General features: G+C 46.1%; 1 protein-coding gene across 1 annotated transcript; it reads right to left on the bottom strand.

Annotated features, from left to right (window-relative positions):
• Window positions 1-47,312: 47,312 nt before the first annotated feature.
• Window positions 47,313-71,867, bottom strand: LOC144180008 (uncharacterized). Its single transcript, XM_077708418.1, has 4 exons — window positions 71,775-71,867; window positions 71,506-71,574; window positions 50,348-50,617; window positions 47,313-47,444 (listed from the first exon to the last, which is right to left on the bottom strand). Exons 1-4 carry the CDS (start codon window positions 71,865-71,867, stop codon window positions 47,313-47,315), a joined length of 564 nt encoding a protein of 187 aa, XP_077564544.1.
• Window positions 71,868-72,089: the final 222 nt, after the last annotated feature.

The raw sequence follows: 72,089 nt of genomic DNA, 5'->3' as shown, positions 1-72,089 counted from the left end.
GATCCCGACTGTACTCAGCGAGGCGGCGGCAACGGCGGCGCCTACATGTTCGGCGGCATCAGCGGCTTTCATTCGTTTTTACTCCCATTCCCGATTCTGTTGTTTCTTCGTAATCATCTGATAACGCCGTAATCACCCCCTTGCGCAACTTGTGAAAAGGGCATTGGTGGTGGCGAGGGGAATAGTAGTTGTGAAAAAGAGGGGCCAGCGGTACGGAGCTGGAGCCATGCAGCTGCGCAAAGTAAAGGGGCTTTACCGGAACGAGAACAAGGGGCATTAGGCGCAGGCTAATTCACAGGAAAAATGTGAAGTGAACTTAGAATATCAGTGATATGAACGCCAGAAATATCGCCCACAAATAAAGAAAAATAAATACCGGAAAGAAGGGTGCAAACACCAATAAAAAGTCAGCACCATTCAACTCTGTGAAGTTGGCTAACCGTCGGAGCTGTAGGCGTTTGTGAGTTATAATATCTGCATGTCAGTGCACGCCCAAGAGAGTGCACCAAGACGACGCACAGTTGCCGAGTGTAAAGGGTGCAGAGGAGCCATGAGGTGGGCACGCGACGATGGCTGTGCAGCGGGTGCACTGTAGCAGTGAGGCCAGCACCGACAACACGCACGTTGGGAGTGAAGAAGGTGCGGCGTAGTAACTACCGTTAGCTGTATCGCCGCTACAAGCTTTTCTGGTCTACGAGCTTGGTGCACGCACAGCTCAAACACCTGGAAACCATCGTATAACTGATGGAACTGGTAACACTGGTATAACTGGTATAACTGGTAACACTGGTGGAAATGGACAAACCCTGCATGATGCTTTGCATGTGCGGAAAACATCATTATAAAAAAAACTTAAAGCCTAATAGTGTAAACGTATATAACTGGCGAAAATAAAGTTACACATAAAGCAATAAAATAATCTATCGTATTTGGCAACTCATTGCAAATATGGCTTTAGAATACTACAATGAAGAAAACGGACATAACAATATTACGAATAAGTGTACCGTTCTGCGAATTTCGCCCGATTTTCCTAATATTGCGCTATTTAAAAGGCATTCACGTAATACGGAAGGTCTGCGCAACTGCCGTGTGTGCAGGGGGTTTAGAAGGAAATAAAGTGGCAACAGAACGTATTCAATTTTTCAGCATACCGACGTGAAGGAGCTTCAGGGAGGCTAGACTGTGGAGGGAAGAGGGGAGCTATGCCAGTATTAATTTTCAGATTACCATTGCAAAGTTTCTCACAACGCAACGCCATTATAGCAAAACCGCAGTGTTCTTATACTATACACATGGTATATAAAGAACAAGTGTTTTGTAGAGAAAAATATTTGCATGGCTAGTAGCAGTAATTGTAAGCGACGCTGTTTGATATCGCTCTTTACACAGGGCGTTCGAAAAATTCCTGTGTTATTTTTTTGTTGTTGTTTCCAGTCGAAGAGGACGACTCTTCAACACTCGATACCATACCACTACCAAATACTGCTGTGACCAGCGCTACAACAAGGACTGCCTCTTCTGCCACGAAAACCAGTAAGGTTTCAGTTGCTTTGGCATCCTTCATTGCAGAAAGAATGGTTAAATGCACGTGCTTTTTGTTCGGGCCGTATTCAGGTAGAAATGCTCACGTGCATTTTTGCAGGGAGTTTCACTCACACTTCCCGGATCTGTTCTCAGGATATGGTTAGTTGCAGTGAAATGAATAATCCGTCACCTTCCCTCGGCAGACCGTCTTGGCGGTTTCTAAAAATTAGAGAAGCCATGTACCTTTTGGACGGATTTATCTCTTTTAATTGAACAGAGTTGTGTACCCCTGACTTAAAAATACAGCATTTTGCCCCTTCAAGTTGGATGCAAGACTGACTAAAATAAGACAAGGTGTTTGGTCACTAACTGTTGGATACAACACTGACTAAAATAATACAGCGTCTTTTGTCACTTCAAGTAGGAGGCAAGACTGACTAAAATAATACAGCGTCTTTTGTCACTCTCAGTTAGATGCGAGACTCACTAAAATAATACAGCGTCTTTTGTTACTTCCACTTGGATGCAAGACTGACTAAAATAACACAGCGTGTTTTTTCACTTCTAGTTCTTTGATTCCAGAGCTGCAAATGCTAGGATAATATACAGGTTGTCTGAAAGCGTACTTAAAGGTCAATCTACAAAACGCTCTGTACGCACGCCCTTGTCGATAGAGTGATATGTTAAAGCGGTGCAGAGTGATATTTGATGGCGGTGAGCTATGTTTAGAGCTCTTCTTCGCTGTCTTCGGTGTTGCAAGAAATCCGAAAGATTGCCAAGTGCCCAAAGAGGACAGGCCTAAGTTTCTAAAAAGAGCCTAAAGCGAACGAGAACAATGACGTCGAACAGTCATCACGATATGCAAACCGGAAAGATAGCTGCACATTCATAATTAGAATGACCGTGAATAGTGCTAGGGAAAGTACAATGCAAGGGGCAATGTACTGCTGCACTACATAAACTGTAAGAAGTTTGCGGTCCGCTGTGAAGAGAACGACAGCTTATGCGGAAAAACGATATTTTTGAAAGGAGCGACAAAGAACCACGCTTTCACCGAGGATTCTGCTGTTTGGTTAGGCGTTTTCCCAAAACTGACCTAAAAGTTGCAAAATCGGGGCCAATATAAAAAATCACGCCCAAAAAATCTCTATTTTACAATTTCACGATAACACATCTAGTCCACGCCAAAGAACTTAAAAACTCGCAGGCTATCTCCCCAAGGTGATGCATACCGACCTCCTGTGATGGATAAGCGGTTGTGGTTAGTCGCGAATGATAATGTTCTATGCCGTGTATGCTCACGTCGTCCTTTGCAAACTGGTGAAACAATCAGACACACACTTAGGGTTCCTTACAATTGCAAATGCGTACGCCCCACATTTGATTTCAGTGACGGGATCCTCTTAGCTAATGGTAAGCGCATAGAGATTATATAATCTCCGCCTGCAACTATACTTTCACGATCAGATGGATGTATATATTTGGTATGTTATCTTCCCGTGGTAATGGTGCGGGTTTCGTCCTCAATCTTTTTTTTTTCTTTTAATGTTTATTTTGTGTATTGTCACAGAGCAATTAATTCTCGTGGTGGCATACATTGGTGGGGGTTTTAGCTGCAGCGGACGACTGCCTGTTGACTCTCCGTGTGGGATTTTTGTTTTCCTTAGCATTTCTTCATGAGGCGTACGACCAAGTCTAAGCTGCCGTTGACTTAGACGATTCAGAGTCCATCGTATTAGTCACAGAACAGGCACGAGAAACATGTCCACTGGCGGAATTGTGCCCTCTGAATACCATCGTCACGATGCTTTTCTTACTGTGTCTCTTTGTTATCTCTGTCACTACGACTGCAGGGTTGGCCAATCCCCCTCTTTAGCCGAATATATACTCTACTAGCCTAAAGGTGCCTTTGTGCATTCGCAATCGCAGTTCTGAAATTACTCCGGTATGCTTCCGGTAGTGCGATTGTGTACTCTCATTACCTGAACGTTTTCGCTTTGCGTCGTTTTTACAGCAACGGTTTCATCGCCATGGCCAGACGACCTTAGTGGGCAATAACGCCAACGCGCCAAGGCCTAAGATGCCGAGTGCGTGCGTCATGGTTAACAAGCCTATAGCATAGAGCTGAGCATTTGTTTAACAAAAGCACAAAACAAGCATCGAAACCGCATTATGGAAGATAAGGCGCTTGTGAACAATGGGGCCCCACGCCGCCAATGTGTTCCTGGTAAAGATTATGTCAACAGCTTAGTTTTAAATGGCTAGACAGGACCAGTGTCAATAAATAGAGCATTTAGCGCCCAAGACGCCGAGCTGATCGGTCAGGCTAGGCAGGACACAGCAGTTTCCGCCAGAGAAGCCGAGCGCAGTGTTACAATATAAGGTATTAGAGTACCGCCGCCGAGGCACGCAAGTCAGCAACGGCAGTCATTTTGTCCTGCGTCAGTGTTGCGAGTTGGGGCATCTAAGGCATCGCCGTAAACTTCGACCGGGTCGCGTGATTCCAAACGCTTCGCTGCACAGAGCACCCACGTGGCATGTGTGATGTCACTGCGCGCGCTATTCTTTTGAGCGCCTGCTAAAACGGGCCCTCCGTTCAGGCTCTGTGGCCTTGATGAAAAGTACGGCGTACTGGCACTGAAGGCTTGGGTTCGAGCCGCAGCAGTGTATGTCTACCGGGTCGTCTGTTAACCACACTATACCGAAGATGCAGCGAAACAAAATTTTCGCACAAACTTCTGCTGCTGAAATTCTGTTACACGCGTTCTCTTTTATTCGCATAAGAAACGACACCAGTCGCTCTCAGCCGCAGGGCAGAGATGACACGATAGGACTAGCAGAGTTGACCGACTAAAACGCATAAACCACAAAATTGCGGTGCCCATAAAACTTCGTAGTGTAAACAAATGTCCCCGTAATGCAAACTCACCAATGATCATGGCGGCGACACGGAACAATAGGGGAAAAGAGCGCCGAAACTCTGATCTGTTATCTAGTGACACTAGCCGAGCGCGTACGCAAGCCCGATGAGACGACGAGAAACATTTTATACCCGCCTCCATCACCATTTGTAGTGGTTTACAGCAGCTTTGGTGGATATTTATTTTCGCAGGGCGGGATAGTGACCTACGTTTTCTGTCTTGTGTCCGTGTTTTCCCCCGTGTGAACCTTGTAATGACCCTTTTCTACTTGTGTAATACACACGCTCAAAGCGTTCCTGTAGGCATCAACACATGCTTCGAACCCACGTGTTAAATTCGAAGGTTGCAACCTTTTCACTAGGTCTACATTTGGTGAGCTAGAACCAAAGCTTCCCAGTAGTATGGGGGTTGCCTGCTGGAATCGCAATCCGTGGGCCCTGGGCACCAATCGCACAAGTGAATTCACCCAGTGTAATGCTTCCTTCTCTTGGCGTCTTTGGCCACATTTAGCACCATCGTTCTGTCACCCTGGACGTCAGAGTTTCGTTGAATGAAGAATGTATACTCTCGCGTTCAAATCGTGGTCAAAGGAACATGCAATGAGATCGCAGGTGGATATTGACCTGGGGCGCATTTTCTAGCCAATATAGTTGCATGGTTTTGGCCTTGCATATCTGAACAATACTGAGGGGAGGGGGGATACGGGTCACCCATGTTAGCTCTGTTTTTACGGGTTAGCATACGGGTTAGCTTTGCAGAGCTAACGCGCGTGTTTCCGGTAGTGCTACTTAAAGTTGTTGATGTAACATCAACAAACCACCTTCTGAGATTCAACGTAAACGCAAATACGTGGACAGAAAATCTACTATTATACCTTTTTTTATGAGTGAGAAGACACACCTAATTTGTTGTCACGATGTGTTTACTCTCATTTTTTTTAAAGAATAAGAAAACAAAAGTCGTCGCCGAGTAGTTAAGACTCTCATGTCTTAAGGCAGAATGGCCCGATCTCGATCACCACAACTTGTGAAATGGCACAAAAGGTTTGTTTTTCAGATGTATGCATAATGGCGAATGTGGCGTGACGTGAAGTTTTGGGCTATGGAGCAAGGAAGAGCCACCTAGCGATTCTCCAGAAAGTACAAAACTCAAATAAATAATATAGCACATGCCCTCAGCTTGACGCAGAGGAATATATATGAATGTAAAACTTCTGCGAAATTCAGTAAGCCCGTGCTACTTTTTCCAATGTCGACCACCGAAAATTTGCGTTCAAATAGCTGTTGCAGTTACAAGCACCACACCCGGCCCGAAGGTGGTCTTCTGCACGGTCAGCGAGACTCTCCTTGCTGAGGATCCAATCACGAATAATATGTGTGACTACGCCGTCTTCGCTGAGCTTGAAGTCTCTGACAATGGCTTCGTGCCGAGCAATGGGCAAAGTGCATGGGACATCTACAGGAGTGTAAGTTTTGCTACCGGTTCTACATGAGTTTGAAGTGCCGCCACAGACGAGCTTTTCGACGGGCCGGCGTTACGTTACAGGCTGGTGATTTTTGCTGGAAAAATGTCTTCGAAATGGTCTGTGCTTTATTAATACGCCACCACAATTATTATTTAACTTTTATCTAATGCGTGCAACCACAATGATTATTTAAATTTCATCTCACACGTGCACAATTACTATTGTTTATTCCAAACAGGGTGTCGAACCGGAACCCACCGAAACCGGTATTTCTCCCGGAACTGAACCCGAACCACAGCCGTTATTTTTTGAGCACGCTGAACCCGAACAGGAACTGAACCGAAAAAATAAATAACGGTTACCGGTTCACGACGAAACGGATCGACCACCCACTGCTGATAATGCGCGGTCAACGCCATTCGGGGCTTTTCTCTTTCACGCCCCATAGACTACGTAACTTCTCACGTATTTTCTTTTCCGTATTAGTCACAACACTATCAACGCTTTTTTAGTCATTAAAAGATGAGGAAAGGTATGTGAACCACTGCTGCAATTGTACGCTAGTACTGCTAGCGCGAGAAGAGTGCAAGGCTGAGCGATCGAAATATAACACTCTCGGCAGCCTGCAGGTGGTATGAAACATCTACTTTGGCCTTCCCTCGCTGCGACTGCTTAGAGACAAGCGGGCCACAGTATTACTAGAGTGTACTAGAAGTTTTATAGTACATTCTAGTATTACTGCACTGCGCAACGGCTAAGTCCAACACCCGAAATGTGCAATCCCGTTGAATTTCTGAATTTGTCGCAAAAAGGTCGCACCACTGAAAAGTGTAAATACTTGACAAGTGCACTCCTCGAGAGCTGCCCGGTGGCTGCGCCTTTGGCTGCTGACTACAAGGATGCGTGTTCAATCAACGCACCCGGCAGCAGTTTTCCCGACGATGACAGAAAACGAAGACTTCCATGTGTCGAGATTTCGGCGCACGTTAAAGATCCGCAGAGGGTCTAAATTTCTCTTCCGGCCTGCAATCTACGGTGTGCGTTTTAACTCACGAGAAGCTTCGGGGCATCAAACGCGTCAGTACTTTTTTAAAAGTGTGACTCATGGGAAAACGACACAGAAAAGGCCCAGAACGTGGTTTTAATTTATTCCAGGCCGAGTTTTCGCACGAAATATTTCTCCTCTATGCTGCGTTCGTCCATCGAATGTGCAAAACGCCAAAAAGAAGACTTTGCTCTAGACATCTCTTCCTTTGTCCAACCTTCAGCATATTCAAACGTGTCATGAAGGCAGCGAGCGCAGTGGTGCCTGGTGTAATAGTCAATTTTATAGACGATAGCTTTTTTTCGGCTACTTAAACGCCAAAAAATTGTCTATACATTAGTCTGTGCGTTTCTTGATTGAGCCATCAGGCTAAAAGTTAAAACTCTTGAAAGAGACGAATATATACGCAAAACAATTTTCAAACTAATAAAGCTGGACCAGTGCTTCATACTTGTCAAACTTGTTCAGCAAAAAGCAAGCGTTAAGGATATTTGAGTCAAAACAATAAAACATAACTGATACTTTCAGTGTTGTTCTAGGTAAAAAATACTTGGGCGTATTTTTGCGATATTAAACAAGAAACAGCGTGTTCAAACAATATCCTAAATCAAAATACAACGAGGGCTTGTTCTACAGTCTTGGCCTCGCGGCTCGCAGCAGTAACAAAAGGTCCAACAAATGGCCGGGCAGCAGCGCGAACGTGGGTAATTTGAATTGAATTCAGCAAGCCGTCATTGTGATTATTACGGAAGGATCGAGACAGGAGGGGAGCGACGTTGAAGGAGGCGAGATAGAGAGGGGATGCAGTTACGTAACAGAAGAGGCAGGAGACCGTGGTATTTGGGTGACATTTGCCGCAAAGTAGCAGATACTCGGCCAATTTTTAGGACGCGTAGAGTTAGCAACTTAAAATTTTTGACATATTCGAATAATGGTAATAGATATAGCACAGAAAACTTTGAGCGTATGGCACGCAATTTCTCCTTTTACAACAAATTGTATCCCCCAACCTTGCAAGCACTACGCATTTCGTATTCGATAAAAAAATGGCACTAAAGAAGTCCATGACACGTGCATAAAGGCAGGCCGGTCCCGCACTATCACATTTACCCACCGTTGATACTTTGCGCTTGTTCTGCTGTTTTGTCTCCTTCAGGGCTGCTTTGTTTTCGGAGATTCAGTTCACTGATTGGTATAACTCGGTACTCTGCTGCAGCTGCTTCTGCTTCCCGAGGTGAGGTAGTGTCGTCAACAAATTAAAGAGCACCTTCACATAAGAGTTCAATATCGTCCTTCACTCGTCCAACCACCCTTTCAGTTTATAATCGCATCTGTTACAAGATACCGCAACGTAGCGGACGGAACGGGGGTGATGGTCATCCGGAACTGAGGCGTATTCATGTCGACGCAATCATCGACAACAGTAACTTGAAAATCCATTCCATTGATTAGAGCAATAGTGAGTTACTGAGCGTCAATGAAGCTCACTTTTTAAAATATTTTGGCTCACATTCTTCAGACGTTGACTGCTAACAAATGATCCTCTGCGGACAAACAACCGAATTTATAGATAGAATTTACGCGGCTGCTATAGGATTTCTCTTTTTTGGCTGCAACTTAGGGAAAAAAAGTTCATCGCTGGTACGAAAGGGCGCCCTGTGCTAATGTACGAAGGTCACGCGCCAGTACGCAGGCTTTTATGCTCAGGGTGATAGGCAGAGAGAGGAGTGCTATATCAATAAAAAACAAAGCGGGAGAAAGTATATCCCGCCGACAGCCCTGACAGTTGGTGGTTGCTTAAATTGTCTGAAGGACCACATAAGGGCAGGTCGGGAAACTAGCTCATAAATCGTCTCTACAACTGTTTTCCTTGTTATCTGGCATTACTCTTACTGTTGTGTTTAAAATTGCACAACTTTTCTTAGGAAAAGCAGTGTTTTAAATGAACCAGACTTCTATTTAGGTTTTATGGTTGCTTTAAACGACGACACATTTTTTTCGCACTTCGCCAATAATTTAACTCTCCGAACCGGTTCGCGAACCGGTTCAAGCATGTGAACCGGTTCTCAAACCGGTTTGGGTTGGGATTTGGTCGAAGCGGAACTCAGCCTGAATGAAATGAATTCCGCCAAACCCAAACAGTAAACGAACTGGTATTTTTTTTTTTTGTTCGACACACTGCTTCCAACTTATAAGTTCTCCATTAGTTCATTTCGAAGTAATTCAGAAAGGCCTCATTAATTTCGCTTTCATACACCACTCTATAAAAATATAAACAGCCATGCAGACGCGGATCAAGTGGAGTACAAGTAGACAACACGCCGGATATCGGAACATAACGTCTCTGTAGAAATATCGCTGTTTGAATATTTCTACCTTTATTACTTGAAACATACTTTAGGAGAAGGCGAATAAATAGAAAAAAAAACTACAAATTGTGCATTATTGGACATAAGAGCGCCGTACAATGCCAACAATGAATGCGACACCTCTAATCCCAAATTTGGAGCATTATAGCTTTGGAATACGCTCGACGAGCTGATTTCTGCCACTGGATCAGAAGCGAATTATTCAAAAAATTGCGCAGGTTTGCCTAATGGCGATTTTCCCTCCAGAACTACTTATTTTTCCTGCAAGAAAAAACATTCATCGGAGAGCAGCGTTGTTTTGCTTGGAAAGATTTTTTATGTGGCTTAAAGCCTTCTTTTCCCATTTAACAATTGGTTAGTTGACAATACCATGGAGTAGCACTAAAGAAAGGAGTAACGCCGGCGCGTGTGACTATCTAGCTTTCTGGTCAAATTCCTAGGCAAGTTGCCGACGACTACTAGCCTAGCTCTCACTGAAAAAATCAGGAATTGTCCTTGTTCTTTTTCCTGCCTTACAGGTCGTCGAAATAACGGGCACGGAAGGCACGCCCTGTTGTGGTAGCGTATTTTTCGAGTGGATTTCGAATAACTCGTGAATATTAAGTGCCTGATGCATGGGGATCAGTTCAGTCTCTAATGGCATATCATCAGCATGACGGTACACGCGGGCCATATTGTTACTACCCTTCAGCACAACGCTTCCGAAGAAGAGAAAACATACGTCCACCGTAAAAACCTGCAGTTTATTATGTCATCGTCAAGCACACGTACAAAGGTCCACTTTTCGTCGAGTTCCACCTATGCGTGAGATATGGCAATTTCCTTTATAAATAGCTGTTACCCATATTGAACAGAAAACGCAGAAGCGGTGCAGAACCTTCTCGTTGGAACAAACTGCTCACACTTTGGACGCCTGATTCCGCCCGCGCAGGCGTCATTGCAAGATTATGGTCGGTTGAATCTAGGCTGCAGCAAGGGGTCTGAGTCCTTGTCCTCACTGATCACAAATGCAAACACACCGGAAATACAAGGACGATACGCGGGCGCAGTGTACGGGGTGGGCAAGAAAACCGGGAGTCGTCGGCAACAAAAACGAGGGTACCGTACCGCGATGGCACTTCTGTTAAGTTAATTTCTAGGTTCTGTTTTTGGTTACGTTTATGCGGTGGGCGGAGATATTTCAGTACTGAATAACGCCATTTTCTTACGCTCCTTGGTACAATGTTACCAAATGCGAGGCGTTTGATTCGTTTAAGCGGTAACTCCATGTCACCAATTTCCATTGATCGAGATCGACTGCGCATGCATAAGTGAGCCATAAAAGATAGTTTAAATACCTCAAGATACTCTCAGCTTTCGCGTAAAAGTTCTGTAAAAGTACCTTCAGTACAGGGGACTGTTAAGCGTCTATACTTTCAGCTCTTAATTTGGGATTGAAAAAATATCGCCATATTTCTAATTCGCGCACTCGACTGCCGCAAAGGTCTCGAACTTCCCGCTTTTACACAGCTGTTTGCAGAAAATGTCGATGTCGTAAGTTCACATTTTCAAATTCAGCCAGAAAGATGCGCAGCTCTAAGTTCCCAGTATTGATTTGTGATACGCAGGCTGTCAGCCAGGCTACCAAGACTGTAGGTGGGGTCAGCTTTTCGGCTCAGAACCACGCCCAGGCAGGAAGCACGCTGCGCCAGCTGGAGGCGCGGCTTGACGACGTCAAAGCACTCGCCAAAGAAAAGATATTGGCGATGGGCACGCTCAACTTTCTCGGTCAACACTGGCTCACGGCGGATTTCTTTGAGCACGTTTTTCAGGTCAGTTTCGCCACAGAACGGTCGATCTACGGTTGAGTTACACCCCATATGGCATTGACTCAAAGGTTGAAAATTTTGACCATGCCCACAACATCCCTTTCATGCTTCCTTGGGAGAACATTTCAGTGCGCTCTGTTGTAGGTTTGCTTCACCGATTGAGGAAAGAATAAACGAGTTTGTGTTAGCTCGGTCATTTGCGCACAGCTTGTAAGGGTTACTCAGAAGATGATGGAAATTTTTATAACAGAACACGATTTTATAGATCCGTCTCGACATGTCCCACCCACTCGACTCTGACAGCCTCTATAAAGACGGGTGCGTAGAAGCTACGTCAAGGTAACCTTTATATTACTTCGACGCTACTTCGGCGTGAAAGGCGCCCGTTTTGATTGAGGAGGTTGATGCTGACCATCACCTAATGTTATACGGAAAGAATTATTAATATCAACGTAATAGCCCAATGGGATGTCCATTTCAGTGGCGCCATTGCCAGTACAGTCATCACCATGGAGTGCACCGACGGCCAACAGGTCTGACACCATCACAGACTCCCCGCCCTCATTGACTCCACGCCCCACGTATTCTAGGAAAGGGGGGCTAGGTACTGGGCGTACGGGTAGAAAGAAACAAGAAGTTAATCGGAGAGGCAAAGCTGGGCACTTTCTGTAAGACACCAACAAAAGGTAGTCGCCTGAACTACTGAGACAGTCATGAAACATCCGAGCTTAGCAAAGCACGTCAACGAAAGGTAGCTATACGGAACTTAAACTGCACCTATCAGAGGCTTGAAAAACTACTTTTTAGGGTTTTCATCTTCGTTTAAAGTTGGAATCAATTGTGCGCCAATAAAACTTTCGCATATTCTAAACATGCAACAAAAATTTCATTTTTTAAACGTTTCTTAAATGCTTGTACAGGAGATAGCCACAGGTACAGGAGATAGCCACAGGCCCTGATATCGAACAGAATAACGTATGGAATACTAGCCTATTGTGTCAGCAACTAAGTCTTAGATATTTATTAACTAGAGCTGTCTTCGGACGTTTCAGTCTGCGCCCTAATATAGAAAACGAGAGTAATAGGTGATTGCTGAACTGCATTGGCCTTGTTAGTCTCAACATATGATGTCCGGACGTTTTACAACTACCGCTATGATAATTCAGTTAGGGAAGGTTGGGGCACTTGTGAATTTATTCCTTTTAGGGAGAGAGATCTACGCCCTTTTTGTTGGCAGTCCTGAATAGTTGTCATAAGAATACGTGAGTATCTGGGGGTAGTTTAGCAGCGAATGCTTCTGTTGTAATTTTGGTAACGTTAATTTTTGCCCGTGGACAATCCAAATGCCATCCTGCGATACGCCGATTGCCACCCCCTGAAAGAGCTGGTACGGGCAGCAAGTGTACATGGAACACCGGACTGATTTTTTAAAATAACCTTGCATTCAGGTCACCGAGGATGGCCACGTCAAATGTGACATCTAATCGGGCTCCTATCTGTACTATACCACGAAGAAAGCAGATTAGGGACACAAATAGAAAAAATGAAAAAAAGCAATTAAATCATGCCAGTGCTTATTTTACTGCTAGTAATATTGCATTAACACTTAATCCAAGCATTCTACTCACCCTCCGTGAAGCTGAATACCTTTCGCACTGAAGCTTATCATGCGCAAAGTGCATAAACGTACGCTTGTTGGCGTCTTTGCAACACAGCACTAGTGCCGACGCCAACTAAAAAATATGAGACTTTGCTGTGGCCTACTGCACCAGAAGGGCACTTCAATCAGCCGTCCAGTCAGCTTCCCGACATAACCAGAAGCCATATTTACAGAGCCTACACTTGTACTTGAAAAACGTCTTGCTTTCTTCTCTACTATGTTGACAGAGTTCTAAACAAGTGATTGAAGTCGCCCAGAGTATAAAAAATTGCGGTGAATCTACAATCACCAAAATCTCTAACAAAGGCACATTCGTGTTTCTCGCAGCAATTGCATATTGCCCAGGAAGGCACGGCAGGGGCGATTACATTTCTCGGTGTGTGGATACACACATACGCCAGCGCTAAGTCCTTCGTCGAAGCAATCGCCAAAACGAGGTGAGTGATAATAAAAACACACAAGTTAAAATATTTCTTCGACTGCCAGTCGCTGCTATTGTAAAATAATTGAGAACCCCAGATAATAAACAAGAATTCCCGTGCTGATCACAGCTTCATTACCACATACCACAAGCGAAACGGCCTCTCTGCTCAGCTATTCTTTCAACTAGTGTGTGGTAATCATATCTGGTTTATTAGTTTTTCGAAATAGGCGTCATATAGTAGCCCACACTCTATTTATATGTCAGAATTATAACAGTCTCACGACATATTAAACGTTAACCCTCCATTTCTCGGCCCCTTGTGTGACAAACAAAACTTAAACATTGAAAGCCCTTTCCTCTGACGTATCCTGAATGTCTACACAGAACGAGAAATTGCAAACTCCGTTCAAAGAAGCTTCATATGCTGCTGATAAAACCTGTTGTTCTTCGGGCCTGGAAGCACTGGAAAGCTTTTAGTTATTTAGGCGTTTCCTGCTCATCAGACCCCTCTAAAAATTTCGGGCGCGCTTATCGAAGCGTTAACGGTGGCACAACAAAACAAAAAAGGAAGCGCGATGCGGTGACCCTTGCCTACACAGTAAAAATAAAAACTTTCACTTGAAATACAATACATATTTGGCCTTAGACCACTGAGGCTAAACGACCCCTGCTATGAAATGCATATGCAAAGGGGTCATTCAATTAACGCTTTATTGAAATGCTTAAAGAAAGGCGGTGATCTTGGTACTGCCACTGATTTCAAGGCAACAAAGGCACACCACAAGCAAAAGTTATCTCCAGCGAGAAACAGAAAAGACTTCAGCATGCCCCAACAGGCCTATAAATGTTTAGCGATATAGAGTTAGTATAGTCGAACTATTACCCGACGAAACGCAGTACACCACGACACAAATTGGGAGGGTGTACGCTGCAACAAAAACCAACTGTGTCAAAAAGCTGCCACAATGATGGGAAAGACATCAACTTTGCAAATAATTGAGCAGCAAGCAGATTGTCTGCTTGATAACTTTAATAAACGCAGTACACCACGACACAAATTGGGAGGGTGTACGCTGCAACAAAAACCAACTGTGTCTAAAAGCTGCCACAATGACGGGAAAGACATCAACTTTGCAAATAATTGAGCAGCAAGCAGATTGTCTGCTTGATAACTTTAATATGCCTTTGATTTTATTTATTATTTTATTTATACGTAGCGGTAGTACCCGGGATACCCGGGTGGGCAACTATGCTAGTTACAAGAATGGGCACAACACTTGTTACCTCTTGTCATAATTCGGTATAGTTCGTAATGGAGTTGTACAAAATTAGGAACTACTGCCAGCTTCCTATACATGGGCTCTTCGTGGAGGGGTGTGCTAATGAAAAACGGCTGCAACTCGTGCTTTATACGTACTATCACGCTACCAATTCTACCTATATGATCTGCTGAAAGCTCTTCTTACTCATGGAGGGTATTATGTGGTAGGTGTAAAACATACCCAGCAGTGACTGTTTTATAAGACACGGGTGCCTACAGGGGGCGTGTGGTTGTAGAAATTTTATCCTCGGTATTCAATTGCGTGGTATGCATGCAGGCCACCAAGTGTGCGCCGCCGTATCTTTGGCCAAGCGTCTGTTGCTAGGCGACGTTGTGCGCACGGCCCGCAGATCAGGCACCACCATAGAGTTAATACTACTGACTCTAGAGGAAAAGCTGCCCGGCCAGCCCGTGCATTGAAACCGTGCTACACCCGGGCGCTGACATGATGCCACCCTCACAGCGTTGCCCGCTGCCGTTTTGCCTACTAGAGTTGACGGCAGTAGTCGGTATTCACCTAGTAACCAACGCATTCCATCATGGCAGCCACCGTTGCTGTGAGTGCGCCGTGAAAACTTTGCTGTGCAGAAACGTTGTGTGAAGTTTTTCCTGTGGTAGGTAGCGAACTTTTGTGCCATGCTGCCGCGTTAGATGCAGTTTTTCATTCTCCGCAACTGAGAAGGGTAGCGCGTAGATTAGCGGGTACTTCGTACGCTCCGAGAGATAGCTTTTGCGGGTGCGTCAGGGGAGTTCAGTCGTCGCTTCGGAGTTGAGCGGACGTGTTTTTTCGTGCTCCTGTGCTTCGGAGGGGCTTCATTTCGGCGGCCCGTTGCAAGCGCGGGCCGTTGGACGTCGCCCGGCTTTCGCTCTGCTGGTGTGGGCGGTTGAGTGCCAGCTCCCGACCCCCACCCCCCAGTACCCGTCTCCAAAGTGGTCGGGACCGCCGCAGACTTCGCTCTTCGTCGCACCATGCTCGCCTCCGCGCTTCACTGTTCCCTTCGAGGTTTCTGGTCTCCCGGACGCAGCATTACGCCGGCCAACAGTGTTCGTGGTGTGTTGTGTGCGACGGAATCGACCACAGTTGAACTACTCTTCTCTACTCTTTCCTCACCTTTCTAATCTTTACTTTTTTTCTCCTATCCTATTTCCAGAGCTATTCCCGCTTCCGGACTGTGTTAAATGCAGGTGAGCCCCCATGAGAGTTTAATAATATCCCCACTCCATTTATTTTCCTGCTTCCTTTAAAAAGAAATCACTTCCTCCTGATTGCTTTTTTCCCCTGATTTTTTTCCTGGTGGCTTCCCCTGTATTCGTGCATGCGCTGTTTCGGTATATATCATTTTGTGTGTGCTAAAAGAGTTCAGTTGATATGCAGCGCTAGTCCTGTGTAGTCTATTCTTTGTTGTCCCGTCTGTAAAGCGCTATTTTAACTTGTTTCACACGCCTCCCCTCCCCCCCCCCCCCCCCCCCTGTATGCGTCAGCTGATAGTTTTCGCAATCTATTGAGGTGCTCTTTACAACTATTTGCTGTTCTAGCGAATGGAAGTTCAAACTGGAAAACTCTTCCAAGAAATGCATGTAAATGGAAATCGTATTTGTGACTGCACTTTATGCTAAACAAACATGCTTTCTGTGACTGTTCCTGTGCCTGTCTACGAGGCCCCTGCAGCACGTGTGTCAACTTTTTTCTCCAGTTGAAATGCTTTTAGGTAGTGGCCCTTGCATTAGCTTAGAATCAATAACCGTGAAATACCCAAGCCTAATATTACTAAGTTATGTGCATCAAGAAACTCTCTCAAGAGATTTTCCGTTTTTCTAGGTACGCTTAGAAGATTTGTCATTGATTGTATGCTTGGGGACGTCACACAAGGTACAGTGTGCGTCAGGCTTGTCTAGGGCAAGCGAGCGCGCGGCTTCTGAGCATGCTGGCGACATCTGCTGATAACTGCTGGGTTAGAGATAGCTTGCCATTGCGCGTGCGTGGATCTCGGACAAGCTCTGGCCGGTCGTCGTTCATCTCGGGCCTCTCAAATTTGCAGACGCCACCACCCGCCACGGGCGCTTATTTTGAGCGTTCCTGCCGTAAGCGGTGACACCGGAGATAAGTGCGTAATTTGAAGCGGTGAATTATCACTACAACGTAATCGCACAACAGGTTGAACCGAAAGCTGCAGTGAATTCTTGTTGTGTGCTTTCCGTCTGGTACGCGTGAATTTCAGAAGATTGGCGCTCGTGTCGTTTTACACAATTACGTAACTGCCTGCGGTGACATTACTCCGCGTCAAACGACGCGTTTATTGTGCCTGTCACCGCTCACGGCTGGCACCATGGGGAAGACCAGCGCCCCTCGTGGGTTGTGGCATCTGCAAAATCGAGTGGCCCATGCGAAATGACGACCGGCCCGACCCTGTTCGAGATCCGCGCACGCGCAATGGCAGGTTATCTCTGACCCAGGAGCCATCAGCAGATGTCGCGAGCATGCTCCGGAGCCGTGCGCTCGCTTGCCCTAGACAAGCCTGACGCGCACTGTACATGATTAATGTTGTCAGGTTACATTAGGTCGCAATAATTCTATTTAATAGCAGCTTAAACAAAATCTCGACAAAAGCAAACCAGAGACTAGAAGATATCATGTAGAACGCGCATTTCCATTCTTGGTTTGTGGAACTATAGCTTTCAGTGCTTCCAACTACAAAGAAAGTAGTGCAAGTGTTCATTAGTCGCTGCAGGGCTCTTTACCTTTTAAAATTTCATGCCCCCTCTCCCAGAATAAAGAAAGAGGAAAATTGTGTGAGGAACTATTTCTAGCAAAGCTATGGCAGGTTTAAAGCCAATAAACAGACAGGGTTAAAAGTCAAAAAACCTTTTTGAAGAAAAAAATAATTTCATGATAAAAAACCTAAGCACTGGAGAAGAGGAGAAGAATGAAATAAACAAATACAAGCAGAGGCAGCATAAAAGAGCAAGAAATGAACAAAGCAAATGCAATTTTACGAGGCAGTTAGTCACGAAAGCTTCCACGAAGGAGCAGACACTTCACGAGAAATTTTAAAAAATTAGAAATTATGTACCCTATTTACATCATGTACACAGAAAATCAGACATATTTCAGTGGTTTTATACAAAACGGAGCTGAAGTAGCCAAATCAGTTCTTGTCTCGAAGAAGCAGATTGAAGTGAATAAGAGAGAAAAACAGTCGCAGGTGCTGAAGGGTGTTACCTACATGCAGCATCCTTTGTTTGCCCATTTTGTCGTTTTGCCTTCATGTTTTATGCCTCTCTTTTTTTCGCCCATGGTGATGTCTTTGTACTGGCCATTTCCACGCCATGTTTTTTTTTCTCACAAATTTTTTATCCTTTATTTTATGCCAGTCCTTTCCTTTCCTTTCAAGTTTCCTGTTCCCATTTCCACATGTAGCACTGCCAGCTGGACAGTTCTTCTTCTTCTTTCCTTGGTTAACCTCCCTAGCTTTCTTCTACAGTTTCTTCCTTTCTTTGAAGTCGCACATTAGGTCATCTTAGCCTTGCTCTTACCGTCACAAACTTCCCTAGAGGTCTGGTGGTATTACTGGTGGTGAAATAAAATTTGTTGGATAAGAATTGCTTGTACATATGACCCTCTTGCTTTTTCTGTGTTTATTTTTGCTTCTGATACACGGACTGATGGCATTGCGATGGCCCATTATTTTTTATGAAAATAAGAATGCCGATGGCCACAATCTGAATGAGCATTAGCCAGAACTTTCATAATCAGCTACAGCATTACTGGAACCCAGCTTCGGTAATGCAACTTCGTCATCATCCTTGTTGCTGTGAGCACGCTGGAATGGAAGCGTGGAAATTCTACACGGTCTGGTATGGCACCTTTGTGGACACCGGTTTGATCTTGGCATAAATGAGAAGGCTGTGCTACACATATCGAATTCCTTCGTTCTATCGCGTATCGCATATCGCATTCCTTCCTTTTATCTAGTGTATACAGCTGAATAACGTCTCCAGATGGCCCTGGCTGAACCGATACGTGGAGATGTAACTGTCGCAAATAATAAAATTGAGAGTTTAATTTATTGTCGGCTTTCTTAATGACTGCCATATGCAATGCACATTAAGTGTCTGAATACTCTATATTAGCGATTGATAGTCTCATGCTAGGCAGTCTGATTCACCTGCTATAGTTATGTTTGCAAGCTGTTTCAAAATTAACCACTATGATTGAACTAATGAGCGGCAATAACAATTTATAGGTGCACTCAAATTAATTTACTTTTCAAGGGAGACGTATATCCTTCGTCGACTTCGCCTTCCACAAAATACATGACGGTCCCATCGCGACCCAAGAAAGCACATATGTGTGTTACCTCAGCATGCTTCCTAGGCGGTTTCTGTTGACAGACAGATTTCCGGCCGAACCAGCAGGCATTTCAGGCAAAACCGCCTGCAGGCGGGGTGGTCCTGATAATTGGGCGTGAACAGAAGTGGCCGTTTCCGTTCATTGGCGAAAGCACCCAGGGAAGGACAGAATAATTTTTCTTAATGCCCCACCACACGGGTGCCCATCTCACATGAACGAAGTTTACTCCTCCCCCACCTCCTCTGTGCAGGTATATACACGGGCCATATAAGAGCAGAGGTGCAAGTATACGTAATTAAACAACGTCGCTGATCCACCGAATTTAAGAAATGTATCATGCAAAGCATCAAATATATTCTCGAAAATTTCAGATTGCGTGTTTCAGCGATCGAAGGAGCATGCACCAATCGCACACACCCATACAGGAGACTTCTTCACCCACATTCGGGATTACCTTTCGGCTTCGCCTTGTCCTCCTCTAGAAAACCACCTTATCGTGCAAATAAAGTTACCATTATTATTATTAGTTGGCGGTTGTTTTATCTCTGAGTCAAGTAAAACACCGTTCAGTGAAAGTATAACAGCACCCGTAAACAAGAGCCTAGTTATACGCTAGGCATGATAAAATGGTTCGTACATTTGTTTGTTTTTAATTTACAAATCATGTACGAAAAAAAGGAGCTGATCTGCCCAGACATGTTTCGCGTAACATGATATGACCGGCTGACGGCGAGTTCAAATCGGCAGCAGCCACTACGGACATGTAGAGAAGGTGTCCTTGAAGATACGCGGCGGCGGCTTTATTCCGTATCGTCGGCAGTCTTCGCAAGCTTGTCTTCGCAAGCAAAGAAGTGACACAGCAGACACTAAGGCGTGTTAGAGTGAACCTTTGTAAATTAGCCCCACACGACTGACGCTCCTCACAATATACCGAAACTGAATTTGGCGCCTCAGCCCGACGTATTCTTTTTGCTTATCATTTCATTTATTTTTGTTCGTCAAGCATGAATACTTCAAGAAAACTAATAAAAAGCATACAAACTCGTAAAAAAACTCAGTTATTGCCATAGAAGTTGCCTAATTTTAGCTTAGGGCCCTAAATTTGTGCCTCATTTTTAAGAAAAATTGTTAGCCATTTCTTCAATTACTGATCTGGCAACTACAGCGTGGCATCATGGCGGCATCCGTGTTTAGACACATTTTTGAGCCAGCTTTACCCGCCTGGGCACCACCTCTTCTACTTTATGCAACCTTGTGAGTGCGCCGTTGGCGCCGTCACTCGTTACGTCGGGCTCCGCGGGATGGCGGCACTTGTCCAGCTAAGCACGACTGTGAAACACATGACTGTGTTTCCCGTTACGAACTCTTTGCCGAACACAAAGTATTGCGCCGAGTTCACTGTGAGTGCGATTAATAACATCTCTGTTGGCGCCAGTTTAGAATCGGATTGGAATGGAGCAGATAACGCACGCCGGTGTCTTGTTTTTTTCTTCGGCGTGCGGCCGCAGTGGTCCAGGCTGCGCGTGTCCGAGGCGCATCGGACATGTCTGTGGCCGTTTCCAGTGATGCCAAGCGAAGAAACTGACCGCTAAACTTTTCAATAAATACCGTCTATAGAGATGGCGACCTTGATGCAACGCGAGAAACTTGAACTGAATTTTACTTCGAGAGGAATGAAATTTTAAAAACGTGGCTTGCCTGTTTATAAGTTTTATGAAAAAAATCCTGAAATTCCTTTTAGTTGCGACGCTGAGAGGAGCATCTCTTGCCGGCGGCCCTGTCCTTCCTGCGTCGTTGTCGTCCGCGTCCGCACAGCTGCGTCTCTCCTCCGCTCGCCTCCTCTGCTCTCTCCGATAGCGCCGATAGCGAACGCTCTCTCCCAACAACTGCGCGCGGCGCAAGCCCGCTGTGCGCATGTGCAGCGCCCTCTCTCTCCGCGGTCTCCTCTCCTTCGGGCGCGCTGCACTGCGCTGCACTCCGCTGCGCGCCCGAATGCGCTGCCGGAGTGCCGCGCTCCGGCCGGTCTCTCAGTCGACGGTCGTCCGCACTATGCTTGCTCTCTCACTCTCTCTCTCTCGCATTACCCGACGATTGCTCACGCAATTCGAGTAATCGACCCAACGGAAACACACAATGGAACCCCCTTCAGCGTCGCATCACACCAGGGTTCCCGCGAGGGGAGCTGGGCGTAATTTTTTGAATAAATTTATGGGCAGCACGTATAAGAAAAAACGAACTGGATATATAAATTGACTGAATAGTTATCGAAAAACCTATAAAAACAGGTAATTTACCAAAACTTGTGACTTTCCTTATTGCATGGCTATTGAACAATTTTGTACAACAGTTTTTACGCGTTTGTATTGGTTACCTATATCAACAAAACTTGTTCATTATGTAAACTGGCATGCGATTAAAACAAAAAAATATGAATCAATCTTTTACCGCTTCGTGCTCTCTCAGGGATATAATTTTTTAAAAATTCAGCAATAGATGCTCCTACACCATAATAGAGACGTGCTTCTCTGTTGAAGTCTGCCTTGCGTTCACATAAAATGCTAAACATTGCAAATTTAAACAAGAAATCGTTTCGGCATTAAAGCAGCGTCACAGGACAAAATTCCCAAAATTAGCTTTGTGCATTTCTATGAGTAATATTTATTAGGAAAACCGAATTGGAAAAATCAAACAGTGACACATTTATGGGAGAATCTTTAGGAACACCTATTTTGATCCGAAATGCGTAATTGCCCAAATTGTTTTGGTTAGGGCGAAATCCTAACACTACACTTTAGATATTCTTACGTGCTACACATATCAACAAACAGCACTTCGATACGTGAACTGGGGAGCGATATCATGACAATAGGCAGTTTTAGCATATCGTTACCGTGTTTACGTTACCGTTTACCGTGTTTGCGGGAGTAGACTGCGCAGCGCGAGAGTCACCGCGAACGGTAACTTACCGGCACAGGCTTCACCGTCACCAGCGCTTCCGGTAACACGGTAAACGGTAACGCAAAAACGGGAACGATATGTTAAAACTGCCTAATATTTCGAAAAACGCTATTCCTCCTTTTCCTCGCTCAGGAGCACAGTTTCGAAAATGCCGGCCTCTGTGAGCGCCCATGTCAGGACACAATGCATACTCCCAAAATTTCAACATTCTGGGTGTATTAGTTTCGCCTAGACGTTGGTGAGCCAGTCAGTGAGTCAGTTATGAGTAATATTCATTAACAAAACCCAATTGGAACTATCAATCAGTGACACATTTATGGGAGAATCTTTAGGAACACCCATTTCGTTCCGAAATGCACAGTCGCCCCAATAGTTTTGGTTAGGGCGAAACCCTAACACTACTTTTTAGATATTCTTAATTGCTACACATATCCGCAAAACGCACTTCAATATGTGAACTGGTGCGCGAGATAAACAAGAAAACATATCCACCTTTTCCTCGATTACGAGGGCAGTTTGAGAAATTCCTGCCTTTGTCAGCCCCTACGCCACGGCAAAAATGTAGTCCCAGGATTACAAGACTCCATGTCTAGCAGTTTTGGATGGCCATTGATGAGTGAGTGAGTGAGTGAGTGAGTGAGTGAGTGAGTGAGTGAGTGAGTGAGTGAGTGAGTGAGTGAGTGAGTGAGTGACTGACTGACTGACTGACTGACTGACTGACTGACTGACTGACTGACTGACTGACTGACTGACTGACTGACTGACTGACTGACTGACTGACTGACCGACCGACCGACCGACCGACCGACCGACCGACCGAGTGAGTGAGTGAGTGAGTGAGTGAGTGAGTGAGTGAGTGAGTGAGTGAGTGAGTGAGTGAGTCGGTCGGTCGATCTGTCATTTCTCTTCATAGGTATAGATAATATTGTTACGAGAAAACGAAGAAGCAGTCAGTGGGGCGTACCACACTCTTTTTCTGTCGACAATATTAATATCATCATTATGGTTTGATCGATCGATCGATCATCATGCCTAACCCATGCAGTGCAAAGGTGCTTGGTAAAAAAGAAACACTTTCTAATTGCTCAATTAAATACCGGTAAAGCTTCTAGCACTAGTCCTTACATGCACAGTGTCGTCGCTCTTTCAGGACCATCGACATGATTATTGTGCAGACGCATGTCACACCTCATGGAGCAGATGAATGCATAGCGCATTTGATCAGCCAAATAGAAGTGGACGGACTCGTGCCAAGTTACGTAAGTACACTGATTATTTTATATTTTGCTTTAAAGACAAGGCCCCCGTAGATGGGTAGGGCCTCATGTTTGCAGCGTGACATTTATATAAATGTGTTTTCAAAGAATTACCTTCACTACTATCACGTTATAAAGCAGGCGTAGCGTTATAGGTTTCCACTTCATTGTCACAGTCCCTCGAGAAACACGTTTACCATGCTACATTTGTAAACATCAGTGGAAATACGGCCACTTTCATTTAATGTAAAACTTTCTGTTAAATGGTATTGCGGATGACGGCGTCTGCAGATTGAATAGTAAAACATATGCTCAGGGGAATGAAGCTTTGATGAATTGAAATACTGCATCATTCTTCCATTTTTCTCAGCATAATATTCCTATTGAAAGTGAACCTGCATCTTTATCGAAGTCGTTCGCTGCAACGACAGACGCTCAACTAAATAAGCGGGTCGTTCAAAATGTTAAACTCCACCTTTCTTTTTTACTTGCAGAAACTCGCAGACGAGGTCCTGCAAGGAATCCAGTCTTTAATAACACCAAAGCCTCGAATGTTGCTGTCCTCCACTCTGGGGGTGATGGCATACGTTGGTGAGGCCACGGGCGCTGACGTGAACATGGAGCAGCGCTACTGCAAACTGTCCTACCTGGCCGACATGGACACCGTGTGCACGTCGACGGCCGGAGCGCTGAACGTATCATATGCCGCTGTAGAACGCGCGGAGTCCACCACCTACCGACATCAAGACACTAGTTACTTTATGACGTTTGAGAGCACTCGTTCACTGTCCGCAAAGGCAAGTCTGAGAAAATGGACCGATAGCACTAGTCAGTTCAAGGGAAACAAGAGCGGCGAATCTGGATAATTGTCTTCAAATAAGCTTCTCAACCCTGGGCACTTAGTCTTTGTTTGGCAATACACCTGTTGGCATTCAGGTAGATTCAGTAATATTTCTCGTTGAAAAGAAAATGGCCCACAGTTAACATCAAGCCATCAAGCCACATAATGCGCTGTATTATGCAAACCAATAAAGTTTTTGCCCACGATTTTAATATAGAAGCTTACGCGTGCACAAAAGCTTGCACAGAAGCACAACTGAAAAAGCTATGCTATTATCCAAGTTTCATGGCGAATACACGGCCTAAATTATTTTCACTTCCTAGTTTCACATAACCACACCCCCACGTACGCAAATATGTTTAACACTGTGAACATAAAGGGCACTCAAAGAGGTTCATTCTTAATGCGTGGTTTATTTTTTTGTTTCAGATTACGGCGTACAAGAGTAAAGTTGGCGGCTGGGCCTTCTTTGATATACAGCGGGATATCTACTGGCCGTGCGACCAAGGCACATCGTACGAACGACTAGATCGTGCTGCTTCGTTGGTAAAGCCCTAGCTTTCTCATGGGATGTTGAAAAATTGCGTATTTGTATTATGGCCCTCAAACTGTGTAGTTATCTTAAGTGGCCGTCTGGCGCAACATTTGAAAATTAAATATATTGTTTAACCTATTGTAGGCTGCACCTTGGCTCAATTATTCTCCTCCGCTTCCGCAGTTTCACTGCAGAATTGGGGGGGGGGGGGGGGGCATTTGCTGGCGTTACGAATTCTTTCTCATGTAAATACACCGGCACGGGGCAGATTTAATAAATTACATGTTGTATTGGTTTTTTTAAGCCATTGCCAAACAGTTTTTCATTCGAGACTCTACCTACCCTTCTCTTAAGTAACACTCTACGAATAAAGACAACGTGTGCTGGTCCTGGATAGATGATTAATTCCAAACCAGCCCAAACAAATAATGCCTCCACATTTCCCTCCTTGGAACGTTAATCCCTTACAAATTCAATGTCGCATCACTGGAATTGGCCCCAAGAAGACAATGCCCCACGCTGAAATACTACATATCGCGCTAGAATAAATGTATAAAACGCATTCGGCTAGAACTCCCATATTAACGGATGGATCATCATTCCCGCAAAGCTCTTCATCTGGAATGTACGTGCCACTTACGGGGGAAATGTTTTCACTTCGTCTGGAGCGACCAACATCATCTACAGCGGCTGAGCTCTATGCCCTTAAAGAAGCAATTGTTTACGTCCTACGCCACAAGCCGCGTCAGTGGAGCATCTTTACAGACTCCAATGCAGCTCTGCAAGTCTTGTCAAGGAGGAGCATGTCTTCCCCTCAACATACCGCAGCCTCCGATATCTCCTACCTTCACCACGTCGCTTGCATGCTGGACAGACCATAAATTGGCGATGGACACCTGGCCACTGTGGTATTATTGGAAATCAAAAAGCCGATGAAGCGGCGCGTATGGGCCTACCCCACAGGAAATACCGCAAAGTTTTCTTTACAAAAACAGAGGATACTACCATGGTCCATCGCTTTGTAGTAACGGAAAGAAACCGGCTATAATGCAACGAACCGAATAATGAAGTATTTTTGCACGCGATTGACGCTGAATTTAAATCAGGACTTCCAATACAGCTCCCTCGTAGGCTGGAGACATTATATCATCGCCTACGACTGAACTCGGCTTACACCGACAGTTACCGTTTTCGCCCCGTACTAGCGACCAACCCGCACTGTGATAACTGTTCTTGTGTAGAAACCGTTGAACACATTTTATTAGAATGTGTGGCCTACTTGGAACCAAGATCCCTTTTTTTTAAGATATTGAACGCCTATATCAAGGGCCGGTAACTTTAAAGACCATCTTAGGACCATGGACATGCCCCTCAAAGCAGCGTGAGGCTCTAAAAACACTTGCCTCTCAAAGCAGCGTCAGGCTCTAAAAAGTTTGTTTTCTTATTTGGTGGACATTGGCCACATTTCAAAATTGTGAATTCTGTGGCACAACCTACAGAATAGTCTGTCAAGCCTGTCAAGCCACGCCAGTGTTTTCGTTTGTTTGTTTTTGTTTTTTTCTGCCCAACTCTTTCTAGGGCCTGTTTTCCTACATCCCCGACCCCTAGCAGAGGAGCTACCATCACTCGGAGACTACCGACTGAATAAAGAGCCTTCTCTCTCGAAGAGTCTCTGGGACATGTCCACACTACTCTCCCCGCGTTTGCGCGACTTCATTCTGTAGGAAAAGCAATTCTAAAGTGCGGTCCCTCTCTCTGCATTCTTTTTGCCGATTTCCATGATATCGAAACAAGATGGCTGGGATTGAGAGCGCTACTGCACCGCTTGCCGACCCTCCGAGAGAGTCAGGCGGCCCAGTGTTTTCTCGGCTGCCTACAGCGGGTCGCCGGAATTCGTTCGTTCGGTTGAACCTAATCCACGACAGAATGTGCCTCTAGTCGGTTTATGACCTTATCAAGCCGTGTTTTTATATGGGAAGCATCTCTTGCTCGGGGGGATGTCCCACGTCCATGCCCCGTCCGCAGCGCCTCTGATGATCGTGGCAGGATGCCCCTAGGGATTGGCCAACCAAAGAATCCATCACGAGATAGCTTCGCGTTCAACCACCGTCGTCATCTTCCCGTAAGGGAACCGCTGAAGAAGAAGGAGAAGAAGCTGCGAAGAGGAGGGCGTGTACGTTGCTCTCGCCCCATCCGCAGCGTCTCTGGTGATGATTGCGGCAGGATACCCCAAGGGATTGGCCAACCAAAGAAGCCATCATGAGATAGCTTCTCGTTCAACCACCGTCGTCATCTTGCCGAAGGGGAACCTTCTGAAGAAGAAGGAGAAGAAGACAAAGCTGCGAAGAGGAGGGCATGTACGTTGCTCTCAGCCGGTAGCTTCTCGTTCAACCACCGTCGTCATCTTGCCGAAGGGGAACCTTCTGAAGAAGAAGGAGAAGAAGACAAAGCTGCGAAGAGGAGGGCGTGTACGTTGCTCTTAGCCAGTGCACCAACGTCAACAATCTTTACGTCACCAACGCTTAGATGCGAAGCATCTCTTGCTCGGGGGCATCTCACTTGTCCGTGCCCCGTCCGCAGCGCCTCTGATGATGATTGTGGCAGGATGGCCCTAGGGATTGGCCAACCAAAAAATCCATCCCGAGATTGCTTCGCGTTCAACCACCGTCGTCATCTTCCCGTAGGGGAACCGCTGAAGAAGGAGAAGAAGACAAAGGTGCGAAGAGGAGGAGGGAGGAGGATTAAGAGGAGGATGTGTACGTTTCTCTCTGCCGGTGCACTAACGTCAACCTTTACCTCACCAACGCTTAGATGCGAAGCTTCTCTTGCTCGGGGGCATGTCACTTGCTCGTGCCCCGTCCGCACCGCCTCTGATGATGATTGTGGCAGGATGCCCCTAGGGATTGGCCGACCAAACTATCCATCACGAGATAGCTTCGCGTTCAACCACCGTTGTCATCTTCCCCTAGGGAACCGCTGAAGAAGAAGGAGGAGAATAAGACAAAGCTGCGAAGAGGAGGACGTGTACATTGCTCTCAGCCGGTGCACCAACCCAAGCAGCAGAAATTGCCAAGCCCAAGCATGGCAAATCATCAGTGGCCAATGTGTCCGAGCTTGGCAATACCTCGGCCGCCAATATTGGCTGGTGTTTGGGAAAGGTGACAAGCCAACACTTGGCCAAGCCCTGGAAGGCCAATATTGGACAACGTTTGGGAAAGTACCTTGCCATGATAATGCCAATGGGTGGACCCCACGCTATTTTCATGCACATTTTTGGCTTTGTGGCCAGTCCTTATGACCAATGCTTATTTTACGAGTTGCCTCGCGGCCCGATTTCTGCTTTATACATGCCAGTATACAGGAAATTATTAAACGGGTGCGCATTATTTATTTAATGCGCACTCGTTAAATAATTTCCTGTACAATGGCATGTATAAAACAGAAATGGCACCGCGAGGCACAATAAGCAAACTCCATCAACTTTGCGAAGCAATTATACATACGCGACTTGCCAAAAACAATGGAGCAACACAACACACCGGGTCTCTCTGTGTAGCTTTTTTATTATGCACATCAAATATACGAGAAACCTCGCTTAACAGTGGTAAGAATACGAACACAAACATGAAAGCAAACACAAATAACAGTCGAGAAAAAATTTTAAAAAGCGCTGCTCATGAAGCGCGAACCGATTATCATTCGTTTAACTGCTTGAGATGCCTACAAAACAGAAGCATTCAGGTAAATGAAAACAGAACCCTCATTCCCGGTGATTCGCCGACCTGCCAAGACCACAATATGTTTTTGAACAGCACTATTGTAGAATAGCCCAGCTTGGAAAGCTTGTCACTGCTGCATCCGCCACTTGTCCACGGGAAACACCTGTGCGTCGTAGCGCCTGTAATAAGTAAAAAAAAATAGTTCACTATAATGCTAAATTCACGCTGCTTACTTAAACACAGCACCTATACAAGCCTTACCACATATCCGTGTGAAAATATTCAGCCTAAAGTTCTAGCTTGTTAACACTCGCTATGAAACATAAAACGTACTGCACTATTCATTTTTCAATACTGCGTTTTACGGTAGCAGTTACTTGGCTCGTTCTTGAGAAAACAGTCCGGAATTTCACCGAAAATGGGCTTCACTCTTATTGCAGTAGCGTAAAGTAATATAAAAAGTCCAATAGACAAAGCGACACGCCAGCGGTTCCGTGAAATTTTGTTGTGCCTTCGCTCACTTCTGCCCCGTCAGACGCGGAATTCAGACGCAAACGGAACCGACGGAGAAGCCCAGCGGTAGTGTAATTACTTTGTCGCTCGACAATACCTTTACGTTGCTCAAGAAAATAATGAAAAGAAAGCTTCATTAATAGGTAGAGTTGAATTAAGCCAGCTTAATACATCGCAAGAACCAACAACACTAAGCAGCACTCGCGAGCGCCAGTTATAAACGACAGCTGAAGTTTTGGCGGGAACGAGCGCGGGCACTCCCGCACCGCGAAAAAATGAAATGGTGACTTACGTTTTCAGAGGCGGCCGTAGCAGGCAAACGATGTTATTACACCAGTCAGGTATACTTCACACAGCCACCGACACCAAAACGCACCTCACAGACACGTACAGGAGTACTACCGCAGTTTCAATGCCACAAAAGAGACGGAGCCGTCGGTGCAACGCGCCCGTCCACCGGCCCCGCCGCGGGTTCAAAGAACGCGCAAAGGCACAACGCTGAAGTAGTTCGACGTTCACCGTTGCGTTAGGACACACAAATGACCAATTCCTACTGAACGTTTAACACTCTCTCTCACGCTGTTTTGAATAAGCTTCACTTTAGTTTAAGTACGCTTTGTTTCGTGGCACGGTGCTGTGGCTCTTTAGGTAACTACTTTTTGCTGCGTTTTGGCCTGTTCACCGCGCTCTGACCGTCGTAATCCGTCATGTTGGGGAACCGCCGCGGGCAAAGACCGCAGTGCTGCCCTCGAGTGGTGCTGCTTGCGCGCCGGGTGCGCATGTACACACGCAAAATAACGCACACGAGTGCTCTACAGTGAGACTTCATGCAACAATATGCAACAACAGGCAAGGCTGTCGGCATTTACACCTGCCAATACTTTTTATTTAAATGTGCTACTTGACACAAGCTTGAAAATGATTTGGAACTACTTTTTTTGTTGTGCGCTGCGCGTGAAAACAAATTCAAAAACACGCAAACTTCAGTAATATTTTGAGTGAACTTGAGTGGTCATTCAACTAACAAGAACATGCCAAGACGTGCGTAAAGGCACTCATAAATACCTGCGTCACATATAGGCTACTACTCGTCATAAAATTTTATGATCAAAAATTACGTCTGAATGAGCGCGCTGTCCAGTGGGATTTTTTGCGCACCGGCCAATGCGTGTCCTCAAGGCCGGTCGTATAGCGCTCGTTGTCCACAAATGGCTTTTGCGTACAGGCCGGCGTCTGGCCAAGCTATCGGCTGTCCAGTGTGATTTTTTGCGCACCGGCCAATGCGTGTCCTCAAGGCCGGTCGTATACCGCTCGTTGTCCACGAACGGCTTTTGCGTACAGGCCGGCGTCTGGCCTAGCTATCGGAAGCCAAAGGGAAGCCAAGGGGCGTCCAATGATTGGCTATCGGCCAATGCTGCTTGGGAACGTCAACAACCATTACCTCACCAACGCTGACGGAGACTACCGATTCTCTCACAGCTACGAAAACATCGACAAGAACATGATGGACGAGTTTCGGCGCCTCGAGAACCACCGCCTACTCACCGTAACACAACAGTACTTGCGTGCTTTTACCACCGGTGTGGACCTGGACGCGGGATTCCCTCTCGCGCTACTAAACACCTGATCACTCAACATAACGGCAACACAATGGAACCACGCGGAACCCCCCTGATGTTTCGCATCCTCATCAGGGTTCCCCACGGGAAGATGGTGTAATTTTTTTGTAGCTCGTCAGTGTCCATATTGTTTCTGTGTCCTAGGACCTTGTTTCCCGTCGTTGTGTACCCTGTGAACGTCCTTTCGGGTTTTGTAGGTCGCTGTGTAACATTGTCTGTTTCTTTTTTGGTACCTGTAAATAATTTGTTGCGTTGTCGCGCTTCCTCTGCGCCCCAAGGGGCTTGTTAGCCAGCGCACAAGCGCAAGGATAGCCAAATTTCTGTCTAGCCGTGCACACCATTGAATGGACAAACTCTTTGGCAAATAAAACTATACCATGACTATGCCTCTAAGTCCATGTTACTCCACACAATCTCACATGCGATACCTTGCTTCTGGTACAATAGGAGAAAACTCTAATGCCAATGGAAGGCAGCAGATGTGAGCGAAGTTATTATAGGTACTAAGGAATTAAAATCAACCGAACCTTTTATTTGAGACTGTAACACCAAGGTTCGAGGAGCACTTTTTACGCTTGATGAACTAGCAGAGGGGTCAGCAGCACGCCCACACATTTTCGAACGCTTTAACCCCAAGGAAGGCAGTGGCTAGAGATGAGATTTTTGTGTAAACTTGAGGGCTCTTACAGTGCGAGCGCTATTCAATAATAATCATCTAATCTGCATAGAATGCTAAAACTGGCTATAGGGGCCCGAACGTGGGACAGGTGGCGCTGCTGGCGCCGTTCAACAGCGCCACCAGCGGAAGAAAATCGCAAAACTGAACTGGGTATTTCCTGGCGTGTGAATGTGGAGCACGCGTGTTTACGTGCAGTTAAAAGTGCAACCGCTCGTTACCGTGATGATGTTGGTCACGTGACACGCACATTTTTTGCCAGAAACTAGGTCCGGGCGACGCGCGTTCATTTTAATTACGTAAAATTTAGGTTAATTAATTAGTGGTCATTGACTGGGTAAAGTCAAATTGATGTCATTAGGGCATGTGAGGTATCAAATTGAAGGTCTTAATGAGTGGAATCACGTGGGACAAGTTAAAAATTGCTTCCTGGTCATAGTCATGAGATAGTCATGTGAGTCATAGATTGGGTTAAAAGTCAAAGTGGTGCCACTAGGGCTTGTGGGGTATCGAATTAAAGGTCTCGATTAGGGGAATCATGGGGCACAAAGTAAAATTCGCTTCCTGGTCATAGTCATGAGACAGTCATGTGAGTCATTGTTTGGGTTAACAGTCAATGTGAGGCCACTAGGGCTTGTGAGGTATCAAATTAAAGGTCTTAATGAGTGGAATCACGTGGGACAAGTTAAAAATTGCTTCCTGGTCATAGTCATGAGACAGTCATGTGAGTCATAGATTGGGTTAAAAGTCAAAGTGGTGCCACTAGGGCTTGTGGGGTATCAAATTAAAGGTCTCGATGAGTGGAATCGCGTGGGACAAGTTAAAAATTGCTTCCTGGTCATAGTCATGAGACAGTCATGTGAGTCATTGATTAGGTTAAAAGTCAATGTGAGGCCACTACGGCTTGTGGGGTATCAAATTACAGGTCTCGATGAGTGGAATCGCGTGGGACAAATTAAAAATCGCTTCCTGGTCATAGTCATGAGACAGTCATGTGAGTCATTGATTGGGTTAACAGTCAATGTGAGGCCACTAGGGTTTGTGAGGTATCAAATTAAAGGTCTTAATGAGTGGAATCACGTGGGACAATTTAAAAATTGCTTCCTGGTCATAGTCATGAGACAGTCATATGAGTCATAGATTGGGTTAAAAGTCAAAATGGTGCCACTAGGGCTTGTGAGGTATCAAATTAAAGGTCTCGATGAGTGGAATGATGGGGCACAAAGTAAAATTCGCTTCCTGGTCATAGTCATGAGACAGTCATGAGTCATAGATTGGGTTAAAAGTCAAAATGGTGCCACTAGGGCTTGTGAGGTATCAAATTAAAGGTCTCGATGAGTGGAATCATGGGGCACAAAGTAAAATTCGCTTCCTGGTCATAGTCATGAGACAGTCATGTGAGTCATGGATTAGGTTAAAAGGCAATGTGAGGTCACTAGGGCTTGTGAGGTATCAAATTAAACGCCTTAATGAGTGGAATCACATGGGACAAGTTAAAAATTGCTTCCTGATCATAGTCATGAGACAGTCATGTGTCATAGATTGAGTTAAAAGTGAAAGTTGTGCCACTAGGGCTTGTGAGATATCAAATTAAAGGTCTCGATGAGGGGAATCACGTGGGACAAATTAAAAATTGCTTTCTTGTTATAGTCATGAGGTAGTCACGTGAGTCACAAATTGGGTAAAAGTCAAAGTGGTTCCACTAGGGCTCGTGAGGTATCAAAATAAAGGCCTCGATGAGGGGAATCATGGACAAATTAAAAGTCGCTTACTGGTTATAGTCATGAGATGGTAACATGAGTAACAAATTGGTTTAAAAGTCAAAGTGGTGCCAGTAGGGCTTGTGAGGTATCAAATTAAAGGTCTCGATGAGGGGAATCACATGTGACAAATTAAAAATTGCTTCCTAGTTATACTCATGAGATAGTCACGTGAGTCATAGGTTGGGTTAAACGTGAGTGTGACACTACTGGGGCTTGGGGGAGATCAAATGAAAGGTCTCCATCTAGAATGTTTTCATACAATCTATTTTTTGAAAAGATAACGAAGGAATATCTTAAAATAAAGTTAGAAAGATCACCAGTTTAGGTGACATCAGTTGATATTACAAGCTAACACAAGTCCGCGAAGAATCCGTATTAGGGTGCAGCGCACATTGTGGGCGCGATTTTATCTTTACATAGTACTTGTTTGCCTTTCTTTATTTTAAACACAATATGAAGGGGAAATATGTTTGCTGACACTTTTTAGAAAACGTATTTTTTGGTGTATTAGTGAACTTTCTTCACTGTTGATGCGGCACTGCTGTCGAGGCCACTCTATTCGCCGCTGAATGAGCTACCGAACCACGGTTCGCCGCTAAATATCATTCATCTCAAACGTCCTTCGGTGTTGTCGTGTAGCGCTGAAACATTGACATAAAGCAAATGTCATTCGCTCGAAAGATAATTTGATCTGCCGTCTGGGAGTTGTATAACATATGCTACACAGTTTCGATCGTAATCCATATTATTGCTCATAAAATAAAATAATATTGATAAGGTGCAGCATTTCTATGGCAGCCGCTTGTGTAACCATGGTAATGCGGCCTTCGCAGAACACTCCGTGCCAATACACGGCTTGCACACCGTCCGCGCTGGCCGGTTGCATAATATAGTTGGCCCAAGCGGGGCGCGATGGTGAAGTAACACAAGGGTGAGGAGGGAACGCAGTGGGAACTTCACATGTGTTGCTGTCAGCCCACCCCGGAAAATATTTGTACGGGGATCTTTCTAAATGCGGGCTGATTTTTCTGAGCCACTGCAAAAACCGTTACTCGGATTTGGGCATATATACTGTAACAGTCGAATGAAGTGAGCCTCAAAGCTAAGCTATGTGATGAGGTACAAGATGTCTAGCGGAGCTGCAGAAGGACGAACGTTACAATGATAATCATAGCCACTTCTTTGTCTGCGCCTCGAATTGATACGGTATTGGAATGAAAGTGGGCGGATGAGTATTCATGTTCTGGAACCACACTTCTGGCAAAAATGGATCTATTGCCCTAAGCGTAAATACAAGTAGGGTGCCATAAGCCCGCTCTATATGGTGCGAATTGACAAACGAATTCGCAGCTGCGGCTTCGCTAGCGCGGCAATATGTCGTTTTGCGGGACAAGCTGAAACAATCCAAGTGATCAATTTTCGTTGCTGCCGAAGCTACAAAATTGCTTCCACACGTTCAGAGGCACAGTTGGAGAAGACGAAGCGAGAAGCGACTTAAGGAGAACCAAAGGGAGAATGGGCTCAAAATACAAGAACAAGTGAACACTCCTAAGATGGCGTTACCGGTTGCACGAAAGAGGTGGTCACAGCCTCTCCTAAACTTTCCTTATTTTTATGGTGGACTAGTTTACAAATCGTGGCGCCAGTGTTCAGATAGTTGTGATTAGTTGTACCGAGACGACGCAAACAGGTATCTGTATATTGGAATACATGCATGTCGATTTATTCATTACACTTTTAAGGAGCAGAAAAGACAGTATAGTGCTGTCACGTTATAAGAGTAACCCTTCGAAACGTCTTGCAGGGCGCATCATGGCGCTGTTGCGCCGCGCATTCCCTAAGAAGTGGGTGACGTCGCCACGAGTATTCTTGGGGACAGTCATTCTGGACGGCGCATCACGTGACTGGCGTTACTCGTTCTGTCGGTGGCTTGCAACATACTCTCTAGAGCATGAAGTCGTTTATAACAAATTTCACTACAGGAAAGTCTGGCGCTGCGATCAGGTGCCGTCATGGGACTGCTGGAAAATATTATATTTTTACTTCACCGGCCTTTCAAATTCCTCAGCTTCATGATTGACAACTCTTTTCCCGACGGTGGCTCGAGTTTCTTTTCCCCTAGCAGCACGACGCTCCCTATGCACTGTTTTGGAGCAAGCACTGCTTGCTTTCTTGAGGCGCTGTGTGTTGCTTTTTGGGGGGGCTGTTAATTCGCGCCAAAGAGCCATAGAAAAAAGAGCTATGAACAGATGCAGCGAACGTAGGAGAGTCGGATCAAATTGAGCAAACTTCGACTTCATCTATGGTGGTGGAGGGGGAGCGGAAGAGACCAGGGTGGGGGGGACACAAGGGGGTTTTACAGGCTGGGATGGCAGGCGACTACTGTCTTTCGATGGCATTTGCAGCAAAGGACGGAGATATAGGGCCTTTTTAAATTCAAGTTATGAGAGTTTACGCGCCGCGGCTGTGCACCTGGGCCACGAGGGCTCTGGATTACTTTTGAGCACCTGCGCACCTTTAACGCGCGACGAAATCTCGACATACGATCGCCTTTTATTTCCTCCATAAGAAAAGCAGAGATCGCGAACGGGATCAAACCCGCGTCCTTGGGCTCAGCAGCATAACTGAGCCACTGCAGCGGGTGCTATTTTCAGTTACTGCTGTAAGACTGCCAGGGGATGTAAAAGGCTTCCGAAGCGCGCTGGTTCGTCATGTGTATATTTGTTTACTACCATAAAAACGTAAAGCACCATAGATATGTTTACCATCCCGGTACATTATTGTGTTGGTGCTACGTACGTTGCTTCACATGGCATATCAGCCACAAGTAACAAAGTAGCAATAAACAAACAAAACAAATGAATATATTTATTTTTTATATATAAGACAAAAGCTTCATTTCGAATTGCAAGGAGATGCCACCACAGTAGAGTTGTAATTTCCATCAAATAGTGAAGGGCGTGAAAAAAATTTTCTTTTCATGTTTTTTTAGAAAAATATCGGAAATAGAAAAAAAACACGACTCCAAACATTAAAAGCTCGACATGCTTTTAAAGGGCTGCTGAAGAGCTTTTCAAAACATTTGTTGGTAACATTCCTTTATAGTTTTCTTGACGCTGAATCAAGAAAAGGTGTTTATTGCTTGTGAAAATACACCCAAACAGCCTTTTTTTTTCGCGAAAGCAAACGACCCCTGCCCAATGTGCGGTAACAGATGTGGCTTCCTTTCGCTATCGGGCCCCGGTAGATAACGTCCTATTCGGAAGCACCGGAGGTGCGTCGACCACTCAGCATGCAGAGCTCATTCTGTTCTCATTCCGAAACGGGTCAGAAAGTCCCCAGTGATATTGAAGACGCACAAAATCTTCCCTTAGAATAGGGGAGCTTGAAGGAAGCACAAACTGAACAAGTCCGCTCGCGGCGAGCTTAAAAAACGAATTTTCCCCGAACGACTCATGGCCGACTTTGGACTTTGGGATGCCGGGATCTTGTGCAGATATGCTATTGTCGCTTTCACTACCAGCGCGAACACACATTCCTAGCACACTTTTCAACACCCCATCAGCCCCCATCTCGAATGTGCAACTTCCTTTTTACATTCGGGAGGGCGATAACAAGCTCTAGGGCATCACTTTGACTTTTACCCCCAATCTATGACTCACGTCACTATCCCATGAATATAAGCAGGAAGCAATATTTAATTTGTCCCACGTAATTCTCCTAATCGACACCTTTAATTTGATACCTCAGAAGCCCTAGTGGCAGCACTTTCACTTTTAACCCATTCTATAACTCACGTAACTAGCTCGTGACTATAACCAGGATGCGATTTCTAATTTTTCCATGATTCCCCTCATCGAGACCTTTATTTTGATACCTCACGAGCCCTAGTGGCACCACTTTGACTTTTACCCAATTTGTGACTCACGTGACTATCTCATGACTATAACAAGAAAGCAATTTTTAACTTGTCCCACGCGATTCCACTCATCGAGACCTTTAATTGATACCTCACAAGCCCTGGTGGCATCACTTTGACTTTTAACCTAATGCATGACTCACATGACTGTCTCATGACTATGACCAGGAAGCAATTTTTAACTTGTCCCACGCGATTCCTCTCATCGAGACCTTTAATTTGATACCTCACAAGCCCTATTGGCCTCACATTGACTTTTAACCTAATCCATGACTCACATGACTGTCTCATGACTATAACCAGGAAGCAACTTTTAACTTGTCCCATGCGATTCCACTCGTCGAGACCTTTAATTTGATACATCACAAGCCCTAGTGGCACCACTTTGACTTTTAACCCAATCCATGACTCACATGACTGTCTCATGACTATGACCAGGAAGCAATTTTTAACTTGTCCCACGCGATTCCCCTAATCGAGACCTTTAATTTGATACCTCACAAGCCCTGGTGGCATCACTTTGACTTTTAACCCAATTCATGACTCACATGACTGTCTCATGACTATGACAAAGAAGCAATTTTTAACTTGTCCCCCATTATTCTACTCAGCGAGACCTTTAATTTGATACCTCACAAGCCCTAGTGGCACCACTTTGACTTTTAACCCAATGTATGACTCACATGACTATCTCATGACTATGACCAGGAAGCAATTTTTACCTTGTCCCACGCGATTCCACGCATTAAGACCTTTAATTTGATACCTCACAAGCCCTAGTGGCACCACTTTGACTTTTAACCCAATGTATGACTCACATGACTATCTCATGACTATGACCAGGAAGCAATTTTTAACTTGTCCCACGCGATTCCACGCATTAAGACCTTTAATTTGATACCTCACAAGCCCTAGTGGCACCACTTTGACTTTTAACCCAATCCATGACTTACATGACTGTCTCATGACTATGACCAGGAAGCGATTTTTAATTTGTTCCGAGCGATTCCCCTCATCGAGACCTTTATTCTGATACCTCACAAGCCCTAGTGGCCTCACATTGACTTTTAACCTAATCCATGACTCACATGACTGTCTCATGACTATAACAAGGAAGCAATTTTTAACTTGTCCCATGCGATTCCACTCATCCAGACCTTTAATTTCATACCTCACAAGCCCTAGTGGCACCACTTTGACTTTTAACCCAATCCATGACTCACATGACTGTCTCATGACTATGACCAGGAAGCAATTTTTAACTTGTCCCACGCGATTCCCCTAATCGAGGCCTTTAATTTGATACCTCACAAGCCCTGGTGGCATCACTTTGACTGTTAACCCAATCCATGACTCACATGACTGTCTCATGACTATGACCAGGAAGCGATTTTTAATTTGTTCCGCGCGATTCCCCTCATCGAGACCTTTATTCTGATACCTCACAAGCCCTAGTGGCCTCACATTGACTTTTAACCTAATCCATGACACACATGACTGTCTCATGACTATGACCAGGAAGCAATTTTTAACTTGTCCCACGCGATTCCCCTAATCGAGGCCTTTAATTTGATACCTCACAAGCCCTAGTGGCACCACTTTGACTTTTAACCCAATCATGACTCACATGACTGTCTCATGACTATGACCAGGAAGCAATTTTTAACTTGTCCCCCGTGATTCCCCTCATCGAGACCTTTAATTTGATACCCCACACGCCCTAGTGGCACCACTTTGACTTTTAACCCAATTCGTGACTCACGTGACTATCTCGTGACCATAACCAGTAAGCAGTTTTTAATTTCTCTCTCGTGATTCCCCTAATCGAGACCTTTAATTTGATACCTCACAAGCCCTAGTCGCATCACTTTTACTTTTAACCCAATCTACGACTCATGTGATTACCTCATGACTATTACCACGTGATTCCACTAATCGAGACCTTTAATTTGATACCTCACAACCCCTATTGACATCACTTTGACTTTTAACCCAATCTGACTAATCAATAATTAACTAATTAACCTAAATGAGGTAATTAACGTTCGAGCCCTCCTTCCTCGGGAAACACTCGGGGCAAGCAAAAAAGGCGCTCACGCTTTAAAAAAAAAAAATAACGTGCCGCAGCTGTGGGCATCGCGCTCACAGCTGCGGCACGTTCTTTTTTTTTTTTTTTTTTAGTCCATAACTTCCGTTTTCCGCCACTACAGGAAAAAAATGGCGCTAGTGTCGCGCGGCAAACTCCAGGTTCCGGTCCCTATACATTATATACTTCATTTTTCCTCCCCTACCAGCGCTGGCTCATTGCTGAGTGGTCTGGAGCACGAGCTACAATGTTTTGCATTTGCAAGCTCCAATTCCCGACAGCGCATATTTTTTGAAGTTGATTTCTTTGTTTTTGTGCGATTTTTTCTTGACTGCATTCGCCATTTTTTCGAGCGAGTTCTCAGAACACGTGCAGACTGACACTGACGTGTTGGCGGGTTCTTCATGGCGTGGTGTTACCATAAGCGCCTACTGCTTGCGGGGGCAGTCCCCAATCAGCAGGCCCTTGGGCTGGTACTAACATGCCTCTTAGGATACAGACACGAGCCAGACAGGCTCCAAAGGGGGGGGGGGGGGGGGGGGGAACGCATCGCATTTGAGCGTCTCCGGTGCCGAGGTTAGCGTTCATCCACTGCGGAGGTCTCGGCTGCCTAGTAATTGTATAACGATTCCAAACCGCGCTGGTAGCCAGGCAATGGCAGAAGCGCGGTCTTGTGATTACTCAGATGTCAAGAATGCCCAGCCATCGATGATATCGGATGCTAAGCATGTTCTTTCACAGAAACGAAAACGAAGCTTGTTTGAATTTTAATTTTGAACATCGTCCAATCATGTAGCAACTTGTATGGAAGTCACCGTGTTAGTTTGCGCCGCCGCCGCAGACCATGCATGTTAGTTTTAGTGCGATGGAGTATAACTCTATCATTCAAGAAAATTTTCGTGTCACCGTCAGCAGAAAACTTCCAGGCTAAATAAAAATCTTGCTGGCACCGCCAGCAATCAAACCTGGTCCTGAATAGAGTGGCAGAACGATAGCCCATCGTCTTACCGGCTTAACGACACCCACACGAAGAGACGGGGAGGCATACGGCGTACTTAACGAGCACAGTGGCGGGTCTACCACCTGCGATCACTCAAAACCCTCATGTGAAGTGCAAATCACATAGTGTATGATAACGCCGTTCACATTGTTTGGATTAGCGGGGAACAGAACAGAGCCTGGGGAGGGAGAGTATGGGGTGGGCGCTCTTGGACGGCGACTCATGAAACCAGAGTGAGGGGAGGAAGTGAGAGATTGACGCCACAGCCCTGCATGTCAGCCTCCTTCTCACCCTTCACCAGAGGCTTATCTTTATGTTCCTTCTACCGTCGCGGCTGCGTTCGGGACGCTGCCGCTGCGAAAGCCCGGTAACGACTGCCAGAGTCTCTGGTTTCACTCTTTGTAGGGAAACGTGTGTGACATAAATTGACGTCGCATGGGGTGTCGATGTGGGTGTCGTTTACGCCTTCGCAGTCCAAACAACTTCACAAAGTGGACTCGAGATAATTTTTTCTTCTTTAAGACTTTATAAATAAAAAGCCGCCCTATCGACTGGATAAATGATAAAAAGTATGTTTATTTCAGCCGGTCTACGCAGTGCAAGCAAAAACAAGAGCTTGACAAATTCACTTGAGTGCCCCTTTAAAGAGCCAGCAAGTTTCGGTAAACACCATCTTTCAGGAGCACTGCGGTGTCTGTACAAAGAAAAATGAATTTGTTGGCCTTTTTATGTGTTTTCGTGTCTTTCGAACCTTTGCATGACACCTACGAAGAAACCGCTGGAAATTCCAATAATAATAGAGAATCAGAGTGCTCACACATTTTGTACTGAATCGATATGGTATGAATTGCAGTACTGTAGGCTTTGCGAGGCTCACATGTCCTACCAGTTCCCATGAGCATGTCGAGATAACCTCTCAACTTAAAGCAACAATTGCTCAGTGAATTGCACCTAAAACATTTAATGGTGGTTCACTATAGGTAAATTGAAGTTGTACAGATATATTATCAAGGTAAAGTGTGATATATCATTACTTTAGACTGTACGCTAGAACCGTAGTTTGATGTCATTAAGGCACTCGTATGGTAGGGGTGGGGAAGTTCAACGTCTATATACCCTTCCAATTAGGGTAATAGGGGTTGCTTCGAAAGTATGCCTCTGAACTCCTCGGAGAGAAATAAGAAAGTATTCCTGGATATCGCCATTGAAACATTTCTCACCAATTTTCCTGTATTCTAGCGGAAAAAACGCGAGCTGCGATACAAAAGCTATAGTCATTTCCGCGGCCTTCAATCTCTTAGGTCTGCATTAGACAAGACCAAATTGACCGAAATGGCGCGCGTACCCATTGCAATGCTGTGCTACACCTCCGCACAGATGTAAATATGACCTCTTACTCGCTTGGAATATTTCCTGACACACTTTAGACCACATGCCGTGGGAATCCTTCCACGAAATTGCCAAAGCTATCCATGCAAAGGTGCCGTCCTCCAGCAATGTCAACACAGTTTCGCTCCGAGGTTAGATGTCACAGTAATACTGGTAATCAGTAGCCCTGCTAAACCCCCCTCTAACTTTTCTATGGAGACCGTTCGAAGAAAGCCACGGCAACTTTAGTCTTACCCCATTGCCGTGACGCAGGACGTCACGCCACCGGCGATTGGGAACCCACGCTCGTGAAAGTGCTTATGTTTCTTTCAAAAATGAATTTGAATAATGTATTCCTAACACGCATTGCAGACCTTCCACCAGAAAACTAGGAATACCGAGGCATCTATGAGTCACTGGTTCTCGTTGGGTCGCGTCCCTTGCTGTTAATGGAGGACTTAGGTCCACACGAACTATAGTGATACCAGTATAGCAGATAAAAGGGGCCGAGCGGGGAATTACCCGTCGAAATACACAACACCACCATCTCAAAAAATCCCAACATACCTAGCCGCACACGCACTAGCAGGTGCATTTATTCTTGCCCGGTCTTCCCCTTGTTAGAAGGACGGAAGCACTACTATTCAAAGAAATCTTGGTTTGCACGATAGCATTATCAACCTGCTACACCCTCTGAATAAAAAGCCGGGGAACCTTCCGAAAATCTTACCAAAATTGGTTCTCAGACATTTACCAACTGTTCGTGGAGCAGATATGACACTTTTTTGTGAAGTTGTGACTCACACATAGACCAGCTACAACCTGCCCTTGTCCCAGTGTAGACGCAAAGCAGCTTCGCATATTTGAGGAACGCCTTAGTCTTACCTGCATGAGGAAGCGTCAGGGCCTCAATTGAAAGCTTGGTAATAACATATCGCAATCCACAATTCAACCGCCGATCGAGCTCAGTAGTAAGACAGTGAAAATTGGCTCCAGAAATGCTGGCCGCTCTTACTAGCCGCGGCGACACACGGCCCCTTGCGCCCAGCTTCACTAAACTGCTACTCTAATTACTGATTCAACCGAAACATGGCCCGCACCATACATGCATGCTCGAGCACATCCTATGCGAAATTTATCGGGGACCCCTTAAAGCAATGTCTTCAAACATAAATAGTTGATCCTTAACCACTTTAAGAATAGTACGCCCCACTTGGGGAAAAGGGCTGCATGGGCTGAGCACGGAAAAACGTACCCCCCACCAGCCCCCGGCCAGGTAACTTACAAGGTCCTAACAAGCCTCGGTGGAGAAGCAGAAGTGATCCCATTTACCCACTTCCCCCTCATTTGAAGACAGCTGAAGCACGTGCCAGCATTAAACAAGGATAAACCCAAACAAACGGTTTTGCACTTCTCTAATCATAAAAACGAGAATGCACAACTGGACGGGACATGAACAATAAAAATGAAACACAACAAGCGCTCTGTCTCTTTTTGCCGCGTCTGATTTGCATCAACTTCTGAGTTGCTAGACTTTCCATGTCTGATATTGTCTGATACGCGCATCTGCATACATCAAGCAGTTTCCGCTGATATGGAATACTATGTTCGTGCGTATCTCATGACGCAGTTGTTACCAACTATGAAAACGCCCTAGCGAGTCCCACACTCCGATACATACTTGTTGGAAGCGAGAGAAATGGCCTCAGCACTGGCCCTCGCACCGCACACCGACGCAGACACCATCCTCACAGATTCCCATGGGGCGCGTAAATCCTTCATCAACGGGAGGCTTTCTTGGCTGCACTGAAGCTCCTCCGACAACGGCCACCGAAACAAAAGGTCACCATTGACTGTACACCCGCTCACTCGACTCTCCATGGGAACCTTGACGCTCACACAAGTGCCTAAGAACTGGCCGACCGGGTTCCATGGACCCATCAGCAGATGGTGGACCAACCGCTACACACATAGAAGGCAATACAAATTTTTATATACTGTGTGTATCATGTTACCGTGTGTACGGTGTGTACCGGGACACCACTGCGCATGCGCGCGCGGACATGGAGGGGCAGGCCCCCCCACCGAAAAGAATGTACGGAATTGCCGAGGCTGGGGCCGCCCGTCCGATAAGATACGCCCTCTCACAGCATTGAATGCGCGCGTGCCCAATGATTCCGCACATGTCCAGTCGGGTCACACGGTACACACGGTATACAGGGTATGCTAAAACTCTCTAATAACTGTATACTATAGGCTCTCTCCCAAAGCCTACCCATCAGGCCACCCTTCCCTCACTAAAAAGCAAGAGAGAAAGACCTCAGACAAAGTCGGAAACACACTTTTCCGCATTCCACCAGCTTACACGTTCTTTTTGACACTCTTCACAACTTCGCTCCACTACTCTGCAGACAGCCTTCTACACTTTTTTAATACATGGTGTGGGCTTGTCAACGGAACACGAAAAGTGAAAATATCTGCAATCATAGCTGCCAGAAGAGGGAGAGAGAGCTCACCGGCTCTCCCATGAAGTACAGCTACGGCTGGTGCATCGGGAGACGGCAGATGCAAGTTAAATCGCAGTTCTTGACTAAGTATTCCCCCAAACCACACGCCATGATGATGCAATAAAATGTATTCCTCCTCCTGAGCGAGAACCCTCGGCGTCGATATTTCGGCCCATGCGGAATTCCACGACGTGTTGAGCAACTCGCTGAAGAGGTTATTCATGTTTGTGGCCAAGGGACACGGCGATGCTACGTGCGCTCGGACGTCGCCCACATGGTTCGCCTCAAGCCGTACTACAAAATATCGTATATTGCACAATTTCTTCTTTTATTATCGACCTTAGGTCGATGCACTCTTAGAGGGGTGACAATGCCCCGAACCATGCCTCTGGCATCTTTATGTTTTGTTGCCAGCGTTTGGCTACGCCCGGCCATCTTATTTTCTGTTCTCGGCGAAGCGCGTCTTTACTCCTGTTGTACGTCGCACCGCCAATCTTGTTTTTACAGAAACAGGGTGTTGCATTGCGGTCGCTTTCCATGACCATTCTATTTTAAGGTATAATGTTCTCGACCTAAATTGATGTTTTAGTGAGAGAAGTCTAGACGAATGTGTCAAGACGAAACCCCACCGCATTCTTTTCGCCAGAGGTCGACTGCGCATGTCACTCTTTCAACTGCTCCTTCGACGCTTTGCACCTCCGAGTTTTATGGGATAACATGAGTTAGCTTCTTTAAAATTTCATTTCTTCAAAAACCTCGCTTCCTTTTCTACGGAGTGAAAATGTCGAAATAAATAAGAATCAACTCTGCCTTTCTTGCGGGCAATGGCATTGTAGTTCAGATCATAAGCAAAGGGTTCTAAAAGCTTAAGTCACGTTTGCACGTTCCTGTCACCCTAGGTTGTCCTTTTATGTACTTTTCTTTTTTAGAGTGGGGTGAAGTTGAAGGAACGGTTTTCTTATAACCAGCGCGAAGAAAAATCAGCAGTTAGACGACGCATTTTGAGGAGAAACAACTTCATTGACAACAGATATTAACGTATAGCATCGACAAGAAGGCACCGCTGCTACCCTGGTGAAAGCCTTCCTACGCGCCGCCTAGGGTACAGAACTAGTGACAAGAGACACGCACCCCGCCCCTCTCACCTTTACTTATACTCGTACGTTTCGCGCGTCACTGTAGTCTCGGAGAAATCGAAATCCAAGTAACAGTATCGTATCTGGGTGAGTCGGAAATCAGTCGCCTTTTCACGGTTTGGTTTTGCGCACCTGTGACGGTTAATCCAGGGCAGAGTACTGCTCTTCGTCCTGTTTTACATCACGGGCGACAGGTGGATTACACCTGGCTGGCAAAATCACAACTCCGGTGTAACACTGTTTCTTTTGGCTGACCCGGCAGAGATAAACGAGGGGCCATGGTGTCAGACACAGAGGAAATATATTGGCGAGCTAATTAGAAAATGCATAAGTAGATATCACCAAATATCTGGTCGCTATAGCCTCTTATGAATAATTCCTGCCTACAAGAGTTCGGCCCCACAGGGTGCGCTAGCCGTTGGCACGGTCGTGGTTGGTCGACCTCATAGCGTTCTATCAGTACGCTAGCTCGTCGGAACCAACACTGCATTGTAGCAGTCATGAAGTCATCGCCACTCGTGCAGACCTGGAGGTAGATGCGGCTCAGTGTAAGGTGTTCTGGACTTTGGCGTCCAACCGAGAACTCGGCGATCACCGAGCTTCTTCCTGCCGTCAAACATACCACTTTTCTTCTGAGGCTGGGATTTGTAGAATCCAAGCCGTACTGAAGAGCAGGGAAAAGATGCGGTTCAGTTTTCAGGTCTCCGGTGCGTTCGCGCCTATCCGATAACCGTGATCCTACTGCCGTCCAATCGCCACGTCTCCTTTCAGCTTCAGCGCCCAGCTGATTTTTTAACAGCGACGCCGTTTAGCAAATCGTAATTGTTCCGGTTTGCAGTTAACAATACCATGAAAATTCTGAGTGCGTCCACGTGTGCGCGTGCCTCGCGGCGGACGCTTGGCAGTTAAAAAAACCAGAGGATGCTGAGCGCTCGTGCGTGCGTTCCTCCCAGCGTCCCCAGCGTACGTTTGTCACGCCGAGCACACCCACTTAAGGGGATTATGCAATATTGGCCACAAAAGAACCCAGCGTCCCCTGTAACTGTGGCAAAATTCTCTCTGAACGACAAAGACGGCGACGTTCGCCGTAAAGGTGGTTACATTTGCTTGGAACAATGATAATACGTCATAGCGTACGCCTGTCCATCTTGATTTCAAATGATTATCACTTCAAAAAGAATTAAGGAAGCTCACACTTATAGCAACAATGATGGGGTAATGGTCGCTGCGGGTGCGAAGAATAATATATGCTGCAGTTTTGACCTAAGCCGTCGTGATGGCCCTGAAGGTTGCGTACAGCTCCGCTACCTTCCAGTCTTAGGAGTTAGTGTGAACTTCCTTCATTTCGTTCTTCGCATTTTTTGTCCGTTGCTGCACCACGATCGTTGGCACACCGATTTCTCTCCGACTTGTATTGATCCATGACTTCTGGCGCCACGAAACGCGTAGTCTCCCATCTGCCATGATGCCAAGCAAGTTATAGGCGCATGCAGGTATGCGATTTCGTATTCGCGAGAGATGTGGACCCCATTGCTTGCTCAATCACGCCTTTTAGGAATACAAGTCAAATTTGAGGACTGACAAGCATTGTTCACAATGGTTTAGACCTACACGCCCAGAATTACTTTTAAAAATAGTGTAATCGATTGCCCACGCCCCAAAGAGCACATAAATAAGGCATTCAAGCAGGAAACTAGACTGGCCAATCGCTAATGGACCAGCTATACGCACAGGAGAAAATTTAATCAGCTACGGGTTGTGACATTTGGTACGAATATGGCGCTTTTTTGTCGAAAGTGAGTTTACCCGAAAAAAAGGTATTTTTTATTCCTTTAAATGAAACATATTGAAAAATATTAGTCCCTGCTTGGGGTCACACAAAAAACAAGCGCTATTTAAAAAACACAGGACAAGGCGTGGACAGGACAAGCGCTGTATTTTTTTAAATAGAGCTTGTTTTCTGAGTGACTATAAACCAACACGCCCAAACCTTTTCCCTCCTGCTTGGGGTATATATTTCGAGTTTATCTGACAGCATGACTTCTGCGAAGGCTACACAATCATGTATGGTGCTCTACCCATGCACTTGTTTCCTTTTTCTACCCACCATAGCTAGTTGCCAACTACTTTTAGAGCAGAAGGAGCATTTACGCATAAAATGTCTCAATTTTTAACCGCAGTAGGTATCAATGAAAGCGTACACTATTAAAAAAGATCAATGTGCATGCACACTCAATGCTCATGCGCTGTTCTGCGCAAAGATTAGTATGGAAGTGTGTGAGCTGTATTGACACCTGTGCGCGTTTCTTTTTTTATTCCGCCATTTTGCCACAGGTCTTGATAAAAACTAAGAATCTATAGAGAATTGTGATAGACACGACACAGAAAGAAACAAAGGAAAAAAGAAGCGACATAATGCAGGAGGCTTCCCGTACTACACAAAACGGATGAGGCCAATTTTGGTGCCTTGCTGCTAAGCACCACTATATGCTGAGTCCACAGAGTTAAACATTTATTCACAATATCTATAGGTGGCGTAGAACCCGTATGCCTTGTTTGACCCTGCCATACGATTCGCCCAAAGCGCAGGGCCAGTAGATGTCCCGCTGAATATCGAAAAAGGCCCATCCGTCCGTTACATTTTTGTACTTCTTCACCTGGGAAAGAAAAATGCACTTTGTCAGCGTTGGAAGAAGTACCTGCATGCAATTGGGGCTGGCACTCTGCGTTTGGAAATGAGTGCAGCCAAATAAATGTATCTAAAAAAAATTCGAAAATAAACGGGATGAACACAAAGGACTGCTTACCGCACACTGCACTGTGGGGTTAGTGTTTTTCGGTTCGTTCCTGTTGTTTACGCCTATTCTACAATTCAACTGCCACAGACTAGGTGCTCGTACTCCTAATTGAGAACGGTTGCTAGTAAAGTTTTGATTGCGTTCACCCTGATTTGGCACTTCTAATGTATTCCAGTTTGCCATGGTCAAATGAAAATAGCCTGGGCACTCAGCTAGCACGTCACACAACTGGTTTCCTTCCTCCAATGGGTATCGGTGACCCATTGATGGATTAAATGATTTACTGATTGATTGATTGATTGATTGATTGATTGATTGATTGATTGATTGATTGATTGATTGATTAATAAGTTTGTATTTGATTGATTGATTGACCGATCGATTCATTGATTGATTGATCGATTGTTTTTTATTTATTTATTTATTTATTTATTTATTTATTTATTTATTTATTTATTTATTTATTTATTTATTTATTTATTTATTTATTTATATATTTATTTATTTATTTATTTATTTATTTATTTTTTTTTTTTTATTTATTTATAAACTCAAACCTAATTGAATATTACGTCGTCAAAGAGCTTCCGTTTGATTAGGCCGCACTTTCAAAATTATTTTTCGGCCAATGGGTATACGCCCGCGTTTCGTCTTCTCTTCCAGGAGGTATGACCAGAATTATATACAGTTAACTTTATATCACTTTATTACTGTATTTATAAATTATTATATTACATACGTATATCACTTTATTATTACTTGAGGCACAAGAAACACGCAACCACGTTTTTATGTACTTCTATCCTCAGATCAGATCTTAAAGTTCTACACATGACGTCCGATCCCTGCCCACAATCTCTGGGGTATGTGAAATGTGTTGAGCAAGTTGAGCAGGAACAAATAAATATTTTCAACGTGAAAAGTCTTCAGCATTACTCACCTAATTTAAATTTCTGTGTGTGCGCCCGCCAATCCACCCTCGCGTGTGTGCTTGGACACTCCCGTGCCCCTCATTAGGAGTAGGACGACGGTACAAGTTTGCGAGTTACGGAGACCGCCCCCCATCTCTGCCCGCTCAGATTCCGAACAAAAGTCAAGCCCTCTGGCTAGAATTTTGCCCTAGTACTGCTTCCTTTCCTTCTATCCAGAAAAGAAGTCAAATTATATTCAATCTCATCTCATTGGATACTTACCGCGATGAAGGAAAACCCGACCTGTTTCAATATACTGCCACGCAATACAACGACCTCCATCCTTGATTGTTTTAAGTGCAATGCACTTCTTAAGCGACCCTGAACCTGCGTCCACCGGCGATGTCCGCGCACGTGGAGATGGGCGCGCGCAGCCTGGCCGCTGACATAGCACATACCCACGTGGGGGATTGGCCAGGAATCTCCTCGTCTTCCTTGGCAACGGGGGGAGATGGGCGCGCGCTGCCTGGCCGCTGACATGGCACATACCCACGTGGGGGATTGGCCAAGAATCGGGCGTGAGAAGGGCTAATGCACCCGCTTAAAGGAGTACTGACACGAAATTTCAAAGCTGAGATCCGCTCTAGCAATCAAGTACAACGACAACACAAATAGGTGTCTGTGAATGAATGCATCTTTCTTTCTTTGTAGTTGTGTGTGTGTGTGTCATCTCTCTTTCGCGAACATTACCGAACCGCGCAAATTCAACTCGTGCATTCGCACTTTCACATTCTTCCCCTCGGGGAAATGCGGGGAATTTTTTCTACCACACTCGCTCTCCCTCCCCAACACGGATCTGTTCTTACTGCCAGACGACTCTGAACTATGGTGTGCGAAACCTCTGGTGGAAGTTAAAGGTTGCATCATGACATTACGTCCATTCTTGCACAGCCAGGATGTTGAGCACTCTTCCTGTACATTTAATAGTTTAAGCACTAAAGACCGCTCATTCAGACGCAGTTGCACTCTGAAGGAAACAGCGTAGCAGACGACACTCATACAGCAGATAGCCCTATGCGCGTGCGCGTACTCTCATCTATTTCGCCAGTGAACACCGTGATAAGGCGCTGACATGCCGGTCGGTCGTCGCTTCCGCTATATTATCAAAAATTTGGGAGGCTGTGCAATGTATATACAGTAAGACCTCTCTAATTCCACCCTGTAAGTTTAAATATTCCAACAATTCCGTGTTCGTACTCCCTCCCTTCAAACACGCATTCCCATTTGTACGTTATTTAGGAGCAAATTTCCGCGCGCACAGCTTAATCTTTAACAACGTCCTCTCCCTGTGGCAATGCCCTATGTGGAAACCAATCCGCTGTAAGCATTCGTACATTCAGGACACGCTTTTTTTACTCCCAAGTGATCCGACCGAATTAACTACCTTTTACTGAATGAGCCTATTACACGGAGCCCTTCCGCAAAAATAAAAATTGGAGTGTATTTCCAAAGCGTCAACTTAGTTTCGTCTACGGCTTAGAATAGCAGCGCTCGGAGTCAGACATAAAGCCAAGCACTGAGAGGAACAGGAGCTGCAACGAGTGATTGCAAGTGGCAGTGTAGGGCCTAACAGAGCGAGCTTGCACAGTGTATAAGCGCGCAACTTCCTTTGCGAAAACATTGCAAAGCGAGAAGACGTCACCTGTTTGCACGGGGTCTCCTGAAGCATAAACTATTTCGTAGCGCTAATTACTAAGGCAACTCCTGTTAGATTACATTTAGCTGCTTTGAAAAGAATAATGGTCTTGAAATCACGCCGAGTTTGGAGGGGAATGGGTTTACTCAACTCACCTTGTCCGACAAAGAACGCTGACCGTCAAACGCGAAAGTGTACTCGCTCCTTCCATCGGTGTACGTGACGAACTCGGACATTTCTTCCACAGGGTACCGGAATTCGCTAGTTTTGGGCGTCGCCTTGCACATGACGTCAATGTCGGCCACGAAGGAGCGCTCGCACGGCTTCCCGGCATACCCGGCGTACGCCAACACGGCCATCGTGGACGAGAGGAGGAGTCGGAACCGACGCTTGCTCAGGCCTTGCAGTGCTTTGTTAGCGGTTTCCTGCGTGCGCCCAATCAACCTCGGTTAGGGCGCAGCACATGCGCGGAGAGCGGCTCTTTTTCCAGACGCGTTTTCCCGGGTCTGCAACTGATCCCGTAGCTTTCATGTGTGTTCCTGGCCGCTGCTGGACCGGTTTCCGCGGGGCGCAAAAGCGTGTCGAAACGAGTCGCTCACCGCCTCCTCCGCCGTACTCTCCCACCCCCGCACCCACACCTATCCCCCGAGGCTGCCCACATGTGGCGAACACTGCAAACGCACACGTTCACTCATCGTACTCAAATAATGCATACGCATCCGCATCAATTCCACACACCCCACTGCCCCAAGTGCGGTCAGCTGGATACTCTGTCTCACTCTCTTTGCGAATGTCCTGCTGATCCATACTCCCCACTCGCCTTCTCATCCTACTGGGAGCAGGCCCTGGGCAGCTCTGAGCAGTCCAGCCAAGTTCTGGTCACCTCCCGAGCTCTGGCGGTCGCGGCGGACCTCTCGTCCTCCGCCACGCCCCCTCGTTAACCCGGTTTTTTAAATACAGTTTTGTGCTCTCTCTCTCTCTCTCTCTCTCTCTCTCTCTCTCTCTCTCTCTCTCTCTCTCTCTCTCTCTCTCTCTCTCTCTCTCTCTCTCTCTCTCTCTCTCTCGCACATCAGCCTTACCGCCTGAACAATAAATGCCTTGACATGTGAAGGATATAGCAAGAACCCGGGGAAGGTTTTTTTTGTTTTTTTTTTTGCGCTGAATTTTATTGCTGGCCGCTGCAGCGGCAAACGTACCCCACTGCAAAAATTACTTCCCGCTAGAAAAAGAATATGAACTCAGAGTATAATATACGTGTGGTCATTACAAACACTAAGTCCACGCACACATTATATGGCACAAAACAAACCCAAGAATATTTGAGGCATAACAAGACTATTTATCTGGGAACGCCGGCGTTTTTTAAATAAGTGATACACGTTTGATTGGCTTTTATATTAAAAGCGAACTGGTCTAAAAAGGGCACCAGCGAACAAAAATTGAGGAGCCGTCATACTTTGTGAAGGTAGCTGACTGGAGAAGCTGGAGTCCGGACACAACGCAGCATCCCCATTATAAGGACAAAAGAGAGGTTAAATTCAAATTACAGAAGCGCAACTTTACAGTACGACCACCACACTAACGAGGCGAAAGAAACTAGGCGGACAAGCGCTTGGAACGCCAACAAAAACAGGGCTGCGGGAACGCCAACATGGGCGACGGCGGTCACACAGTGAAAAGCCTTTTGGGGCAAACATTTTAGATGCCTTTGTTATCTACCTGAAATATGACCCTTTCGATGTCTAATTCACTTTAACTGCATATCCTAGTGATGATACGTTTAGCTCGCGGTTTAAAATATGTTTAAGATCCTAACAAGTGTGCCCTATACTACCTATCTATACAGAATCCGTATCCAAGTGAAGATACGTATAGTCTTGACGTACGAAGCAATGTAAGAAGGCGTGCGATTTTGATGGCGATCGTGTGGTAATATAACGCCCACGGGTAGGTTCCTGTCCACCCCTTTCTTCGTGCTTCAAATGCACGTGACTTGTTCGCAGACGTGCAGAGCCGTAGCCAAATACGATAACCACGGCGCTAACCACGTCCCCCCAATTCACTTTCTCTCCTTTTTCTTTCCCTCAAACCACCACTACAACAGACGTGAAGAGTAAATAGATGTGCGCATCGCTTAAAGCACTGTTAAAATACCACATTGGAAAAAAAGGCTCCCTTCTGCGGTTCGCTTATTCCGCACAATTTGCGGCGATCTTGTGGGGAAATCTGAAAAACTCGGATGAACTCCACCCAGTCGCCTTTTGAAGGGACCATGAAGGCAAAATGCAGCCTTGTTCACTTTGAAAGAACTATCTTTCGTTCACTCACTCAGGACCGATCTAGACATAAAAAAATGCTTGTGTTAACCCAAACAAATGCAAGAAACATCGTCAAACGCTTCAATTTCGCGCTACAGTGACGTTCTATAAAACCCCCACTAAAATAATAGGTAACAGTGTGCTAACTGCTCCCTAGCATTCAAATGATACGCTGAAGCGCAACTAGAAGCCGCACTACTATCGCCCAGCCATAATTCTTTGCCGTAGCTTAAGCCAGCGTCGGCCAATCGCGCAAACAGGATTGTGTGGTGTGATGGAGGCGTCACCGGAGAGTGGCTGGGTAGTCGCCTCTGCATCCTCTGTTTCTCTTGATATCTCCACTACTCTTGGGGAGTTCGCCACAAAAAGAGTATCAACGTTATCGCGACACAGCTTCTTTTCCATAAATTAAAATTGCATGTTCCCCTTTCCCCCCTTCTCCCCCTTCCGGCCCCTGGGCCCTCCTTGTGTTAATAAAAGACCTTGACTCACTCACTCTCTTCATAGGGAGGGGAGGAGGGGGGGGGAGAGAGACACTGCCGCGAGATAGTCGCGTAAGCGTCGCTGTTCGTGTGGCCAGGCAACGAATCCCGCACCGCTGCTGCTGCTGAGTCCACTTTTAGGCGGTTTCAGCAGCTGCAGCAGTTTATTCGTTTGCCGTTATTCTACTCGCCAATGCGACATCTATTGTTTGACCGTAGACTCTTCGACGCACGTCAAAGCTAATGAAAATGAACTCATACTAGACATATCATACCCACTTGCTTTGACAACTGAGACAAACGATATACTCTCCGGTAGTAAATGTCCTTACACAACTGAATATTTTTAAGCGGAACTTATATTGGTAACAGTGGCGTATACAGAAATATATTTTGGGGGTGTTATACGTCTTGGGACAAAAAAAATCTGCAACGAAATATAGCCTACGCACAAAACCACATTTCATTTCCTTTTTATAGCTACTTTTCTTATTTCGTTTTGAACTATACGCCGACGCAGCGCAGACGAAAAATGGCCGAAATGAGGAAGGGACCGCACGGGCAGTGCACCACTCAGAAAATTTCCGGGGGTGTTCTGACACCGAAACACCCTCCCTCGCTGCGCCCCTGATCACTAGGATTCCACGATTTTTTTATGTCTTAGAAACTCCCGAAGTTCCACGAGTCTTTGGATGTTGAGGCAATGGAAAACAAACATCGCGGTGTGCGTGCAAGCAGTCACCACCAAAGTGACACGCCGTTCAAAACATGATTTGGACCTCAACTATATACACTTCATCACTTGAATAAGCATAGCAAGTAGAATAGTAATTATTGCGCATCATAATTCTCGCAGAAATTTGTGGGAATGTCCAGAACGCGCAGGGTTTTAATTTGCTATTATTGGAGAAACGTTATCTAGTATGGTACAAAGGTGTGGGGAAGTTATGGTGTGCTGGTCAGGTTCCGCGATCACTTTTCAAAGTGTCAATTTTTCTTGCATTCTTTTTCACGGAGAGGTAGCAAGGCAATGGTTTGTCGACAAGTATTCGGACAACCGAAGAATATCGAGGGGCCGGCGCTCCGCTTATTATCCGACATCTGTTCACTTTTTCAATGCATAGCATTCTAAGCCGACTACTCACCGAGCCAAAGAGTGCGAAAAATACGTATTTGGTAGAAGTGACATACTCAGATTTTATTATAACGTAAAGGCACATAATTATACGCACGAAATATCGAAAACAAAAAAATAGCGAAAAATTTAATGACATGAACTAAGAAATTTAAAATGTCGCATCTTATACACCCCCAAAAAATGAAATTAAAATTAAAAAACGCTGTAAAAACAAAGGAAACGCAAATAAAAACTGGCAACAGCCCAACCCTGTACCGCTCTCCATTTGTATACAAATGTATCATTAGCGGAAGTAACGCCTTTAACAGGAGCATTACCATAGACATGGTCGAAAGTTTGCATACAATCCAATAAAACTCTCCGAAAACGAATACAGAAATAAGGAAGCCTTGAGGAGAATCACATTAACGTGAAATAAAAATCGTGAGCATAGACAAACAGTGCTAGCCCTTAAGCTGAACAAAAATTCACAATTGGCGAGGTTACGGCAGCAACGGCTCTAATAGCATAATGGCGAATAGGCAACTCTAATAGCACATAGGCAACGGCTCTAATAGCGTACCAATCCCCAACGGGTAAAATTAACAAAAGAAATTTTACCGACGTAAATTAACTCAACGTATTCGGCTACTAGTAGCGAAATCTCGCTATGAAAAGCTGACCATGCGGGCCGCGCATTCGTAGAAAATTCTAGGAATATCAGGAGGATTTTTTTCATAGGTTGCTTGATTCAACTGAGTGGTTTCTTGATCCCGATTGAATCCTACCTTCAAGAATAATGAATCTGCAGAAATTCAGAGATTCAATAATCTGCAGAAATTCAGAGAATTGGCTAGTAATGCGCAGCTAGCGTTTTTATCCCGCTTGTCTTGAGTGTAAGCTCTTTGCAACCAAAGGTTCTGGTTTTTTTAATCCTGTCGGAACATTTTTTCTCCATTTACGCTACTATAACGATTACATGTGGTACTTCAACGAAATATCCACTATTGTGACAATGCAGGCCGTTACACAGTCCGCCATTTTCTGTATTTCTTTAATCTCCCCCATTTTTTTTTAGTATTTCAAAGTTTCATTCGACCAATTATCTCCATTTCGGTATTATAAAAATTATACGTACAACTTCCGCGAAATCTCCATTATTCTGGAAATGCATGACGTTACACGGTTCGCCATTTCCCGTAATTCTTCATATTTTTCTCTTTTTTTTAATTTTCAAAATTTTATCCCACCAATTATCTACATTTACGCGACTGAAACAATTACAGCTGGAACCTCTGCAAAATCTGCAATATTGTATAATGTTTGGGTGTTACACGGTTTGCCATTCCCTGTATTTATTTTTTTGCGTCAAATATGTATTATTGTGGAAATTCCGGGCTTTACAATTTGTCTCTTATTTTATAGTTTTTAAAATTTCCTTCGACCAACCACCTCTACTAACGCCATTAAAACGATTAAAGGGGGAACTTTCGCGAAATCTGCATTTTTATCGGAGTGCTGTGGAATACAGGGTTCACTATTTCACGCAATCTTTTATGATTCACTTATTTGTTGTTGTTTTTTTTCAAAATTCTGTTCCACAAGTTATCCCCATTTACGCTATTGTAACGATTACAGGTGGAACTTCCGCTAAATCTGCATTATTGTGGAAATGCCGGCGGTTACAGGGTCCTTGCTATGGGGGAACTCGGCAAAAAAAAGGCGACGTTATAAAAATGGAATCCTAGTATGGATGGTGAAACGTTTATTGAGCTTAAAGGGAAGTGGTAGAGCGTGTGGTTAGCGTCCTAAGTCCAGGAACCCTCTTGTCCGGGCTGCCTCCATGGCACGCCGCCCCAGGGCGACCTGGCGTTCCGGTGCGGAGCTGGTCAGCTCGGACTTTCACTGCTCAGGGGAAGCTGAGGGGTGGAGAAGTGGGTGTTGGGCAGGAGAAGGCGAGGCGGTGGGTGTTGAGAGGGATGTGACAGTGTGGGCAGTCAGATGGAAAGAGAGAAGGAAAATTTGGAATAGGGTGATGTGGTTGTAGTAGGTTTCGGTATGTAGTCGGAGGATGTACGCATTTTGGCCGGTGCGCAAGTATTGCAGAATATTTTTACACATCATAGATTCTATGGTCGTTTCCTCGTTCAATGGCGAATGCACTGGGACTGACCCAATAAACGAAGCTCTTGAAATATTTGTAGGCTTCGGCTATGTGGTACAATGTAAACAAGCAAGAAACAAGAAAAACAGGAAAGATTACAGAAAAGGTTAAGTAAATGCGGCGCCGGTGGACAACTAGCTAATTTTATTCAAAGAATGAAATATCTAGCTTTCCGAATCAGAACTGTGCGTGTGTGAAGAAGAAAAGTCTCCTAATTCCTTACCTGATCAGAATCTTTCAAGCGCTTCGCCATAGGGAGTCAATATTTTTCAAAGAAGCCCAGGTACACCCGGCGTCAAAATAAGCCGGGGCATGCGAGCGCGTGGCAAATTGCATTGCCGCGACATCTGACGTTGCACTTCTGGTGTCGAGACACCGATGTGCGCGTGCGCGTCCAACCACGCTCCTTAACCTGTCTTTTACTTCGTTTCAAACGGTAACGCTGATCACATTCAGAGCTTGGTGCCAGGGGTCACTTTCTTAGCTCAACATGTCTTGCTCGTACACACTTCAGCGGCCGAGGGTGAGAGTGAAGATGCGTTGCCCGCCCTGCCCTGCTATGACAGATGACTAATCTTGGCCGTCTCGCGGTGACAAAATTTTGTCCCACATATGCCCTCCCACTTCGGTATTTCTAACAGCAACGCTGTTCTTGCGCTGGGCTTGACTACAGCCTGTCCTTGTATCGTTTTACGCTCCCTCCAGAGTTCCCAGCAAAGTGTCTGTGTTTACAGGTAAAGCCGACTTTATGAAGATCGGCGGAAGCTTGGTCTTTATAAGCTGGCCTTCCGGCACTGCCTGTTGCGCAGAGAAGCATGGAAATCTACGGAGGGAGTATGAATAAAGAAAACGGCTTTAACTCATGTTTTTTTAAATGTATCCAAAAACAAGTTCTATAAAACTATGCTGATAGGACGATTATACCGCTATACCGAGTTTCGTTTACTTGTCGTAATTACGTAGTGAAGTTGTAAACGTTGGAGAATTAGTTTGTTGTCATTATAGCGCAACCTACAGAGAGATGCCATGTATTGGAGAAAATGGTCGTAACTGCGGCTCCGCGCTGTTTCAGTAGATATCAATCACAATCGGCGGAACGAGTTTTAATATTTTACGTAAAACATGCAATTGGTTGTTAACTAAGAATGAGCACACAAACAGAATACGAACTGAAGCGAGAAATAATCTATTTTATGAAGTTGTGATGAGACTTCACCTTGCCCAGGTTCTGAAACAATTAAAAAAGGGGAAACGGGAGGAGAGTTCGGCGTGGTCCTAGGTTTGACAAAAAATTTACAAAAAATTCAGTGACCTTCCACTCTGTGAAGAAGGATGAACATCAAAGCTGCGGTACCGAGCCTCAACGTGAGCTTTGACTGGGTCCAAGGGGTGCACGAAGCAAAACACGTTTGTTTGTAATTTGCGATTCAGCATAGTTCCTGGTTAATTGACTGAATGAACTTTTCATTAACTTGAGTTTTCTTCCAGTGGAAAAACATGGGGTTCTCCGTTTCCCTGCCGTACAATCATATATGTACTGACAGCGGACGAGAATTACACAATATTTACAATTTTTACAACCATGCAATTTTGAAAAATATAAAACCCGGCTTTGTGTTTGTTTTGTCTTAGCGGCTAATTGTCATATAATTTGTTTCGGTATGGTTTCAATGAAACAAGCGTTAGAGCCACTTTATGTCATGGTATTCCCTCCGAAGATTGACTTGATTAACTGTTCAACAGTCGATGTGGGAAAGCCATCTTACAAAGATCAAGCTTACAACGATCCCCTTAATGTCTGCTTCACCTCCTAACCCAAATAAATTGCCGGGAAGACATTTTAAGGAACAGCCCTTTGGCGCCCTTCTCTGGGCTCAGCCGCGTCGTCGTCGTCGTGACCGAGCGAACGATGGGAAGACCGACGAGTGAAGGAAAGCAAAGAAGGAGAATGTCGTGAAATTGGGAGGGGAGTAGGTTCGCCGTGGTGACGCGAGCCAGCGCTCTCCGAAAGTGTGCGGTGGGGGAAGAGAAGGGGCAGTATGCTGTGCCCGCACAAGGCGCTCGACGCATGGAGAAAACGTGAGGGGGGCGTTCACGCGACAATGATGTACGTTCGCTTAATGCTATGTTCAGACCAAATACGTAAGAGCCGTGTCGTGCGCTATGGACGTAAAAAAAACGGCGTTTACACAGTTCGGTTGGCTGAGACGTCAAATGACGTCATTACTTAAAGACATTACGACAATTGCGACACCACTCTGAACCCGGCCTAAGACGCTGTTCTTGTCTACCTTCTTGTCTACATCGCTCTATTACCAGAGATGATCTGCTGGATCCTAGCCATAGACAGCTTTCCTGTAAAAAAGAATGCAGTATTTAAAACTAAGATAGCAGTCCCTTTTCCATGTATCCTTTGTCAGAGCAGCGCAGAGCGAGCAACGCATATTCACCCTCGCCCTCGGCCGCTGAAGCGGGTGCGAGCAAGAGGGGTTGCCCAAAGAAAGTGGCCCCTGGCGCCAAGCGCTGAATGTGACAAGCGTTGCCGTTTGAAGCGAACGAAAAGACAGGCTAGCGAGCATGGTTGGACGCGCACGCGCACATCGGTGTCTCGACACCAGGTGTGCAACGTCAGATGTCGCGGCGATGCATTTTGCCACGCGCTCGCGTGCCCCGGCTTATTTTGACGCTGGGTGTACATCCAAAGTGTGATAAGTGTTCATCGGCTCATCCGCGATTCATTGGTCAGAGTCCTTTCAGGCAAGTTCGGAATGATACTAACGCATTTATGAACCTTGCTCGGGTTTGAAATTTTGCGAACATATCGCTAAAAGCTGGATTCCGTAGTCAAAGACCTTCAAAATACAAACTGGTATTACGAACAACATTGATTGAATGCTGCCCTGCTACTGTGCATTTGTTTAGCTGGTTCCTCTGCGCCCTCTACTATTACTTATAATGATATTGTATGGGTTTGGCCATACGCAGGGACATCACAGATCTGGGCATGTTGTCAAAACACTGTTAGAGTATCCCTCGGCATATTCGTATAAGAGCGCGAAAGCATTTTTTGCTAGCTCCGTTGATGATGATTTTCCTTATTTCGACTATACCCTACAACTTCTACAACAGGTAGAGGTTGTCGAACAGGCCCTGCAGGTTGCTGCTGCAAAATCACATTTTTATGTCATGGAGAAACGTCGAAGCCGTGAAGACCCAATGGTGTGGTATCTGGAGAAATCCGCTGTTCGCGCTCGCGAACCACTGGTTTGCTGAATGCCGTTTCTCGCATTTTGCCCCACTACGTGCATTACCAACTTCTATATTTCGAAGCTAAATTGTATTTGGCTCTCCTTTCGGTTGTCAGGCAGCTGCTGCTGCTGCTGGAAGATTTGCCAGGGGCGCCACTCTGGTTTATCACACCCCAGATAACAGCGGCCTTCCCATCCGTGTGGTTGGGGAAGAGACTCGTGAGTGGTCGCCGTGAGAAGATACAACGGATAACGCTGGCAACACCGTAGCGCCCCAGATGTGCTGCCTGGAGAAGCGACTGGCGGCACAGCGCAACGTGAAGCCTTAGTTCGTGCGGATAGCTATCACTTTGTCTGCGCTTGGAGATGGGTGCGTCTTCGGCAGGGAGAATGAGACGCTGAACGTTTGAACTTGCGTCTAGTATTTCTCAACGCACTCGCCATTACTCACCGCTATGAAAAATCAGCAACTACGCCAAGCCCAGCCCCATTTCTTGTCACGTGAACTTGTCACGTGAACTTGCCAAACGAACGTGCCCCACGAAGTTTGTTTCAACCTAGGTATGCCAAAATAAATGCTTCGTGTTACGTTGAATTCGACCAACGCGTGAAATCAGGAATTCATATTTCCCAAACATTTCGCACCAACGTACGTCCCAGTCGCAGGGCGCACTTCCAGCCCACGATGTTCCGGGAAGGGCTAGCTGTTTTCCTCGTTCTTTGATAAGCGATCAACAACCGATATAGTGCCGATATCTTGCTCTTCAATAAAGTACAGTTTAATGCAATATTCTGCGGAACATGCCAGTGGAAACATACCTAGTTAAAAACGAACAAATGAAGACAGCATATTTGAAGCTTCAGGTTCCCAGTGCATTCCTCGCGTACATTTGCCTCTCAGCGACTTTCTCTAATGCTCCCTTCGATAACTGTTCACAAATATTTAACTGACTCTTGCAGCCAAAAAAGAGGTTCTCATTGGCATACAATAGGCTTATCATGTTTTCCCTTCCTCTTTCCTACCCTAATGTATCGGAAGTCAGTTCTCAATGTATTGCCGCAAGATACGCCTCAGTTTGATTTCAGGCAACAGAACATTCGGATTGGCACGAAGAGGTATCACGCTTGCAATAAACGAGAATGCGGGAGAAGTGCATGCCATTGGCTACGTTTTTCCTGTGTTTTTTTTTTTTTTTTTTTTTTTTTTGCTACAGACCCAGCAGTGCACTCTGCTTTGCAGATAGCCCCCACTAATACGGCGTTATTATTAACAACAAGAGAGTGCACAAGGGGAAAATCTAAATGCATCGCGTCATGGAAATATTCAGCCTTGTTGTTCACAGACCAACAACTACACACTGAGCTGGGCCAGCAGGGCCAGCTCTACTAATCGCATCAAGCTATCCCAAAGCCTCAACCGAAAGCTCTTGGTGTTTCTGAAGCCGTTCTACAGAGAGCGGCAACAGAAAAAAAATAGCAGTGGCTTAGCTCGGCTATACCACGGTATACTTAGCGTGAATTAAGGTTCATCTGGTTATTCTTAGCTGGTACCACAGGCGCACGCCGGTATTGCTGCGACGCACGAGCCATCCGTTCCACACCCGGCCACCCCTCGCATGATCATCAAGTGGACCGGGCCTCCACGTGCCGCGCTTGCGCAGCACGGCTCTCCAGGAGCCACGCGAAACTGCTCAACCTCGGCCAGTGTAGCTCACGCTACAAAAACCGTTTATCAAGTCCATGCCCTCCAGGTAAAACCTCCGCGTGTAATGGTGTTTTTACTGGATAATGAATAGAGTCCGTGATTTTGGATGTTGTGTCAACCGGGTAGCCAGTTCAGGCGCTATTTCTTACATTCCCCAACAAACAATTATGATTGCTTCAGAAGCAATGGCATTAAGCTACGTGCTCGCTAGTCACAGCAAATAGCGGGTTCACTGCTATTGTGCTAAGCCAGACCCATGACAACAGGCGGCATTGCTGACCTCAAAACTAGAAGGAAGTTGTTTGGTGGAAATCGAATACTGCACCGGAATCTTCCCTGTTAGCTCTGAAATCAAACTCGTACTTACAAGACTTGGCACGCCATTTTCTTCTTCCGCTTTGCTTGTCAAGTACACTTTGCAAGGTGTGCGGCCGACCGTCCGTACTATATGTGTTTGTATGATGACATAGTCGACTTCCCTGAACAAACACCAAGGAGAAGACTGACCATTATCGCGCTAATTACATGCCATAAATAAGATTGCAAAGTTTCAGTGCATCATCAGTATCTGGAAATGCATACTATCTCACTGGCGAGTATATTCTCCCGAATGAAAACACTTCGCGACAAAGTAATCTTTGTAGGAAAAGCCACAAATCTCACTGATACGAATGATTTATGCATGGTCCTCCTTCTACATCCCTCGCGTCAAAAACCGCAGCTGAAGAGGGGGCCCACGGAAGCACCAGCGAGAAGATTGCAGCTCACGGGAACCGCTGGTGTCTGGTGCCATAAACGATTGCTCCTCACAGCCAGCGCCAAGCGAGGAACGAATCGATGTGTTAAATTCCACGGCCGTTAGCCCTTCATCGCAAAGCGGGTGCGAGGAGGAAGGGGGGGGGGGTATGAAAAGGGCCCATCTGTCCGCGAGGGGGACTCGAGTAAATGCGTCGCATAGGGGGTGGGTGTATTGCGTTAACGTTTAGTGTTTGGGGAGTTGGTGGTAGTGAATGCGTTGTATCAGCAGCTTCTTGACGTAGTTTGAATGAGTCAAGGATATAAGGCGCGTTCGTAGCCTTCCATTCTGTGTCGGCTTTGTGGCGCAGTGGGTAGAGCACCATGTACCTTGAGTTCCGCCCGCAGGGTCGTGGGATCGAAACCAGGCGCCGGTAAGTATTATTTTTTTATATAGTGTAGGGGGAGGGGTGCGGGCCTGTTGTTGAGAGCGAGGAGGGTAGCGTGATGCGGGAGAGGAGGAGTGGGGGAGAGGGCGCACCTGGAACGGCTGTTGCGGACGCCGGGGCACGCCAACGCCGACAACGCCGGGTGACATCGTGAGTTAAAGAAATGCTCTGCATTTAAAAGCGCGCGGCTGAGTGGTTGCTCACAGCGGCCTGTAAAATGGCGTCGATACTGAATTATGCCTGAGCACGGCCGGACTGGACTGGCGCGCGCACGAACGCGCGCTCGCCTCCAGTCCGGCTGTGGCCTGAGCAACCGGCTTCTTGGTCACGTTATCGCCTGTATATTACCATAGCAGCCACGTTTAGTGTCAAGTCCGGTGATGGTCGTACAATTAATTGGACTGTTTTACGCACGTTTTCATTATAACAATTCGGAGCTCTCCACTTAGTGAAAATGGAAGTCATTGAAGCTGTAGCTATGGTGGGTTTTCGAATGCACGGTGCATCTCCGCCTATACTTCTCCTTCAAAGCGAACACTGACTCATCCGAGCGACCGACACGCGCCATGTGTCGGATCACTTCACAGCAAATCCAGTGGAAAGACGGTGGTCTTCTACCGCCCCGGCGAGGTTAATGCCCCTTTTCGCCCCAAGTGCCCTTAAAAAATGTTTACGAGAAAACTTATCAACGTCATTTTTCTGCAGGGACTCAAGGGCTAAAAAGCGCAGGTTGTTCTGTGCCGAAGTACACTGGCTGCATTGTCATCTTCATTGGTCCCTTTCGAAACAACTATATTTAAACGCAGTCTAAATATATGAAAAGTGCACCCTCGACTACGGTTACTTACGCCAAGTCGCTCGCCGCGTTCACAAATGCGTTGGCGTCCAACGACGTATAAATGTAAATGCCAAGAAACGTCATCGCGTGCTGTCGGCCATCCAAAGCCGATCGGAACACCTGCGAATGTAAATTATTCCTCAGACAAACGCTTTATTACGGATCGCTGCAAATATTTTTTTCATGGATAAGCACCCAGTGTGTAAGTTAAGTCTGCGGCTGTACGACTAAATCGTCAATAAAACGGGGCGAGTGTTCCTCAGTGCCTGTCCGTGCGGCTGCAAAAGAATGCTGTTCAGTTTTCTCAAAAACTTCGCAGTTGGCGAAACACTCGTCCTGGTCCAGGATTAGTACCCCGGGGACCATGGCCTGCCCAGATCAGTCGCTCTACCAACTGAGCTAACCAGGAGTCTGTTTGTCCGTTTGTCAATCCCGTTTCACAATCCACCTGCGATTCGTGAGGCCACACTTTGTAGAGCGGGAAAGTGTGTGGCTCGTAAATATGTTTTCGTGCGTTTGGCGCTGTCTTTGATAATAAGCGCCAGCTACCACGTTGAGTGCTAGCATATTCATCTTTCATGACACTCTAATCCCGCGATACAAACGAAGTTGCATTTTCCCTTTAGTGGCCCTTTATTCTGTCTTAAAGGAAAGATAGCCAGCCAATGATTACCTTAAATGCGCTCTCCACGGAACTCCGTAATGACGCAAAGTCTACATGGAGACCCAGTGTGCCCAAGGCCAGCATCCTATCACGCTGCACGAGGTCTTTCACCAGGTCTTCCATACTTGCGAGACGTCTTAAAGTTCCGTCGGAATCGTGCGGGTACATTGAGGAGAAGCTCACGCCACCAAGCGTCTTCGACGATGTTTTCACCGCCTGCATTCATTCCAAATTGTTTGTTGCAAGCAGAATAAACTGGGGGGAAAAACCGTCTGAAAGCGCCGACAATATCAATCGCTGTGTCCTCCTACTGAACTTTCGCCTGTTATCAGATGCTGCTTTACAGTTACAATTGGTTTTGGGCTCCCATCAAAACAATGTTTTCTGGCTCCTCCTTGTCAAACCTCAACGATCCTGCATCGCGATTCCTTGAATGGAACAGTAAAATAAATTGTACGCGTATCTTCTCGCGTCGCTGTTGTTGTTGTTGAACACGTTTATTTCACATTTTGAAGCCAATTTAAGGCTGCTGTGAAAGAAAAAAAAATGAGAGAAAAAAAAGAGGTAAACGTTTCGTCGTTTGATCACTGGCTTCGGTCGTGACGGGCTGTGGTTCTGGCAGTGTGTCCGAGCCGGGAACCGGTGGCAGGAGCTTCTGCATCATCCATAAACTGGTTTAGCGACCGCCAAAGTTTGTTGGCGACCGCTGCAGTTGTACACGGGGGTGGTGCAGCCCAGCTCTGAAGGGAGTTCGGCCTTATGTCACTCGGGAGTGAGGCCAGGGCCCGAGCTCTGGGAGCCGAGTACAGCGGGCAGAACCACAGGAGGTGTTCCAGGTCAGCCCGGGTTCCACATGGGCTGCACATTCCAGTGTTGGGTTGGTCGAGGGAACGGCTGGTTTCCTTGCTTCGGAAGCGCTGCAAAAGGTAGGGGGTAAGGAGGGTGCCAGTCTGTACCCGCCGGAGCATAACTTGCTGCCAGCGGGTAGCAGCCTTGCGAGGAAGTGGAGGGATATTAAGTGGATTGCAGGCGCTGCGTAGAAAGCTGCGTCGGTGCTGCTTGGCAAAAGAAACCGTTATGGCGGGATCTAGCCACTGATTGTGTGTCTCCACGTAGTCGGCTAACCGGCTGGAAAATCGCTCGGGTGGTTTCGACTGCGCGGATAGAAGTAAAGCGCGCGCTAGTCGGTGGGCCCGGTCGTTTCCTGGAATTCCGGAGTGTCCTGGGATCCAGTGTACGTGAAAGTCGTGTCCCAGAGCACGGAGGGAGCTAACGTGGAGACGAAGTTTCTTGACAACGACGGTAGTAGTGCGAGTGTTTTGGCAGGCACGATAGGCTTCCTGCGAGTCCGTGTAGACTCGGTAGTGATGGGCGCAATCTTCCCCCGTTTGGTGTTGTGCCAAACTGACGTGCTCGGCAAAATCTACAATGGCGCACAGTTCTGCAAGGGAGCTGCTGACGGCTTCACGGGTGAGGTGGAGTTTGTTTCCTCGCGTTGTTGCATCATGGCTTGTCCATGCCGTGGTGAACATTGGCTGCTGCTCGTGCTCACCGATTGCTGCATCTACATAGATGACATGGGTCTTGCGAGTAAGGTCGTTGCCATCGATGAGTTGCCTTGCTTGGGTGACGTGTCTTCTTGCGAAAGCTTGTCTCCTTGCCGTTTGTTCTTGTCCCATGTTCTGGGGTAGCGGCTTGGAGTCTACGATGTCGACGTGCTCCCAGGGGGGAGATATTTCTGGGAGCGGTGGTAATGTCGAGATTTCAAAACCAACTTTTTTCAGAGTGAATCTGCCTGCTTCGGTGGACTTTAATCGCGCAATATGCGTGAGCTCATGAGTAGACATTAGGTCCGCTATATCGCTCAACGCGCTGCAGCTTTTGAGAGCCGGAAGGGGCGTATATTTCGGAAGCCCAGTTATCACCCTCCTGGCTTCATTATTTAGGCGCTCAAGAAGGCTTAGCTGCGTGCGCGTGATCGGATGGAACGGTGCTCCGTATATGATACGGGAGTGTACAAATGCACGTACAAAATGTCGCAGTTCGTTCTCTTTGACTCCTCTCGTGCGGCTGGCGATCCTGCGTAGGACTTGGATGACTTGTTTAGTGACACGAACTGTCCGGCCAAACCAGGTAGATGCTATGCACTGCTCGTCGATAAACATCCCGAGTATACGTATGGAGCGTTTTCTAAGGATAGGCCTTTCCCCAATTGTGAGGTAGACGCTAGCCTTCTCCTCATCCTTGGATGGGGTTTTCCTGCCACCGTGGATGACCACAAACTCTGTCTTCTCGGGTGCCAGCGTTAGCCCTATCTGCTGTGTGTAGCTTTCGACAGTATCCAGGGCCGCTTGTAGTGCCTGCTCTTGTGCACCTAAAGAACCTTGTTTGGTCCAGAGCGTCACATCGTCTGCGTAAATTGCATGTTCGACGTTTTCGATGTTGGCCAGTCTTCCAGGAAGCGCCGCAAGTGCTACGTTGAATAACGTAGGAGCGATGACAGAGCCTTGAGGGACTCCTACCCGGTTGTGATGAAAGCGACTGAGGGAACTTCCAACTTTGACCTGGAAAGTTCGATCCCGAAGGAAGGCGGCAATGAAATTGTGCATGTATCCCTTGATGCCAAGATCTCTTACGGCTTGCATGATCGAGGTGTGAGGAAGGCCATCAAAGGCCTTCCTAATGTCAACACCTACGACCATACGGGGACATGTAGACAACGGGTCAAGAACGTCCTCCTTGAGGCGTAACATGATATCTTGCGTCGTCAGACCGGAGCGGAACCCGTATTGTGTGGGAGCAAGAAGGCTACGCTCCTCCAGCCACCATACAAGGCGAGCGTTAACCATGCTCTCCAAAAGCTTAAACAAGCATGACGTAAGGGATACCGGTCGCAAGTTCCCCAGGCAGTTAGGTTCTTTGCCTGGCTTCGGTATTGGTTTTACAATTGAGTGCCGCCAGTCGTCGGGAATGGAGCCTTCTTGCCAGACGCGATTAAATTCCGCAAGGAGAGTCACCTTGCATTCTTCTGGGAGGTTCTTGATGTGCGATCCAGTGATACCGTCTGCGCCTGGCGCGCCATGCGTGTTAATTCTGCGTAGGGCATCTTCGAGCTCTGCCATTGTGAAAGGTTGGTTAAGTTCGTCCTCCCCAGCTGGAGTGTCGTCCTTCTCGTAGGTTAGGGAGTTGGGACTCGATGCTTGTGGAAATAAGACCTCAGCCGCTTTCTCTGCGAACGCTTCAGAGCCAATGCCCTCTTTGAGAGCCACGCGGGCTGCCCCATCTGCAGTCCTACGTTGCCCCAGAAGGGACCTAAGTATGCCCCAAGCTCGACGAGAGCTTATTGAACCGTTGATTTTTTCGCACATTCGAGCCCACTGTATAGACGCCAGTTCAGCGGTATACTGCTCGATTTCTCTTTGAACTGCTTTCAGTTTTGCTTTTAGTGTTTTAGGACGCCCCCTGGCTCGGAAGGTCGACTGTATTCGTAGTCTTCTGTTCCATAAATGAAGAAGGTGTCGATCGGGATCTGGATCGTCAAAAGAGACGCGAAGTGTTTTGGTGTATTGGCGTTTGGCATTGGCCATGGCTTCTTTAAGCGCATCTATGCTCTGTATGGAGTCACATTCCCTCAGGAGTGCTCTATATTTGTCCTAATGAGTGACCTTGCATTCCCTTTTAAGCCTATTAGACCCTCGCGTGGACGTGGTATCTTTCTTAACAGTTATTGCTATGGGGAGATGATCACTACCCAGCGGATCCTCAAGAAGGCTCCATCGAAAGTGACTTGGTCGCGAGGCCCACGTCAGGTCCGGAGTAGTGTCAGCTTGGCGTCGGTCCTGTCCAAGTCTAGTATGAGCTTGTGGTAAATTCAGAAGCGTGAGTCCGTAGTGGTCGAGATCGCCTAGAATGCGCCTTCCACGTGGGCTACACTTGGTGTAGTTCCAGGCTATGTGCTGGGCATTAAAATCGCCGCAAACAAGCACTTCGTCACTACGGTAGACCTTCTGGAAGTGTGGTATGAAGCTGAGGTCTGCCGGACAGCGCTTAGACTTGTTTCTGGTATTTTCTGGATTGAGGTATACCGAGAAAACGACCACTGTTCTTTTTGACGCGAGTTGAAGTCTACATCCAGTGACGCTGGCGCTGCTTGAGCACCAAGGATCAGTATCCAGCCTAGTGTGTGTCAGGGTTCTATCTACATACATGGCCGTACGTGTTGGTGTGCCCGGATCTTCTGGAAAACCATAGCCTTCGTAGCCTGGAAGACGTGGAATGGGTCCGTTTACCTCTTGTAAACACAGCACAGCAGGTTTGCGCCCGTTGTGTGACAGTCCCCATCGTAATGCAAATGCCGTCCAAACACGGTGGTAGTCTTGTCCCGCTCCTGCTACGGAAAGGCCTCTTTTCACACACGCGCCCACCCCTTACGCTCCTTCTCTCCGTTCTCGCTCCTTCCACAATAAACACAGTGGATGTTCGCGCCAGCCCATTCAATTTTCCTGCATTCCAGCGCTCATGCGCCGCCTATTCGACCGTTTCGTTACTGTTGAACTTGGAATGCCGCGACGAGGGTTGCCTAAGCTCGTGCGCACGCTCTATTTGTATTTTTGGGTCAAAATATTGTTTTCAGCGCGAATCTTTTATTTTTTCTTCCAAGTATCAAGCTCACATGTATTTCAAATTAAAAGAACACAGCCTGGTACTAGTGATGTATAGTGCTTCGCCTCGATGATGCCTACTATTTTTTTTTTTTTTGTTTAACAATGTTGACAAGTGCGACGCATATTTCCAGGGTTGGCGGATTGTAAATATTTTTCTTGTATAAACCTCTCTTTTCAGAGTTCTCGTATTTTTTGACCAGGTAGCTGAATAGAGAGACAGACAGACATACAGACCAATATTTTCTTGTTCAAGTAGGCCAAGAAAAGCTATTGTCTTAATATTGCCGCGAACCATGCATTGTATTTGTTCATTTATGTTTTTGCTTTTTCCGCCCGGCTGCGCCCGGCTATGTTATCTGTGCCCCGAGTGGATCGCATGCTCCCTTCTTTGTTTCTTATTCCCCACGGAATATCTCATTTGATGAAGGTTTCGCCCTAAATACACTAGCCTAGAATAGTTTTCTTTTATCTACAGTGTTCTCGATGTACTTCGATGGTTCGAGAAACACCCGGGCCGAAAGATAAATACCCGCAAAACAGAAGCCGCGGTATTCTATTCGCCTACACTATAGCCTTCGCACGTCACATTGTTGAATGCTGCTTCGCCGCCTGTGTATTTTTTGAGTGTTAGGGGAGCAGAAGTTCGTTTTAATAACTTGTTTTTTTCTTTCAAGCCAACTACGTCATCTTTGGCTTCATGCCAATATCTCTAGGAAACAGCAATTCTAAATAGTAGGTATACGAGCATAACCAAATTAGAGCCCTTGCGGCATGGACAAAGTTGAGAAAAAACAAACAAACACGGCACACAAAAGGAAACAACCGAAAAGAAAATTTCTAAGGTTCGATTTTAAGAAATCTATTTTTTCTTGGCGCTGTTTTCTGCCGAATCTTTCGAGGTCCTTTCGATATAAAGATGAATATCCGCAGCGCTAGCTCTTCTGGACGAAAAGGAATACATTTTCAAATATTCGCGCAAAATCAGTTTTATATAGCAATATTGCTTATATTTTGCCCGGGTGTTTGCTCTACTACTCATAGCTGCTGAATCTAGACGGTTGGCGAGCATGCCTGATGAGGCTTTCCACTGAAACCAATAAAACTTAATTTGAAGGGATAAGGAAGTATGTTGCAAATATGGCACATTATCTTACAATATAAAATATATAAGCCATAGGTTATGCTGTCAGTAGGTCTCTTTTGTGTACACACCTTTTTAACCAGAAAGGGGGCCGAGAAAGAGTTTCTTCTCCCGCAACCACTTTTCCGTGAATTTTCTACTGCCGGCCATGGTACCACAATTATAGCACGCAGAGATTGGTTCAGCCAGATTTTTAAGCAACAACGTCCACGGGAACCAACAGATATCGCCATTCACAACAACGTAGGCAAATTGAGTAATTTATCGAGCATGCCCATGAGATAAGTAGCTATGAGATGAGCAACAAAGTACGCTTGCGCGATGAAGATATGTTAGGCCTATCGTTTCAGCTCTAACGTCGTCCCCTCGGCTTGACGTCCAATAAAACTGATGTTGCTTTGCATGTGGTACAACACTTTGTTTCAGCCGCCTAGTGTTAAGATAAGATAGCGTAGTCGCACGATTCTAATGCGCACATTTTTCGCTGAAAGCCGCCTTCACATAAGTGTGCCCGTTACAATCGGGACCAAAACAGCTAACTGAGGCATCGTCATTGGCACTAACTCCTCCCATAATTCGATTTAATTCAATCCAGAACATTCTGCCAATTTTGGAGCACCCATTGCTCCATGGGCTTACTTATACCTACGCCCTAGCTGTTGCACATGTTGGTGCTGCTGTAGTTACCACCTAGTGTCAGTTGTTATGGCTCTCTAGAAGTAACGCCATGAAGCGTCCTTTTAGTGCAAGGAAATTTTATTGGCCTGCAGTAAGAGGAAACCAGGGCACCATGCACACTGGACGCATGGGAGACGGGAATGCGGCATTGTCATTAACAAAGCAGAGCCATATTTTCCCAAAAGGCTTCACTGGCCCTGAGCACGGATATTTTCCAGAACTTGAAGCTAACGTGGTCGATTGGGCGATCTGGTGCATTATTCCTAGAACTTTACAACTATCTGCAGGAATCTGCTAGAAAGTTGCGAATGAACAACCGGCCCGTCGCATCAGAATTATGTAGGGGAAGATGCTTCAAATTACGTACGCCTTCAACGTTCCTAATCCAGTTTTAATGCCAGCAGAAGCTGGGCGCCCAAAATTATAAAGCAAGGAATTTTAGCTGCTGCGGTGGCGTGGGTGAAAGAAAATGTCCTCTGCCAGGTACGTATTGCGGTGCCATGCCTTCCACTTACGCACTAGAATCAGAATCAAATTATTCTTTCGTATTTTCCTTAGTAAACTTACCCGCACCTTACAATCAGGGTCGCGTTAGAATCGTGGAAATGCTGATATGCTTCACAAATGCGATTAACCAAGGCTGTCGGTCAGAATGAGAGACAATAAACAGACGCAAAATAAATTATAATGCTAGTGTCTAGGCGACAAGGAGTTTGAGTATGTGATGCTGCGCCGATTTTGACATGCACTGCACGCCGCACCCAGCGACGCACCCTTCACCAGTGATCCGGGGCGCTATGGCGGCACTCACCATACTGACACATCCACTCGGTGATTAAAGACTAATGATTTCGCGCTTACTCATTTCAAATGGTTGATTATAAATCATCGTATTCTTCTTCTATTTTCCTTTAGCTTTACAAAATGGATTGGTTAACGTTGTGACGACAGGCGATGAGAAACCCCACAAGCTGCAATCCTGTGCTATTTGGGACAGAAAAAAACCTTTTGCCATGCGTGATTTAATGACAGCCAGAGTCATTGGAGTCGCTGTATTTCCTCCCCATTGCGTCTCAAAATCTCAGAAGCAGTTCCTGGCACCTCACTCACCCCCTGCGCCTCACCCAGTGTATGCCTCTCGCATATCCACCCCGATTGTTGCAGGAGGACCATGTCCATCTTCACAACATACCCCAACACAAGCAAGGTGTTAGGCACTCCTAAGGGGGTGTCTCGAGGAATCATTCGTTAATTTCTAATTAGAAGTGCTTACGGTTCCGCTGCGACCCGAGCCACATCATGCCAGTAAAACCTTCAAATGGGACCTGGAGCCAAAACGAGAAAGCGCTCCAATCATGACATATAGTTCTTGAGCTCACCTCCTTGAAGGTCTTCCATGAAATTTCCCCTCCAACAGGCTTCAAAGCGCCGCGAATCGCAGCCAATTCGGTGTACAGGGCGTAGTCGCACATGCCATCGGTGATTGGCTGTTCCGCGAACAGCGTTTCGCCGACCGTGCACAATACGGCTTTTGGCGTTGTCGTCGTAGCTGCGTGGGGACAGATACATCCGTGTGTTATCAGCTCCTAATCAGGTTATCTATGTGCTGTAAATTGCCAGTAAAGATTAAAGGCTTCGTGTTTTTGCTTTTATTACACGCGTGCTAAAATAGTCTCACACAGCCACAGTACCTG

This window comes from Haemaphysalis longicornis, unplaced genomic scaffold (genome assembly GCF_048455015.1).
Source record: "Haemaphysalis longicornis isolate Haplotype H1 unplaced genomic scaffold, Haemaphysalis longicornis Haplotype H1 scaffold_4, whole genome shotgun sequence".
NCBI classification, from domain to species: Eukaryota; Metazoa; Arthropoda; class Arachnida; order Ixodida; family Ixodidae; genus Haemaphysalis; species Haemaphysalis longicornis.
This window is presented reverse-complemented; position numbering and strand designations above follow the sequence as displayed.

Excerpts from the sequence above, each read along its gene's own strand:
- LOC144180008 (XM_077708418.1), bottom strand. The coding sequence starts at position 71,867 with ATGTGCGACTACGCCCTGTACACCGAATTGGCTGCGATTCGCGGCGCT. Across the intron at positions 71,575-71,774 it reads CATGGAAGACCTTCAAGGAG|ATGGACATGGTCCTCCTGCA; the intron begins GTGAGCTCAAGA and ends TATGTTGTGAAG. Across the intron at positions 50,618-71,505 it reads CACTGGGTGAGGCGCAGGGG|GAAACCGCTAACAAAGCACT; the intron begins GTGAGTGAGGTG and ends GGGCGCACGCAG.